This window comes from Carcharhinus amblyrhynchos, chromosome 22, assembly GCF_965287045.1.
Source record: "Carcharhinus amblyrhynchos chromosome 22, sCarAmb.v2.hapA, whole genome shotgun sequence".
In the NCBI taxonomy this organism is placed as follows: Eukaryota; Metazoa; Chordata; class Chondrichthyes; order Carcharhiniformes; family Carcharhinidae; genus Carcharhinus; species Carcharhinus amblyrhynchos.
In genome coordinates this window covers 43325043-43397131 of record NC_137345.1, presented here as the reverse complement: position 1 = coordinate 43397131, position 72089 = coordinate 43325043, and the positions used below count along the sequence as shown (strand labels likewise).

The window sequence follows — 72089 nt, the reverse complement described above, 5'->3', positions numbered from 1 at the left end:
CATTATTGGTTGCAGCAATAAGATGAGGTAAGGGTACCAACATTTGTGGCGGTCGACCAACATTGTTTCAGAATGAAGGGAAGGCGCAGAACTTCCAGAAGTGTTAGCTGACAGTTTCAAGCAAGCTCAGTTGATAAACTCTCTGTCTGCTGAGGATTTGCAGGTCTCCAAAGCCGTATGTTCCATTCCCACTCTGTGTTCTTCTAAACTAGGCAATGAGTTAGTGCCAGTATCCTTGGCTCTGAAGAGGGGAAAAAGAAATAACCAGGGTTTTTGCTCCTGATTGAGAGGTCAGATAGTAACCGCCAGAGTTCAAGTAAAGTTTATTTATTAGTCATAAGTAAGGCTTACATTAATGCTGCAATGAAGTTACTGTGAAATTCCTCTAGTCGCCACAATCCGGCTCCTGTTTGGGTCAATGCGGCTGACTAGCACGTTTTTCAGAATGTGGGAGGAAGCCGGAGAACCCGGTAGAAACCCACACAGACACAGGGAAAATGTGCAAACTCCACACTGACAGTGACTCAAGCTAGGAATCGAACCTGGGTCCCTGGTACTGTGAAGAAGCAGTGCTGACCACTGTGCCGCCCATATTATGTTCCAACAATTGGTATCAGAGTGCAGCTTCGTTTGGTGGGACTGGGGGGAGGAAAATGAAGTTATGTGACATGCCTCCTTGATGGTGGGCACTGGTTGTAGATTCCCAAGGCTGGAATTGAGATGAGTAATTGGAGTTGGATTCCTTTCGTCTTATGGAGACATTGACGCCGGGTTAATTAACTGCTGCTCTTAGTTGAACCCGTGGTGTTAGACCTGCTGACTTTTTGATCATTAGCACCGTAATGGGAGCTTATGACTTGCAACAGTTTTCCAATGTTCGGACTTAGCTGGACCACACTCCACATTGCCAAGGCCATAGTTATCTTGGAACTGCTACAAAGCACCAGGTGACTGGCTGAACCATTTTCTAGCTGAGCAATTCTCCATTTTTAACAGTATAAAAAAAGTTACTTGGAAAATAAATCACATGGAATCCGGGGAGAGCTGGTAAATTAGATAGTACAGTTAGCTTGATGGTAGGAAACAGAGGGTAGTGGTGGAAGGATGTTTCTTGGACTGGAGACCTGTGACTAGCGCTGTGCCTCCAGGTCAGTGCTGAGCCTATTGCTGTTTCTTATCTATATCAACAAATTGGATGAGAATGTACAACACATGATCAGTAAGTTTGCAGATGACACTAAAATAGGTGGTATTGTTGACAGTGAGGAAGGTTATCAAAAATTGAGCAGACTCATGATCAGCTGGGGGTGTGGGCCAAGAAATGGCAAATGGAGCTCAATACAGAACAGTGTGAAGTGTTGCGTTTTGGAAAGGTAGACTTTTACGGTGAATAGTAGGACCTTAGAGAGTATAGTAGAACAGAAGGCCATTGGAGTTCAGGTGCACCGTTTTCTAAAGGTGGAGTCACAGGTAGATAGGACAGTGAAGAAGGCTTTTGGCATGCTGGCCTTTATCAGTTAGGGCATTGAATATAGAAGTTGGCAAGGTTGGTTGCAGTTGTACAGGTGAGGCTGCACCTAGATATTGTGTTCAGTTTTGGTCACCTTGCTATAGGAAAGATATTATTAAACTAGAGAGAGTGCAGAAGAGATTTACAAGGATGTTGCCAGGACTCAAGTGACTGAGTTATAAGGAGAGCTTGGACATGCTAGGACTTTTTTCTTTGGAGCTTAGGAGACTGAGAGGTGATCTTATAGAGATGCTGCAGCTTTATAAGACTGGTCAGACTCCACTTGGAATACAGTGCTCAGTTCTGGTCGCCTCATTACAGGAAGTATGTGGAAGCCATAGAAAGGGTGCAGAGGAGATTTACAAGGATGTTGCCTGGATTGGGTGGCATGCCTTATGAGGATAGGTTGAGAGAGCTCAGTCTTTTCCCCTTGGAGAAACGAAGGATGAGAGGTGACCTGATAGAGGTGTATAAGATGTTGAGAGGTATTGATTGGGTGGATTCTCAGAGGCTTTTTCCCAGGGCTGAAATGACTGCCACAAGAGGATGCAGGTTTAGGGTGCTGGGGAGTAGGTACAGAAGAGATGTCAGGGGTAAGTTTTTCACTCAGAGGGTGGTGGGTGCGTGGAATCGGCTGCCGTTGGTGGTGGTGGAAGCAAATTCGATAGGGTCTTTTAAGAGACTTCTGGATGAGTACATGGGACTTAATAGGATTGAGGGTTATAGGTAAGCCTAGTAGGTAGTTATATGATCGGCACAAATTGTGAGCCGATGGGCCTGTTTGTGCTGTAGTTTTTCTATGTTTCTATGTATAAGATCATGAGATGTATGGATAGGGTGAATGCACTTAGACTAAGGAAACTTGGCATGTCAGCTACGACTTTCACCAACTTTTACACATGCATCATAGAAAGCATTCTTTCTGGTTGTATCACAGCTTGTAATGGCTCCTGCTCTGCCCAAGACCACAAAGAACTACAAAAGGATGTGAATATAGCCCAATCCATCACACAAACCAGGCTCCCATCCATTGACTCCATCTATATTTCCCGTTGCCTCGGCAAAGCAGCCAGCATAATTAAGGACCCCACACACTCCAGACATTCTCTCTTTCATCTTCTTCCGTCGGGAAAAAGATACAAAAGTCTGAGGTCACGTACCAACTGACTCAAGAACAGCTTCTTCCCTGCTGCTGTCAGACTTTTGAATAGACTTACCTCGCATTAGGTTTATCTTTCTCTATACCCTAGCTATGATGTAACACTACATTCTGCACTGTCTCGTTTCCTTCTCTATGAATGGTAAGCTTTGTCTGTATACCATGGAAGAAACAATACTTTTCACTGTATGTTAATACATGTGACAATAATAAATCAAATCAAAGTCTTTTTCCCAGGGTTTCACAGAGAATCAAGAACTAGAAGCAGAGATTTAAGAGGGGAAAGAATTAATGGGAACCTGAGGTGCAACTTTCTTGCACAGAGTATGTGGAATGAGCTGCCAGAGGAAATGGTTGAGGCAGGTACATTGACAACAGTTAAAAGACATTTGAACAGTTGTATGGATAGAAAAGGTTTAGAGGAATATGGGCCAAATGCAGGTAAATGGGGTTAACTTAGATGGGCATTTTGGTTGGCATGGGTCAGTTTGAACCGAAGAGCCTGTCTCCGTGCCATACATTCTATGATAGTCCAGCTGATGAAAATATATAAATTGTATATTTTACATCGCGTCTTGATTGTGACAGTACGCAAGGTATTTTCCAATAAGTCAAATTGGCCACTGTTAAATTTGCTAGTTTGATCTTTGGAGGGAGACAGCGGTTGGTTTTAATTTTCCAAAATTCCTTCGATTCAGTGAAGGTGCTATTAGATTGGAAAATAGCAAATGTAACTCCTGCATTGAAAAAGGGAGGGAGGTGAAAAGCAGGAAAATGCAGGCCAGTTAGCTTAACATCTCACATAGGGAAAGTGTTGGAAGCTATTGTCAAAGATACCATAGCAGAACACCTAGGAAAATTCAAGGCGACCAGGCAGAATCAACATGGATTTTTGCAAGGGAAATCATGTTTAACCAATTTATTGGAATTCTTTGGAAGAGTCACATGAGCTGGGGATAAAGGGGAACCGATGGATATATTATACTTAGTTTTCCAAAGCTCATGGTGCAAGGTTACATATTGACATGGAATATGATTGACTAGATAGTAGGAACCAAGACAGTAGTCATAAATGGATATTTTTCTGGTTGGCAGGATATGATGGGGGAGGCATCCCATACGGATTAGTGCTGGGCGCTCAACTTTTCCAATTTATATAAATTACTTGGATGAAGGGACTGAAGGTATGGTTGCTAAATTTTCTGATTATACAAAGATAGGTAAAAACATAAGTTGTGAAGAGAATGTAAGGAGACTACAAGGACCTAGATAGACTAAGAGAATGGGCAAAGATCTGGAAAATTGAGTATAATGTGGGAAAATGTCCATTTGGCAAGAAGAATAAAAAGAAAGTAGTAATCATAACATGATAGAATTTAGTATTCTGTTTGAGAGTGAGAAATTTGGGCTGGAAACAACTGTATTTATCTTAAATAAAGGGAATTATGAAGAAATGAAGATCGAGTTAGTTAAAGCAGACTGGGCAGATAGATTAGCAGGAAAGTCAGTCAGGAGGCAGTGGCAGGAATTTAAAGAGGTAATTCATGACTCTCAACAAAAATATATCTCAGTAAGGAGGAAAGATTCTCAGAGATTCTCAGAGAGGAATAAATGAGCCATGGCTAACCAAGGAAGTTAACAGGAGTATTAAGTTGAAAGAAAAAGCATATAAGGAGGCAAACATCAGTGATAGCCCTGAAGTCTATGATAAATTCAGAATCCAGCAAAGACGTTTTAAAAAGAGAAAGAAAATAAACTCTGAGGGCAAACTAGAGAGGAAAATAAAGACTGACAGTTTTTAAATATATAAAAAGGAAGAAAGAGGTCAAAGTGAATCGGCCCTTTAGAAAATGAATCTGGGGAGATAGTTATGGGGAACTAGGAAATATCGGAGGCATTAAACAGATATTTTGCAACATTCTTTATGGTGGAAAATGCTTCAAAAATTTCTATTAATACGAAAGAATACAGAGGAGGAATTAAGTACCATCACCATCACTAGAGAAATAGTATCAGACAAATGGAGTTAAAGGCAGATGGCTTGCATCATAGGATCCTAGAAGCACAGTGATAGTGGATGCATTGGTTGTAATTTTTCAAAGAACCTTGGATTCTGAGAAATAACGGAGGATAGGAAGACTGCTAATGTGATACCTTTGTTCATTCAAAAGGGGAGGGAGGCAAAAAACATCTAACTATAAGCCAGTTAGCCTAACATCTATTGTTGGAAAAATGTTTGAATCAATTATTATGGAAGTAATAGTAGCACATTTGGAAAATCATAATCTAATTAAGCAGCGTCAACATGGCTTCATGAATGGGAAATCGTGCTTGACTAATTTATTAGAATTTTGTGAGGAAGTCTCTACCAGAATGGATAGAGAACCAGTAGACATGTTGTCTTTTGACTTCCAGAAGTTGTTCGACAAGCTACCTCACAAAACATTAAGTCATAAGACCATGGTATCGAAGGTAGTATATTGTCATGGAGAGAGAATTGGCTGATGTTATTCAGGTTAGTGACCTGTAACCAGTGGGGTTCCACGAGAATCAGAGCTGGCGCTTCAGCTGTTTATAATACAAAAATCAATGACTTGAAGGGAGGAAGTGAATGTATTGTAGCCAAATTTGCAGAAGACCAAAAATAGGCAATTTGCAAGAGGAATGCAAACAGCATACAAACAAAATAGGTAAAGTAAGTGGGCAAAAAGTTGACAAATGGAGTATAATGTGAGACGATGTGAAGTTGTCATTTTGGAACGGAAAACATAATTAAGTAATATTTAAATGGAGAAAAACAGCAGAAAGCTACTGCACAAAGGGACTTGGCGGTATTTGTGCACCAGGCACAGAAATCTACTACACAGATGCAGCAGGTAATCAGGAAGGCTATTGGAATGTTGGCTTTTATTTCAAGGGGGTTAGTGTATAAGAGTAGGGAAGTCTTGCTGGTGAGACCACATTTGGAGTTCTGCTTTGTTCTCCTTATTCAAGGAAAGAAATTGACTAAAAATCTCCCATCTGTCCATTGTGGAAATCATAGCAGGCGAGACAGAAAATTTGACATATTATTTAAAAGTCCGTTGAGCTCCGGCGGGAATTTCCAGTCTTGAATCATGCGCACCCAGAGAATTCCATTATTTCGTTGGAGGCAATTCAGAGAAGGTTCACTAGGATAATCCCGATATGGAGGGATTGTCTTATGAGGAAAGTTAAACAGGTTGGGACTCTACTCATTGGAATTTAGAAGAATGATTGGTGATCTCATTGAAGCATTTAGGATTCTTAAGGGTCTTGACAGGGTAAATGTTGAGAGGACGTTTCTCTTCATAGGAGGGTTTAGGACCAGAGGACATAGTCTCAGAATATAGGGGTGCCACTTTAAGACTGAGATGAGGAGGGATTTCTTCTCTCAGAAATCCCTCCTCATGAGGGTTTTCTGAGAGTGAGTCTTTGGAACTCCTTCCCACAGAGAGCTGTGGGTCAGACTGTCCATATTTAAGGCTGAGTTAGATAGATTTTTGATCACTAAGGGAATCAAGGGTGAAAGGCCAGGAAAGTGGAGATGAAGAATGTTGGATTCCTACTGAATGGAGGAGCAGGCTCAAGAGGCCAAATGGTCTACTCTTTTGTTTTGATCTTATCTTAATGGTGAAATAATGCAGAGCTTTGAGACTCAGAGGGATCTGGGTGTCCCAATGCATGAATCCAAAGGCTAGTCTGCAAGGACAACAAGTAACTAGGAAAGCTAATATAATGTTATCATTTGTGGAAGAGAGTTTTTGATTTATTATTGTCACATGTATTAACACAGTGAAAAGTATTGTTTCTTGAATGCTAAAAAAGTACCATTCATAGAGAAGGAAATGAGAGAGTGCAGAATGTAGTGTTACAGTCATAACTAGGGTGTAGAGAAAGATTAACTTAATGCAAGGGAAGTCCATTCAAAAGTTTGGCAGCAGCAGGGAAGAAGCTGCTCTTGATTCGGTTAGTATGTGACCTCAGACTTTTGTACCTTTATCCTGAAGGAAGAAGGTGGAAGAGAGAATGTCCGGGGTGAGTGGGGTTCTTAATTATGCTGGCTGCTTTGCCGAGGCAGCAGGAAGTGTAGACAGAGTCAATGGATGGGAGGTTGGTTTCCGTGATGGATTGCGCTGCTTTCACAACCTTCTGTAGTTCATTGTGATCTTAGGCAGAGCAGGAGCCATACCAAATTATGATACAACCAGAAAGAATGCTTCATGAATGCATCGGTAAAAGTTGGTGAGAGTCATAGCTCACATGCCAAATTTCCTTAGTCTTCTGAGAAAGTGTAGGCGTTAGTGGGCTTTCTTAACTATAGTGTTGGCATGGGGGAACCAGGACAGGTTGTTGGTGATCTGGACATCTAAAAACTTGAAGCTCTCTATCCTTTTTGCTGCATCCCCTTTGATGTAGACAGGGGCATGTTCTCCTTTACGCTTCCTGAAGTCGATGACAATCTCCTTCGTTTTGTTGACGTGGAGGGAAAGATTATTGTTGCCACACCAGTTCACCAGATTCTCTATTTCATTCCTGTACTCAGTCTCATCATTGTTTGAGATCCGACCGACTACAATGGCGTCGTCAGCAAACTTGAAAATCGAATTGGAGGAGAATTTGCCCACACGAGCATAGGTATATAAGGAGTATAGTGGGGGCTGAGAACACAATCTTGTGGGGCATCAGTTTTGAAGATGATCGTGGAGGAGGCATTGTTGCCTATCCTTACTGATTGTGATCTGTGAGTTAAGAAGTTCAGGATCCAGTTGCAGAGGGAGGTGCCAAGGCCCCGGAGTTTGGAGACGAGTTTTGTGGGAAAAATAGTGTTGAAGGCTGAGCTATAGTCAATAAATAGGAGTCTGACATAGGTGTCCTTGTTATCTAGGTGTTCCAGGGTTGAGTGCAGGGCCAGGGAAATGGTGTCTACTGTGGACTTGTTGCAGCGTAGGCAAACTGTAGTGGATCCAGGTAGTCCGGGAGGCTGCAATTGATTTGTGCCATGACTAGCCTTTTGAAGCACTTCATAATGATGGATGTCAGAGCCAACAACTGATTAATTTTTCTTAGGAATTGAATATAAAAGTAGGAGGGTCATGCTTCAATTATACAGGGCATTTATGAGACCATACTTGGAGTACTGCACAGTGCAGGTTGCTGTTGAGACCACACCTAGAGTACTGTGTATACTTTTGGTCTCCTTATTTAAAGAGCGATATATATGCATTTGAAGTAAGGAGATGGTTCACTTGACTGTTACCTGGAATGAGAGGGAGGGGCTGTGGGGATTTTCTAAGATGGAAAGGTTGAACATGCAGGGCTAGTATTGTTGAGAAGAATGAGTGGTGATCTTATTGAGAGTCATCACTGCCTTCTCAAGGTTAATTAGGGATGGGCAATAAATGCTAGCCTTGTTAACTAACTCACATCCCATTGGTAATTTTTCTAAAAGCCAGACATATCTTCATGGATGAATGCATAATCTTTTTGATTTCATTTGTTAACATGATGAACTGACAGCACTCTGATAGAGTTGGAAATAGGTGTAACATAATGAATTCAGCACGCATGTACACCTGCAGCAATGTAATTGACAGAGGACTTAGGGACCCTGGCAGTAATCTTATGAATGCTGGCAGTGAACACAAAGACATTGGAATTAGATACTATGAGACTGCTTACATCATTCAATCTTTTGCTTTAGAACAGTTTTAAATGACTAGCAGGGAGCCTTGCTATTGACCCCAATTTTGGAAAATTGTATTTTGTGAATTCAATATTGGATTTGAGCAGTACTTGCAAGGCTGTATTTGTTGCCCATCTGTAATTGCCCATGGGGAGGGGTATTGACTGCAATCTGTATTATGACAGTGCTCCCCCAAATACTTTTAGGTAGGATTTTGACACAGCAACAATAAGGATTCATGAATATATATTTAATGGATGGAAAATACCGGTTACAACTTTCTGGTATGTATTTTACACTCATAATACACACTATAAAATTATCTCTGTGAGTCATATTGAGTCTACGTTGCTCAATTTCAACTCAGAAACTATTCTTCATGGAATGAGACTAAGCTGTGAGTGGACAACACTGGTCAGCATGCCTTCAGCAGCCTAAACCCTTGAATTTCCTCTCTAATTGTCTCTACCTTTCTATCTCTGTTTCTTCCTTTAAGATGCCCTTTCTCTTTCACCAAGCTTTTAGCTATCTGCCTCATATCACTTTGTGTCACTTGGTGTTAAATTTTACTTTACAATGTTCCTGTAAAACATCCTAGTATATTTTCCTACTTTAAAGTTGCTGCATAAATATAGATTGTTGTTGTTATTGTTGAGTGACTGCCAGTAATGTTTTTAATCAGTCCAAAGATGTGGATTGGCCATGTTCCTTTGTATCCAAAGATGTGTAGGTTAGTGGAATTAGCAGGATAGGTGTATGGGGTTATGGGCAGGGGGTTGGTCTGGATAAGATGCTCTGTCAAGGAGTCAGTGTAGACTCGATGACCAAATAGAATCTGTACAGTGCAGAAGGAAGCTATGAATCATTGAAGATGTTGAATGTGGATTTTTCCACATAATTTTAATAAGTTATTTAAGAGTGGAATATTTACCCATATCAGCTAAATTGAAATTGTGAAGAAATAATTCCAGGTTAGCTAATATTTGCGGGTTACACAAGTTTTCTGGCACCACATCTGGTACTGATTAGCTTGGCCAGTGCTGGATTTTATTTTCATGAAACTACAAGTACCTGAGAGAAGTTGCAATTATTGTGCTTATACAGTGGAACTAATTTAGAAAAATATAGAAAACTCAGTGCAATTAAGCTACTTTGTTGCTGCAGCCAAAATAATTCCTTCACTTTGAATGCTTGGCTATCCTAGAAGTAGTTCAGTTTGATCATTTATATTTACTGATTTAAAACAAAACAAGCAGCATTATTTAGGTGCAGGACAATTTGGGTGATGTTTGTGTGAGGCAGAGAATACTTTTCCTGTTTTCTGCAAACAGTGTCAGTACCATACACAGTGCATTCTTGATGGGTGGCATGGTCGCACAGTGGTTAGCACTGCTGCTTCACAGCGCCAAGGTCCCTGGTTCGATTCCAAGCTTGGATCACTGTTTGTGTGGAGTCTGCATGTTTTCCACGTGACTGCGGGGTTTCAAACTCTGGGTGCTCCAGTTTCCTCCCATAGACTGAAAGACATGCTGGTTAGGTGCATTGGCCATGCTAAATTCACCCTCAATGTACCCAAACAGGCGCTGGAGTGTGGCGACGAGATTTTCACAGTAACTTCATTGCAGTGTTAATGTACAAAGAACAAAGAAAATTACAGCACAGGAACAGGCCCTTCGGCTCTCTAAGCCTGCACCAGCTATGCTGCCCGACTGAACTAGAACCCCCCATCCTTCCAGAGACCGTATCCCTCTATTCCCATCCTATTCATGTATTTGTCAAGACACCCCTTAATGTCATATCTGCTTCCACTAGCTCCCCCTGGCAGCAAGTTCCAAGCACCCACCACCCTCTATGTAAAAAAATTGCCTCGTACATCTCCTTTAAACTTTGCCCCTCGCACCATAAACCTGTGCCTCCTAATTATTGACTATTCCACCTAACTATCCACTCTGTCTGTGCCCCTCAATCTTGTAGACTTCTATCAGGTTGCCCCTCAACCTCTGTTGTTCCAGTGAGAACAGAGTTTCTCCAATCTCTCCTCCTAGCTAATGCCCGCCATACCAGGCAACATGTTTTCTGTACCCTCTCCAAAGCCTGCACATCCTTCTGGAAATGTGGTGACCAGAATTGAACACTATATTCCAAGTGTGGCCTAACTAAGTTTCTATAAAGCTGCAACATGACTTGCCAATTATTAAATTCAATGCCCCGGCCGATGAAGGCAAGTATGTTGTATGCTTTCTTGACTACCTTCTCCACTTGTATTGCCACTTTCAGTGACCTGTGTACCTGTACACCCAGATCCCTCTGCCTATCAATACTCCTAAGGGTTCTGTCATTTACGATATATTTCCCATCTGTATTAGACCTTCTGAAATGTATTACCTCACATTTGTCCAGACTATACTCCATCTGCATCTCACTGCCCAGATCTCCAACCGATCTGTGTCCTGCTGTATCCTCTGACGGTCCTCATCGCTATCCACAAATCCACCAACCTTTGTGTTGTTCACAAACTTATTAATCAAACCAGTTACATTTTCCTTGAAATCATTTGTATATATTACAAACAGTAAAGGTACCAGCACTGATCGCTGAGGCACACCACTTGTTGCAGCCCTCCATTCAGAAACACACCCTTCCATGCTACCCTCTGTCTTATATATGCCCTGTTTGTGAACACAACCCCTCACTCACCTGAAGGAGTGAGGGTCCGAAAGATTGTGCTACCAAATAAACCTGTTGGACTTTAACCTGGTGTTGAGAGACTTCTTACTGTGCTTACTCCAATCGCTTGTACTCGTTAGAGTTTAGAAGAATGAGGGGAGATCTCATTGAGACGTATAAGATGATGAATGGGATGGATAGGATAGAGGTGGAGAGACTCTTCCCGCTCAAAAAAGACAGTAGGACTAGGGGGCACAGCCTCAAGATAAAGGGGAGGCGGTTTAGAACGGAGTTGAGGAGGAACTTCTTCACTCAAAGGGTGGTGAATCTCTGGAATTCTCTGCCCGTTGAAGTGGTGGAGGCTGCCTCGCTAAATATTTTTAAGAAGCTGGTTGATGGGTTCTTGATAAGAGAGGGGATTAAGGGTTATGGGGAGAGGGCGGGAAAGTGGAACTGAGCCACGACAGATCAGCCATGATCTTATTGAATGGCGGGGCAGGCTCGAAGGGCTAGATGGCCTACTCCTGCTCCTATTTCTTATGTTCTTATGTTCAATGCCGGCATCTCCACTTCTACGATCAAACCAGTTCTGTATCCAAGCCTACTTGTGACACTACTAATCTTAAAAAACTGGCCTCCTGTTGATTGGAGGGTCGATGAGGCTTGCTCCCCAGTTCATCTCTGTCCCACTGCAGTGGCGGCTGTTGGTAAGTCCTCCGTGACAGGGGGCGCTGATGTCAACTCTGGCTTCAAACTGGGGAAAAAGACGCCCCTCGCGCTCCGGGACCGCCTACAGATGCTATGATTGGACGATGTCCTTCCGGATCGCACACCGATTGGTCGGTACAGCTGTCAGTCATACAGGAGGGGCGGCTCGAGCGGAGCGACGGTTTGAAGGAGGGGAGGAATTTCCCGTCAGGCTTCACTGACCGTTACTGAGCGCGGGAAGCGGCTCTGTATGTGAACCGATCCTCCCCCCGGCCCAAACAAAATGTCCAGACTGGAGGGCAGACACCACTACCCGAACACCGGGTGACGCGGACCTGAACCCACGCAAAGGTGCTGTCTCTTGTAATGAGAAACCACTGGTGCAGTATTTATTATGGGTGCTGTGTCCAATGGGGGGGATATATTTAATGGGTGCTGTGCGCAAGGTGGGGGGGGGGGGTGGGGTTTGTTTCATGGATGCTGTGCCTAATTGGGGCGGGTGGGGTCTGTTTCATGGGTGCTGTGTCTGATTGGTGGGGGGTTCAGTTTTATGGCTGCTGTGCCGAATTGAGGGGTGGGAACGTCGGTTTTATGGATGCTGTATCTAATGTGGAGGGGGGGCTGTTTAAGGGTGCTGTGCCCAAGGGAGGTGGTGGGTTGTTTCATAGATGCTGTGTCCAATTGGGTGGGTGGGGAAGGGGCCTGTTTAATGGGTGCTGTGTCTATTGAGGGGGGGGGGGTCAGTTTTATTGCTGCTGTGCCCAATTGACAGAAGGGGGGGGGTAGGTTTTATGGGCTCAATAATATGGGAGAGGGTGATGCCTCCAATGTGGAGGGGAGGGTGGTCTGTTTCATAGGTGCTGTGCCCGACTGGGGGGGTCCCCTTTAATGGATGCTGTGCCCAGTTTTTTGGGGGGTGTTCTGTTTACTGAGTGCTGTGTCTAATGGGGGGGTGCTGTTTAAGCGTGCTGTGTCCACTGGAGGGGTCTGCTTAATGGGTGCTGTGCCCAATGTGGGTGGGGGGGGGTGTTGCTGTTTATTGGGTGCTCTGTCCAATGTGGAGGTCTGTTTAGTAGGTACTGTGCCCAAGTGGATGGGGGTTGGTTTTATTGGTGCTGTATTTTTACAAATATATAAAGAAGAGGAGGCTGGCTAGAGTGAATGTTGGACCCTTAGAGGATGAGAGGGGGGATTTAGTGGTGGGAGATGAGGAAATGCCGGAGGGCTTAAATAAGTTTTTTGCCTCGGTCTTCACGGAGGAGGATGTGAATAGTTTGCCGGATATTAAAGATAGAAGGATGGTAGGAGTTGAGAGCCTGAATGAGATTACTGTCACTAGCAAGGTAGTGCTTGATAGACTAACGGGACTGATGGTGGACAAGTCCCCAGGACCGGATGGAATGCATCCCAGGATTCTGAAGGAAATGGCAGAGGTGATAGTAGATGCCTTAGTGATTATTTACCAAAGTTCGCTGGATTCCGGGGAAGTGCCAGAAGATTGGAAAACAGCTAGTGTTACGCCGCTGTTTAAAAAAGGTAGCAGGCAAAAGGCAGGGAATTATAGGCTGGCTAGTTTAGTGCCTGTAGTTGGAAAAATGCTTGAATCTGTCATCAAAGAAGAAACAGCAAGGCACCTAGAAAAGAATGGTTTGATAGAGCAGACACAGCACGGATTCGTTAAGGGGAAGTCGTGTTTGACAAATTTATTGGATTTCTATGAGGATGTGACGAGTGCGGTAGACAGAGGGGAACCGGTGGATGTGGTGTTTCTCAATTTTTCAAAAGGCATTTGATAAGGTGCCTCACGAAAGGTTGCATCAGAAGGTTAGGGGGCATGGAGTTGGGGGTAAGGTGTTAGCATGGATAGAGGATTGGTCCTCTAATAGGAAGCAGAGAGTTGGTATCAATGGGTGCTATTCTGATTGGCAGTTGGTGACTAGTGGAGTGCTGCAGGGATTGGTGCTGGGCCGTCAGCTATTTACCATTTATACAGATGATCTGGAGGAGGGGGCTGAGTGTAGGGTGACAAAATTTGCTGATGACACAAAGATGAGTGGAAAAGCAAATTGTGCGGAGGGTGTGGAAAGTCTGCAGAGGGATCTGGATCGGCTGAGCGAGTGGGCGAGGACCTGGCAGATGGAGTATAATGTTAGCAAGTGTGAGGTTATCCACTGTTGGCAGAAATAACAATAGGAGGGATTACTATTTAAAGGGAGAAAAGCTGCAGCATGCTACGGTGCAGAGGGACCTGGGGGTCCTTGTGTATGAGTCACAAAAACCCAGTCTGCAGGTGCCGCAGGTTATCAAGAAGGCGAATGGAATGCTGGCCTTTATAGCGAGGGGGATAGAATATAAAAGCAGGGAGGTCTTGCTGCAACTGTACAGGGCACTGGTGAGGCCGCAGCTGGAGTACTGTGTGCAGTTTTGGTCGCCGCACTTGCACAAGGATATTTTGGCCTTGGAGGGAGTGCAGAGGAGGTTCACTCGGCTGATACCGGAGATGAGGGGGTTGGACTATGAAGAGAGACTAAATAGACTGGGTCTGTACTCGTTGGAGTTTAGAAGGAGAGGGGGGATCTTATAGAGGACGTATAAGATAATGAAGGGGATGGATAGGGTAGAGGTAGAGAGATTCTTCCCGCTTAGACAGCAGGACTAGAGGGCACAGCCTCAAGATTGGGGGGGGGGGGGGGGGGGTGCAGTTAGAACGGAGTTGAGGAGGAACTTCTTCACTCAAAGGGTGGTGAATCTCTGAAATTCTCTGCCCGTTGAAGTGGTGGAGGCTACCTCGCTAAGTATATTTAAGTCACAGGTAGATATGTTTTTGACAGACAAGGGAATTAAGGGTTATGGGGAGAACTGATCCACTTCAGATCAGCCATGATCTTATTGAATGGCGGGGCAGGCTTTTGAAGGGCTAGATGGCCTACTCCTCCTATTTCTTATGTTCTTATGTATCTAATACGGGGGGGGGGGGGGGTTCTGTTTAAGGGTGCTGTGCCCAATAGAGGGGTCTGTTTAATAGGTACTGTGCCTAATGGGGGGTCAGTTTTATGGCTGCTGTGCCCATTTGTGTGGGGGTTGGTTTTATGGCTGCTGTATCTAATGTTGGGGGGGGGGGCTGTTTAAGGGTACTGTGTCCAATTTGAGGGGGGGGGGGCGCGGTGGGCGTTTCTGTTTAATGGATACTGTGTCCAAGGGAGCGTGAGGGTCAGTTTCATGGATGCTGTGTCTAATGAGGTTCAGTTTTATCGCTGCTGTGCCCAATTCAGGGGGTCGGTTTTATGGGTGCTGTATCGAATGTGGGGGAGGTACTGTTTAAGGTTGCTGTGCCCAAAGTGGGGGCAGTCTGTTTAATGGGTGCTGTGTCCACTGGGGAGTCTGTTTAATGGATGCTGTGTCTAACGGAGGGTCAGTTTTATGGCTGCTGTGCCCAAATGAGGGGTGTCAGTTTTATGACTACTGTGCCTAATTGGGGATGGGGCCAGTTTTATAGGCACTGTATGATGTGGAGAGGGTGCTGTGTCCAATGTGGGGGGGAGGGATGTGTCCAATGAGGGGGTGGTTCCTTTACTGGGTGCTGTGCCCAATTGGGTCTGTTTACTGGGTGCTGTGTCTAATGGGGGGTTTGTTTTATGGGTGCTGTGTACAATGGGGGCAGGAGTGAGCCTATTTAATGGGTGCTGTGTCCATTGGGAGTGGGAGGGAATTGTGCCCAATTTGGGGCGGGGTCTGTTTAATGGGTGCTATGCCCAATGTGGGGGGGGTGGTCTTTTTAATGGGTGCTGTCTAATGGGGAGAGGTCAATTTTATCGCAGTTTGCCCAATTGGGGGGGGGGGGGGGGGGGTGTGGTTTTATGGGTGCTGTATCTAATGTTTGGGGGAGGGGGGCTGTTTAAGGGTGCTATAGCCAACGGGGGGTTGAGGGGTGGGCAAGGTCTGTATCATGGGTGCTGTGTCCAATGACAGAGGGTTCTCTTTAATGGGTGCTGTGTCCAATTTGTTGGGGGGGTAGAATCTGTTTAATGGGTGCTGTGTCTAATGAGGGGTCTGTTTTATGGGTCTGTGTCCAATGGGCAAAGGGTTTTTTCTTAAAGGATGTTGTGTCCATTGGGGGGGATAGTCTGTTATCCAGTGGCCAATCGTGGAGCTGTGGCCACACAAGCACACAGACTGGTTACAATCAGGCTGCTGTTGATTGCAGTGAGCGCTGGTGCCATGTGATTCTGGGGCTGCTGATGGTCAGTGGTGGAAATGTGGCCAGGGAATGAATTGTGCCTACTAACTGGGTCTGGCTGACTGCACCAATGGGCATTGAGGACCCCTGAACCACACTAGACCTGTACAGGAGCAAAACCATCACTGGTATGGAGGCTGACAATTTCCTGGGTGGCACAGCACCATTTGCAGCAAGAGATCTGGCTATGCACTGAAAATAGAACATCAGCCCCAAAAATGTACTGTGGTTTGCGAATATAGGGTAGGGATAGAGAAAATGGCCACTCGTATTGCCATTGGTCTCGTTGCTCAGAAACAGGATCAGCAAGATAAAGGGAGGGAGGCAGGGGCAGTTAAATAAACTGAAGATGGCAGAGGGAAGTGAGCAGGGTTGACTTTGGTGTTTAGTTTGGACAGTTTAGTAGGTGGCTTTTATTTAGCATTTTTTGCACAAAATGAGGTGGAACAAAAGGTAAACAGGAAACAAAAAGAAGCAGGACTAGGCTATTTGGCACTTAATACTTGCTCTGCCATTCAGTATGGTTGTCTGATCATGTACCTGCGGGGGAGTAGAGACAGAAGTAATCTTTTTGGCTGTCAGCATAACATTTGTGGCTGTTTGGGTGGGAAAGATCCAGGTACCAAAGTACCAAGGGATGGATAAACCTTGTTGGGAAGGAAGGTCTGGTGCTTTGGAGTTTTAACAGCCGGGAATTTTGACTTTTCTATCTAATATTATGCAACACCTTGGATCTGGAAAGTGGCCATTTATAGAGGCACAAGTGTGATACTGCAGATGAATTTTGACTGTTTTTGAAAATCTGGGCCAGAACTGAGGCTATTCAGGACATTTTGAGCCTCAAGATCTATTCAGTGTTTTTATTCTGTAATAGATGACTAGAAGCTTCTAGAGGTGATTGGACAACTTAGTGAGCATGCTAATTCCTAAGTTGACTTCTAATTGGGCAGGAGACCCATTTGAGACTAATCAGGTGAAGGCTACTTTGTGTCAGTCCTGCAGTAAAAGATTAGCTACAAGTTTAGTTGTTTTTACAGTATGATAGGGGTTAAAATGTGTCTTTTCTTGTCTAGGTGTATCTGTTCAGGAATAGTGAAAATGAATGGAACTTTGATCCCAAACACTCCATTTGCTGTGGATTTCTGGCAGGTTCGGAAGTGCAGCCATGTCCGTTTGTTCTTCCTGTCCCACTTGCACAGTGACCATACGTCAGGCCTGTCTTCCACTTGGTGCCGACCCATATACTGCTCTCCCATTACTGCCAAATTGTTGCGTTGGAAGTTTCAGGTGAGAATTTTAGTGTTCTATCTTTCTCTCTCTTGTCATAAAGATTGTAACCCGTGTGGGATAATATCCTCTAGGCACTCCTAGCTTCTGTGGTACATCACTCAAATAGTTCTTTTACACCTGTGAACTCTCTGAATGTTCAGCTGCAGAGGATCAATAGCTAAATGTTATGACTGAGTTGGGAGAAATGCACTGTCTGCCTCTGTTCCATTCCTCTTCCATGGTCACAACATTTATTTAAATGATTTCGCCAGTTAGCTATATGACCAAATGTGTGCTTTGTCTATTAATCTCAGAACTAGGGCAGCATGGTGGCAAAGTGGTTAGCACTGCTGCCTCACAGCGCCTGGGTCCAGTTCCAGCCTCGGGTGACAATCTGCATGGAGTTTGCACATTCTCCTGGTCTACGTGGCTTTCGTCCAGGTGCTCCGGTTTCCTCCCCACTCCAAAGATGTGCAGGTTAGGTTGATCGGCCGTGCCAAATTGCCCCTTAGTGTCAGGAGGACTAAGGTAAATACGTGGAGTTATGGGAAATAGGACTTAGGTGGGTTTATTGTTGTCAGTGCATGCTCAGTGGGCTAATTGGCCTTCTGCTGCATGTTGGGATTCTATGAGCATTCAATGTCCAGGTCTCAATAACAAACAAAATTATAAGTTTATCATAAAACTGGTCCTGTCATATAGAAAAGAATTAATATATTGCTATGAAATAGAAAGTAAAATAATTACTTTTTCTGTAGACCCTAACACACTCGTACAAATGAGTAATACAATTGAGGAAGCCTGTTAAACGGTTGAAGATTAGTGGTTCAAGGCGACAGGATAAATGATGCAGTCATGAAATCATACAGTGCAGAAGGAGGCCGTTTGGCCCATTGAATCTGCACCAACCACAATCCCACTGAGACCTATTCCCATAACCCCATATATTTACCCTGCTAATCCCCTGATACTAGGGTCAATTTATATGGCTGATCAACTTGACCCTGCACATTTTTGGACAGTGGGAGGAAACTGGAGCACCTGGAGGAAACCCATGCAGACACGGAGAGAATGTGCAAACTCCATACAGATAATGACTAGAGGCCAGAATTGAACCAGATCCCTGGAGCTGAGAGGCAGCAGGGCTAACCACTGTACCACCGTGCCATGTCCTTGCAATGGTGTCTGGGTTATACAGTTGGTTTCTCAGCACTGGTCGGTGAAACAGTCAATGACTCTTGCACTACTTTTCACACAAACCTGGGGCAAATTTATAATAAGGACATAAGAAATAGGAGCAGGAGTAGGCCATCTAGCCCCTCGAGCCTGCCTCATCATTCAGTAAGATCATGGCTGATCTGTCGTGTCTCAGTTCCACATTCCCGCCCTCTCCCCATAACCCTTAATTCCCTTGCCTATCAAAAACCTATCAACCCGCGTCTTAAAAATATTTAGCGAGGCAGCCTCCACCACTTCAACGAGCAGAGAATTCCAGAGATTCACCACCCTTTGAGTGAAGAAGTTCCTCCTCAACTCCATTCTAAACCGCCCCCCCTTTATCTTGAGGCTGTGCCCTCTAGTCCTACTGTCCTTTCTGAGCAGGAAGAGCCTCTCCACCTCTATCCTATCCATCCCATTCATCATCTTATACGTCTCAATGAGATCTCCCCTCATTCTTCTAAACTCTAACGAGTACAAGCCTAGTTTATTCAGCCCCTCCTCATAGTTCAACCCCCTCAACTCCGGTATCAGCCTAGTAAACCTCCTCTGCACTCCCTCCAAGGCCAAAATATCCTTGCGTAAGTGCGGTGACCAAAACTGCACACGGTACTCCAGCTGCAGCCTCACCAGTGCCCTATACAGCTGCAGCAAGACCTCCCTATATTCAACTAATTACAGAACAGTGATTTCTGAGTGACTTGCATTCATTCTCCACTTTGGGTCTGGAACTTCAAGAGCTGCTGTGTCCTTTACCCAAGCAGTTAGTTATCCTTTCCCCAAAGCAATGATGTTTTTCAAAGCCTTAAACCACCATGTATTCCTTTTGTGAACAGTCTACGAGAGTCAAGAGATTTCCAGCTGCTTTACAATTGCTGAATTACCCCTTGTAAACTGCTGTCCTTTCCAGGAACACAGTAAAAAGTCTGACAACACCAGAACATAAGAAATAGGAGCAGGACTAGGCCATCTAGCCCTTCGAGCCTGCCCTGCCATTCAATAAGATCATGGCTGATCTGTCGTGGCTCAGTTCCACATTCCCGCCCTCTCCCCATAACCCTTAATCCCGTCTCTTATCAAAAACCCATCAACCCGCGTCTTAAAAATATTTAGCGAGGCAGCCTCCACCACTTCAAAGGGCAGAGAATTCCAGAGATTCACCACCCTTTGAGTGAAGAAGTTCCTCCTCAACTCCGTTCTAAACTGCCCCCCCCCCCCCATTTATCTTGAGGCTGTGCCCCCTAGTCCTACTGTCCTTTCTGAGCGGGAAGAGTCTCTCTACCTCTATCCTATCCATCCCATTCATCATCTTATATGTCTCAATGAGATCTCCCCTCATTCTTCTAAACTCTAACGAGTACAAGCCTAGTTTATTCAGCCTCTCCTCATAGCTCAACCCCTTCAACTCCGGCATCAGCCTAGTAAACCTCCTCTGCACTCCCTCCAAGGCCAAAATATCCTTGCGTAAGTACGGCGCCCAAAACTGCACACAGTACTCTAGCTGCGGCCTCACCAATGCCCTATACAGCCGCAGCAAGACCTCCCTACTTTTATATTCAATCCCCCTCGCTATGAAGGCCAGCATCCCATTAGCCTTCCTGACCACCTGCTGCACCTGCAGGCTGGGTTTTTGCGACTCATGCACAAGGACCCCGAGGTCCCACTGCACCGTCGCATGCTGCAGTTTTTCGCCACGTAAGTAATAATCCTTCCTACCATTATTCCTACCAAAGTTGACCACCTCGCACTTGCCAACATTAAATTCTATTTGCCAGTTCCTGGCCCATTCGCCCAGCCTATCTAGATCCTTCTGCAGACTCTCCACACCCTCCGCGCAATTTGCCGTTCCACCAATCTTGGTGTCATCAGCAAATTTCGACACCCTACACTCGGTTCCCTCCTCCAGATCATCTATATAAATGGTAAATAGCTGAGGCCCCAGCACCGACCCCTGGGGCACTCCACTAGTCACCAACCGCTAATCCGAATAGCACCCATTGACCCCCACTCTCTGCCTCCTATTTGACAACCAATCCTCTATCCACGCTAACACCCTACCCCCAATTCCATGTCCCCTGACCTTCTTCAATAACCTCTTGTGAGGTACCTTGTCAAACGCCTTCTGAAAATCAAGAAAGGCCACATCCACCGGCTCTCCTCTATCCACCGCCCTAGACACATCCTCATAGAACTCCAATAAATTTGTCAGACACGACTTCCCCTTAACGAAACCATGCTGCGTCTGCTCTGTCAATCCATTCCCCTCAAGATGCCTCGCTATTTCCTCCTTGATGACGGATTCTAACATTTTACCTACAACAGACGTTAAACTAACCGGCCTATAATTCCCTGCCTTTTGCCTGGCACCCTTCTTAAACAACGTCGTAACATTAGCCGTTTTCCAATCTTCCGGCACTTCCCCGGAATCCAGCGACGTTTTGAAAATAACCACCAAGGCATCTACTATCACCTCCGCCATTTCTTTCAGAACCCTCGGATGCATTCCATCCGGTCCTGGGGACTTGTCCACAATCAGTCCCTCCAGTCTGTCGAGCACCGCCTCTCTAGTAACAATAATGTCATTGAGACCCTCCAGTCCTACCACCTTTCCATCTCTAACACCCGGCAAATTATTCACATCCTCCTCCGTGAAGACCGAAACAAAAAAGTTATTCAAGACCTCAGCCATTTCCCCATCCCCTACCACTAAGTCCCCCTTCTCATCCTCTAAGGGTCCAACGTTCACCCTAGCCAGCCTCTTCCCTTTTTATATATTTATAAAAACTCTTGCTATCCTTCTTTATATTAAGCGCTAGCCCAGCTTCATAGTTTCTCCTACCCTTCTTTATCAACTTCTTTGTCAATCTTTGTTGACATTTAAACCTCTCCCAATCCTCTTCTCACCCACTACTCTTAGCTACTCTAAACGCCTCCGCTTTTAATTTAACACTTTCCTTCACCACCTTCGTTATCCACGGCTTATTACCTCTCCTCCCACGGTCCTTTTTGACCATCGGAATAAATTTCTGCTGAGCGCCAAGAAAGATCTCCTTAAAGATCCTCCACTGCTCCTAAGCAGATCTACCTTCCAACGCGCTCCCCCAGTCCACATTCACCAATTCTTCTCTCATCCTACCGTACTCCCCTCTTCAAACAAAGGACGCGTGTCTGGGAACCCACTTTCTCCTCCTCCATCTGCACCAGAAACTCCACCATACAATGATCACTCTCCCCAAGAGGATCCTTTACCGCAAGGTCCCTAATTCTACCCGCCTCATTTCATAACACTAGATCCAAGATAGCTCGCTCCCTTGTTGGCTCCAACACACACAGTTCAAGGAAACTATCCCGGCAGCATTCCAAGAACAACTCCTCGAGCCCACCGCGTCCAACGTGGGTCGACCAATCAATATGCAGATTGAAATCCCCCATAATTACGGCCGTCCCATTCCTGCACGCTGCACTTATTTGCGCGTTAACAGCCCGCCCCCACCTCCAGATCATTATTCGGGGGCCTATAGACGACACCCACCAGCGTCTTCCTCCCTTTGCTGTTCCTAATCTCCACCCACAACGATTCCACCTTCTGCTCTTTGTCTCCAATATCATCCCTTGCTTACCACCCTGATGCTATCCTTAATCAGCAGAGCTACGCCCCCCCCCTCCCCCCCCCCTTTTCTTCCCGCCTATCCTTCCTAAACACTTGATACCCCTGGACATTCAGCTCCCAGTCCCTGTCACCTTGCAGCCACGTCTCTGTAATGGCCACCAGATCATATCCATTTGTGCTGATCTGCGCCACCAGCTCATCCACTTTATTCCGAATGCTTCGTGCATTCAGATAAAGTACCTTCATCCCAGCCTTCACCTGGACCCTATTTGCCACCAACCATACTCACGCCCCCTACTCCCTTTATTATTGGGACATCCTCAGCCTCTTCCCTTACCTGTACCATCTCCTTAACTTTAGGCCTCGTAATGTCACCTACCCTCGCACCCTCCCCCCCCAATTAGTTTAAAGCCCTGTCTACAGTCCTTTTTACACGATTCGCCAGGACTCTGGTCCCAGCACGGTTCAGACCACCACCAGGTTTTAGTCCAACTGATTTATTTGATAGTAAACGCACAAGCTTTCAGTTTAGTCCCTTCGTCAGGTGAATGGAGAGTTCTGGCCTCAGACAGAGCATATAAAGCACAGACTGTTTACAGATTACTGATTAGAATGCGAATCTTTACACCTAACCTGCTGTTCAAGTCTTGAAGTGGCCGACAATGTGAGTGGAAGGAGCACTGATCACAGGTTAAAGAGATGTGTATTGTCTCCAGACAGTACAGTGAGTGAGGTTTTGCAAACCCAGGCAAGTGTTGGGGGTTACAGATAGTGCAACATGAACCCAAGATCCTTGTTGAGACCGTCCTCGTGTGTGGAACTTGGCTATCAGTCTCTGCTCAGCGACTCTGCGCTGTCGTGTGCCGTGAAGGCCGCCTTGGAGAATGCTTACCTGAAGGTCAGAGGCTGAATGCCCGTGACCACTGAAGTGTTCGCCAACAGGGAGGGAACAGTCTTGCCTGGTGATTGTCGAGCGATGTTCATTCATCTGTTGTCGTAGTGTCTGCATGGTCTCCCCAATATACCATGCTTCGGGACATCCTTTCTTGCAACGTATCAGGTAGACAATGTTGGCCGAGTTGCAAGAGTATTTACCGTGTACCTGGTGGATGGTATTCTCATGTGTGATGATGGTATCCGTGTCGATGATCCGGCATGTCTTGCAAAGGTTGCTGTGGCAAGGTTGTGTGGTGTTGTGGTCACTGTTCTCCTGAAGACTGGGTAGTTTGCTGCGAACAATGGTCTGTTTGAGGTTGTGTGGTTGTCTGAAGGCAAGAAGTGGGGGTGTGGGGATGGCCCTGGCGAGATGTTCGTCTTCATCAATGATATGTTGAAGACTCCGGAGAAGATGTCGTAGCTTCTCCGCTCCAGGGAAGTACTGGACGACGAAGGGTACTCTGTCCACTGTGTCCCATGTTTGTCTTCTGAGGAGATCGGTGCGATTTTTCGCTGTGGCACATCGGAACTGTCGAGCTATGAGTCGAGCGCCATATTCTGTTCTTAAGAGGGCATCTTTCAGCGTCTGGAGGTGTCTGTCACGATCCTCCTCATCTGAGCAAATCCTGTGTATACGGAGGGCTTGCCCATAGGGGATGGCTTCTTTAACATGTTTAGGGTGGAAGCTGGAGAAGTGGAGCATTGTGAAATTGTCTGTGGGCTTGCAGTACAGTGAGGTGCTGAGGTGACCATCCTTAATGGAGATGCATGTGTCCAAGAATGCAACTGATTCTGGGGAATAGTCCATGGTGAGTCTGATGGTGGGGTGGAATTTGTTGATATCATCATATAGTTGTTTCAGTGATTGTTCACCATGAGGCCAAAGGAAGAAAATGTCATCGATGTATCTAGTGTATAGCATTGGTTGAAGATTCTGTCTTGTTCGAACCTGTGCATGAAGATGTTGGCATATTGAGGTGCAAATTTGGTCCCCATGGCTGTTCCGTGTGTCTGGATGAAAAACTGGTTGTTTCCAGGAACAGCATCATTCATGGTCCATTTCCTGTTTTCCATTTTTAAAAGAAGTCCTGCTCCACTAGTTATGCATAAAGGTGTGTGAAGTGGCTTGCTGTCCCAGCTATGATCACCCCCATTTCTGTTTTTCTATAAATAAACACTCTTCTTAAGATGTAGGCGACATGGAAGTTGCTCTGAAGTCATTAAGAGTAAATGATGCAGTATGGCATTTAAATTGGGTATAGAGCAAATCTGGTGGGGACAGCAGATTCCCTTCCTTGATGGACAGCGAATTAGTTGGTTTGTTAAAACTATATAGCAACTTTTATTGTAACTTTCTGTCACTAGCCCACAAATGTCCGGATTTATTGAATTTGGTTTTCAAATGTACTGTGTCGGGATTGTGAACTCGGATCTTTGGACTGCTAATTTAGTTCCATAACCACTGTGGCATGGATGGGAAAGGATTAAAGGGATATGGGCCAAACATGGGCAATTGGGACTAGCTAGGAGGGCACCATGGTTGGCATGGACCAGTTGGGCCAAAGGTCCTGTTCCCTGCTGTATTGCTCTATGACTCTAACCCTTTCATCCCCAGAATCATGGTAATCCTCCTCTGAACTGTCTCCAATGCCACCACATCCTTCCTCAAATAAAGAGACCAAAACTGGACACAATATTCCAGATGTGGTCTCACCAACATCCTATACAATTGCAAGAAGACTTCTCTATTTTTATACTCCAGTGCTTTTTGAATAAATGCCAATTCATAACATCACACCACAGTTTGGGGATCTATATACAATCCCCACCAACATTTTTTGCTCCTTGGTGTTTCTTAGTTCTACAGATTCCACATCATTGGAGCTAATATCCTTCCTCACAATGACATTTAATTTCATCCTTAACCAAGAGTGCAATCCCAGCACCTTTTCCTTTGTCTGTTCTTCTGAAACACTGAATACCATTGGATGTTAAGTTCTCTTCCCTGGTCAATCTGCAGCTATGTCACCATGATCCAACTATGTCATACTCATTTACATTGATTTGTGTGGTGAATTCATTCACTTTAGTAAAAATGCTTTGCACATTAAGAAATAAAACCTTAATGTAGCTCATGGCAGTTAGGAGTAGAATTTTTAATAAATTGTGTTAAGTACACAATGAATATACTGTGTATCTGGTGCAATATTCTGTTTATCCCAGAGTGCCTCTTTACGTCGACTATTTACTCCCTCCACTACCGACAAACTGTGACAGCAGCATGCACCATGTGCAAGTGCACTGCACCAACTCACAAGCTTTCTTCAACAGCACTTTCCTAACCTGCGACTTCTGCCACTTAAAAGGGCAAGGCCAGCTGTGTCCGCATCCCATAAAAGAATTTTAAAATTTAGTCTAAGGTAGCAGTGGGTGGCTCCTGGAAGGAAAGTGGGAATTAAAATTAATGTTCATCTTAATTAATTAATGACAGCTGGCATGGATTTATAAAAAGGCAAACTATGTTTGACTCTTGAGTACATAATAAAAGGTATTGATAAAAAGGAAATGAGTTGTTAATAAGATTTTTTGAGAAAACTTGTAATCAAATAACACAATAAAATGCTTCAGGGGAGTTATCTAAGATGCGGACGGCACGTTGGTTAGGACTGCTGCTTCACAGCATCAGGAACCAGGTTCGATTCCCAGCTTGGGTCATTGTCTGTGTGGAGTTTGCACGTTCTCCCCATGGCTACTTGGGTTTACTCCGGTTGCTCCGGTTTCCTCCCACAGTCTGAAAGATGTGCTGTTTGGGTGCATTGGCCATGCTAAATTCTTCCTCGTTGTACCCGAACAGGCACTGACATGTGACGACTAGCAGATTTTCACAGTAACTATTTGTGACTAATGATAAACTTTACTTTATATGAAGGACTATCACCCAAAATTGGGAGTCATGGAATTAGGGGAGCATATTGGCATTTATGAAGGGATTGATTCATCGTTAGGGATAGTCTGAATCATTTTATTAGGGAAAGATTATGGGCAGAGTTCTCTGATCTTGACTGTTCCCATGCCACTGGGAATGGAGAATGGCACTCAGGCCAAACCTGAGTAACAAGGAAGATTGAGGGTAGTGCAGTCGATGTTGTCTGCATGGATTTCAGTAAGGCATTTGACAAGGTGTCGCATGCTAGACCGGTCAAAAAAGTGAAATCCCATCGATACATGGGAAGGTGGCAAATTGGATCTAAAATTGGCAACAGGAAACATAGGATAATGGTCGATAGATGTTTTTACAGTTAAAAAGTAGGTTCTAGTGGCATTCCATGGAGCTCAGTGTTTGGGCCCTTGCTGTTTATGTTAATGATTTGAACTTAAGTTTGGGAGGCGTGATTGGAAATTATATGGATGACCCAAAAGACTGGCTATGAAGGGGATAGCTGTTTATTTCTAGTTGAGTGGGCAGAAATATGGCCAATGGAATTCAGTCCAGAAAAGTGAGAGATAAGGCATTTGGAGAGGGCAAAAAATACTCAGTAAACAGGAGGCTATAAGAACATAAGAAATAGGAGCAGGAATAGGCCATCTAGCCCTTCGAGCCTGCCCCGCCATTCAATAAGATCATGGCTGATCTGAAGTGGAGCAGTTCCACTTTCCTGCTTTCCTCCCCATAATCCTTAATTCCCTTGTCTATCAAAAACCTATTTACCCGTGACTTAAATATATTTAGCGAGGTAGCCTCCACTACCTCAACAGGCAGAGAATTCCAGAGGTTCACCACCCTTTGAGTGAAGAAGTTCCTCCTCAACTCTGATCTAAACTGACCCCTCCCATCTTGAGGCTGTGCCCTCTGGACCTGCTATCCTTTCTAAGCGGGAAGAATCTCTCTACCCCTAGCCTATCTATCCCCTTCATTATTTTATACGTCTCTATAAGATCCCCCCTCATCCTTCCAAACTCCGAGTACAGACCTCGTCTATTTAGTCTCTTTTCATAGGCCAACCCCCTCATTTCCGCTATCAGCTTAGTGAACCACCTCTCCACTCTCTCCAAGGCCAATATATCCTTCTGCAAGTGCGGTGACCAAAACTGCACACAGTGCTCCAGCTGCGGCCTCACCAGTACTCTGTACAGTTGCAGCAAGACCTCCCTACTTTTATATTCTATCCCCCTTGCTATAAAGGCCAACATTCCATTCGCCTTCTTGATCACCTGCTGCACCTGCAGACTGGGTTTTTGCGACTTGTGCACAAGGACCCCCAGGTCCCTCTGCACTGTAGCATGCTGCAGCTTTTCGCCTTTTAAATAATAATCCCTCCTATTATTATTTCTGCCAAAGTGGGTAACATCACATTGGCTAACGTTATACTCCATCTGCCAGGTCCTCGCCCACTCGCTCAGCCTATCCAGATCCCTCTGCAGACTTTCCATACCCTCCATGCAATTTGCTTTTCCACTCATCTTCGTGTCATCAGCAAATTTCGTCGCCCTACACTCAGCCCCCTCCTCCAGATCATATATATAAATGGTAAATAGTTGAGGCCCCAGCACCGATCCCTGCGGCACCCCACTAGTCACCAACCGCCATCCAGAATAACACCCATTGATACCACCTCTTTGAGAGGGAGATATTGAGAGGGGTTGATAAAGTGAGAGACTTTGGAATGCATGATATTTGGTAGGACAGGTAGATAAGGTGGTAAAGAGCATATAGAATGTGCTTTCCTTTATTGGAAAAGGTATTGAATACAAAAGGGGAGTTGGTGATGCAGTGGTATTGTCACATTGGTTAGTAATCCTTTCAGGATTCCTTTGTCTTGAATGCTTTTGCACATACTCTTGAGACTGCTCCACAATTACTTCAATTAATGTCTCACAAATTAGTAAGATATCACACACGTTAGCATTACTTCAGATATTTTAGCCAACTTCTTTTCAGCTGTCTGTTGTCCCTGAACAGTAATCTGTTTTGCTCCCCGTTTCCTCTGTTCCTTTAACTCCAGGCTTCCTGGAAACTCTTCCCTAGTTTTTTTCACTTGATGTCCTTTGAATTTCTGGCTTTCTTAACCATCACTCCATTCTATGACTTTACTTCTATCAAAGCTGAAATAGATGCTTTCTCTCGAGTTGCCTATCATCAACTGCTATGAATTCAGTTAAAAAACCTTTCTATCCAAAAGTGTCCCAGGTTGTAGGCAACATCTCCTGCCTTCTCCAAACTTGTTTACTTTATATGTTGTAGACCAGCTTTGGGTTTTAAAAAAAAGCCGGCATGGACACGTTGGGCCAAAGGGCCTATTTCAATGCTGTAAACTTCTGTAACTCTGACTCTAAAACATTAGACCATTGTAATGTTCCCTTACCATCCAACCTATACATTATTTCTTCACATCCCTTTAACTCTAAATTTCATTGAGACCCCAATTGCTTTATCTCTCCACTGAGGTTCTTTCTCTGCATTCCTAAGTTCCATTGTAGCTCTTGCTAAGATTCAGATTACAAAAGTGCTTTTTTTCACACTCTGTCCCTTCATTCCCTTTTATCTTTGGTTTCTCATTGCACAACACTGAAATTGCCAAGGGCTTCTCAGATTTGCTCTGAATCCTACTTTGGTCTTTCCCTAAGACTGAATGGCTCCTTTCCACTTTTGAATATTATTTTATCCAGTTTTCCTTCAGGATTCTCCATATCTACTTTTGTAAGGCTGGCAGATGCATTCCTCACTAAAATGTTCTCCTTTATGCCTTCGCTCATTTTGTCTTCTGTAATCTCAAGTTCCATCTTCCCGACTGATTCCCTTGCTTCCTTCAGCTTCACTTCTAGACTGATTCCCTACAACGTGGAAGCCCAATCCCTGACATACCTGATTCTAAACTTAAACATATCTGGCTGAAACATGCCTTATAATTCACCACAAAACCAGCCTTGAGCCCATCGTTGTTTACTGCTCCACATTCTCCTCTTGACTAAATGCAGCTGTTAACAATGAAGTGTTCTAGAATTATTCCAAGCATATCTGAACTATTGTTCACTAACAGATATCAACCTTTTCCTTTTTAATATCGCTTCCTTTCTTCCTTTTTTCATATTTTGAATGGTCTGTCTCAAAAATTGGGACTTTGTCAAAGAAACATTGGGGTCTCTACATGTAACTGATTAACACCCTGGTCCTTTCATCTCTGCTCCAATCACTTGCCTCTCCCTTTAATCAATGCATCATTATTTTGTAGTTTTTCTTCCACCTCCTCCCTCTTGCCACTATTTGCATTGATCCCCTTGGTTCCTCATCACACAGCTTTCCTGCTTAACTCTGGATCATCATCAACTAATTTCTATTATTTGGTGTGGTCCCAAATTTTTCCAAAATAATTGTTACCACTCCCAAAAAATATATTAAGTTTTGTTTCCCTGTCTCTGATTACCATCACATTCCAGTTGTTCCTGCCATCTGCAATGACCTTGCTTCACAACTAGTTGCCCCCTCTCTGATCATTTTAAAGTTTGAGATTTCAAAATCTAATTTTCCTCATGATCACAACACAGTGATCTATATAAAAGCTGCATATCTTGAGATTGTTTGACTTTATTTTGCTTACTCACATTGATTTTGTTAATTATTCTGTCCTCCAAAATCTCTTCCTGGCGGTCCAGCTTTGTGACTGCCCTCTCTTGATTTTGCTTGTATTTATCCAGGTGAGCAGGGCGCTGCCTTGCCGCCACCTCTTCTGGAAGCAGGCAATAAATTTCTGGCAAAATGGAAAATCATCACTGCCCCATGTTTTTTAATTTCAAGGCTGTTGTATGATTTTCCCACTGTTTTACTGATAATAAAGGTGGGGCTTTCCATTCTGGACACTAATTACAATAGTGGGCAGGAAAGTCAACTCCATATCTGAATATGCGTGATTGTCCTCTTTTCAGTGCATTAATTATTAATCAGCAAGGAACTCAGCAAAGCTGGTGATGTAGGTATGCAGCCACCTGATGATGTCATTCCATGCTAAATCCCCAACCTCTTCAGGTAAGCATCAATTGCAAAAACTGCAAATGTTACCAGAAGGGTATGATGTCCCCGGTCTTTTTTTTGTATTCATTCAAGGGATGTGGGCATTATTGTCTATGCCAGCATTTATTGTCCATCCTTAATTGCCCTAGAGAAGGTGATGAAAAGCTGCCGCCTTGAACCGATGCAGCTGATGTGGTGTAGGCATACCCACAGTGCTGTTAGGGGGGGTGTTCCAGAATTTTGATCTGGTGACAGTGAAGGAACGGTGTAATATATTTCCAGGTAGGCATGCTGAGTGGCTTGGAGGGGCTTTTCCAGGTCATGGTGTTCCCATGTGTCAGCTGTAAGCTGATGCTAGAGAGAGTGAATGTTTATGGCTGGGGTGCCAATCAAATGGGTTGCTTTGTCCTGGATGGTATTCAGTTTTTTCAGTGTTATTGGAGCTGCGCTCATTCAGATAAGTGGAGAATATGCCATTATATTTCTGACTTATGTCTTGTAGATGGTGCAGTATTCCTTGCCTTTGACCTGTTCTTGTAGCCACGGTATTTGTATGGCTCGTCCAGTTGAATTTCTGGTCAATGGTCACCCCCAGGATATTGATAATGGGAGATTCATAATAGTAATGCCATTGAATGTCAAAGGGCTCTGTTGCCATTGTTTGTTACTTGCCACTTATCAGTCCAAGCCTGGATATTGTCCAGATTTTGCTGCATTTTGATACGAACTGCTTCAATATCTGAGGATTCGTGAATGATGTTGAACATTATGCAATTATCAGCAAACATCCCCACTTCTGACCTTATGATGGAGGAAGTTCATTGAAGTAGCTGAAGGGGGTTGGTCCTAGGATAGTACACTGAGAAACTCCCTGCAGTGATGTCCTGGAACTGAGATGATTGACTTCCAATAACCACAGTCATCTTCCTTTTGTGCTAGGTATGACTGCAACCTGATTCCCATTAACTCCAGTTTTGCTAAGACACTTTAATGCCACTCTCGGTCAAATGCTGCCTTCATGCAAAGGAGTCACTCTTGCCTCACTTCTAGAATTCAGCTCCTTTGTCCACATTTGAATCAAGGCTGTAATGAGGTCAGGAGTTGGGTGGCTGTGGGCGAAGCCAAACTGTTTATCAGTGAGTAGGTTATTGCTGAGGAAGTGCCACCTGATAGCACTGTTAATGACCGCTTCGACTATACTGCTTGAGAGTAGACTGATGGAGTGGTAATTAGCTGGTTGGATTTTTGATACTTTTGTTTACAGGCCATACCTGGGCAGTTTTCCACAGTGTGTAGATGGCCCGGTTGTAGGTATACTAAAATAGCCTGGCTAGGGGCATGGTAAGTTCTGGAGCACATCTTCAGTACCATTGCTGAAATATTATCAGACCCATAGCCTTTGCAGTGTACAGTACCTTTAACCATTTCTTGATATATGGCATGAGTTGAATTGGCTGAAGACTGGCATCTGCAATGTTAGAGTCCTTGAGGGGGCTGGTATGGATCATCTGCTCAGTACTAATGGATGAAATTTATTGTAAAAAGCCTGACAACACCAGGTTTTAGTCCAACTGATTTATTTGACAGTAAACTCACAAGCTTTCGAGGTTAACCTCTTCGTCAGGTGAATAAAGAGTTCTGGCCTCAGACGGAGCATATGAAGCACAGACAGTTTACAGATTACTGATTAGAATGCGAATCTTTACACCTACCCTGCTGTTCAAGTCTTAAAGTGGCCAACAATGTGAGCGTAAGGAGCACTGATCACAGGTTAAAGAGATGTATATTGTCTCCAGAAAGTACAGTAAGTGAGGTTTTGCAAAGCCAGGCAAGTCACGGGGGTTACAGATGGGTTCATGTCGCACTATCTGTAACCCCTGTGACTTGCCTCACTTACTGTACTGTCTGGAGACAATACACATCTCTTTAACCTGTGATCAGTGCTCCTTACACTCACATTGTCGGCCACTTTAAGACTTGAACAGCAGGTTAGGTGTAAAGATTCGCATTCTAATCAGTAATCTCTAAACTGTCTGTGTTCTATATGCTCTGTCTGAGGCCAGAACTCTCCATTCACCTGAAGAAGAGGGAATCCCCTCGAAAGCTAGTGAGTTTACTATCAAATAAATCGGTTGGACTAAAACCTGGTGTTGTCAGACTTTTTACTGTATTTACCCCAGTCCAACACCGGCATATCCACATCATGAAATTTATTGCACAGATAAGCTCAGCTCTCCCATCACTAAGGATTGAGATATTTGTGGAGCATTCTCATACAGTGAGTTCTATTTTTCACCACCATTCGTGACTAGATGTGGCAAGACTGTAGAGATCTGATCTGCTTAGTTATGGAATTGCTTCGTTCTGTCTTGCCACTGGCTGCTTATTTTTTTTATGATGTCAAGTTAGGCCTGTTTTGTAGCTTCACCAGGTTGATACCTCATTTTTAAGTACACCTGATGCTGCTTCTGGAGTGGTCTCCTATACTGCTTATTGAACCAGGGTTGAGTCTAAGGGATACACTGGGCCATGAAATTAGATTGATGTAATTCTGCTGCTTTTGGCCCTCAGTACAACATGGTTGAGTTGGTTGTTAGATCTGATTGAAATCTATCCCATTTAGCACAGTGGTAGTACCACACAACCCTGTAAAGTTGTCACATACATGTTTGCTGTATCATGCTTGTGCATGCAACATCCTCATCTGTGGAGGCTTCTAACTCTTCGATGTCTCCTTCAGGCAATATTACCCCTAGCCTTTTCCAGGGCATGGTTGTGCGGGTGCATCAGGCAACATTAACGTGGAACACTGTTGGTAAGTATTGGAGAGCTCCCCCAACTCGTCCAAATATTGGAAATACATCCTCGAGAGGCCAATTGTTTGGTCTATTAAGGAACTTGTACTAGAATATGCTGCACTGTATTTCTACTCCGATACACTGTATAGATGACAAATGGACATCATTTACCGTGTCTCTTGGGGATGTTCTGTCCCTTAATAACAGCACTGCTAAGTGTCGAGAACCCTCAAAGATTTGTGGCACCTATGAGTGAGGAAAGATGAGAGCTCCCTGGACAGCTAGCTCTAGCATACAGGATCTGTTTTCTATGATCACAAACAAACTGAATGTTTAGCCAGTGAAATTGTTTTCTATTCATGAATCACACTGGTTGTTGCCAGGGAGCTCTCAAGATCATGTGCAGTTGATAAAGCCTTGCATTTGCAGTAAACCTAAGATGGCAATGAATCCCACATCTTTGATAGCCTGGCTTGCATTATCTATGGAGAACTATATGTAATGGTGAGCTTTATTGAAAAGGCCATTTGTCACCTCCGTTTTGCAGCTGTGTGTTGTTTATTGTGATATTCTGCAAGGGTCTCTGATGGAGCCTTGGAAGGACCTGTTAACAGAAAGTTTCATATGGTGGCCATCTTCAAAGCAACCGACATGGATGCCCTCCAAGTCCTTGCAGCATGAGTTCCTTGTGGAGAAGATATAAGCTATCACATCACTAGACAAGCAGAAGCGCCTATGGCACACTCGCTCATCTCCATGTATCAATAATGTCTTCTATAGATGTTTTTGTGGATTTTGCCCTCCTTGACAGCATCTGGAACTTTTTTGGGTGCTGCTGCCTCTTATTCCTCAAGATGATTGTCTTTCTGGAGCCAACCAAACAGTGACTGGCCTTTGTTTTCATTCTAACTATGACCATCAGCAAGGGAATGTTGTCTGCATCATTCTTCACTCTTTTTTGTTTCTGAAAGAATAGAATTGAGAGATCACTGCTATTTCCCTTTGAATGGTCTCCCTCCATCTCTGAACCAGGAAGTCCGTGGCCTGCCCTCAGTCTAGAAATGGCATCCCCATTGAGGATACCACTTCTAGACCTCAAGGATGGAGGTCCTTGAGGTCCAGGGTATTTGACCATCTTTGGCCACTCAGGCATGATTGTGCATTCACAATGTGGATCTTGATTATGGTCAATATACCTATGTGCTATAACCCTCAGACTACTGTCAGCTCATCTGTAGTAGCCAAGATACTATCCTTATAATATGTCATTACTGTAAGCATGGTGCCTTGTTAGCCATGACCAGTATAATGCGAATATTGAAGCTTGTAGTGTCCATCCAGCTTCTGTGCAGCAGCTATGGCACTTGATTGATTCTCCTTCCTTTCACATGCCTGTGTCAGGAAAAGCTGGCCAGTAAGACAAACTACTTTGCAGCACCAAATCTTAATGAATTCTTATCTGAACGTACACCATTTATAAAGGAGCAAAGTTTGTTCATTGCACATTAGATCCTTGAATCCAACAAACCTTGTTCTCGAAGAAATTAAGAGTGCACCTTTAAATAACCCAAAATAGTTGTGCTGGGCTCATTCCCCCATACCTTGAGACTCCTATATACATGCATCCCTCCTGTAACAATCCTGCCTTCCCCGTTAACCTTGATCCTATTACTGTGCATGTTGATATTTCTGTGCTCTCCCTGATCCCTTCCATGTTGGTGTCCCAATGCCCTTTGTCGATCTGACACCTCCCCATCCTGAAGACTTGCGTGCGTGCAAAGCTCTCTAACATGTCTCGCACAACGCAAGGACGGCCTCTTAAATATGCCCCTGATTGTGTGGCATCAACCTCAGGACAGTCCCTCAAACTTCCCCGCGTAGACTTTTAATCTTGATGCCCCGGCAGACTTTCATTCTTTCCCTCCATTCACTTTCAATACCTCAGTCCTTACTTAATTCCTAGTGCTCCTGTGCCCTATTTAGTTTGATCCTGGATCAACATCCTCAAACACTTTCATCTTCTGTGATCTTTTTCAACTCTGTCACTTTTTGGCTCCTTGATAACTCTGACATTGGTCTACCTCTTGTTCTAATCCTCTTTACTCCACCAGTGATGGCTGCTTTTCTAGCCATCAGGCTCCCACCTCTGGAATTCGTGGTATGGGGGTGTGGCTGGCAAAGCCAGCATTTGTTGCCCATCTCTAATTGCCTGGAACTGAATGGTTTATGAGGCCAGTACAGGGGGCAGTTAAGAGTCAACCACATTTCCAAGATTGAAGAATAAAATGGACTCAAGTGGATGAGGCTGGAAGAGCAGTTGAAGCTAGTCCCTTGGAAGTAGGGCCATTAGGAGGAGGATTTTGAGAGATAATGGTTTAGTGGTAATGTTTCTGGACTAAGGGTCCAGGCAAATGCTCTGGGGACATTGATTCAAATCCCAATGCAGCAGCTGCTGGTATTTGAAGTCAGCTAATAGTGAATAATCTGGTTCACTAATGCCCAATCACACATAGGCCAGATCAGATAAAGTTGGTAGATTTCCTTCACTAAAGGGCATTAATGAACCAGATTATTCACTATTAATTGACTTCAAATACCAGCAGCTGCTGCAGTGGGATTTGAATCAATGTCCAAAGAACAAAATCAGCCCGGGAAACAGGCCCTTCGGCCCAACGAGCCCGTGCCGCCATCTCAACACCACCAGTCCACCCCTCTATCCACGACCCCTGTCTAATGTTTTATGGCCATCCAGATTGAGGGAAACTGATTTAGGGACAATTTATTCCTGCCAATCAGCCTAACAGCACATCTTTGGGGTGTGGGAGGAAACCGGAGCACCCAGAGAAAACCCACGCAAGCACGGGGAGAATGCGCAAACTCCCACAGACACCGGCCCAAATCCATGTGTCTGCACAGCAATCAGCAATAGTCACTGAGCTGTCGTCTTGCCCAGTATCTTGTCCAGTTTAGGCACACACTAACGACATGAAGCACTAGGCCAATCTTAAACAACCAAGAGCAGCCCCAGTACGACCCATCGCATGTATGCCCCTCGTTGGAGCATTTGCCTGGATTCCTAGTCCAGAAACTTTATGACTAAACCATCACCTCTCAAAATCCTCCTCCTAATATCCCTACTTCCAAGGAACTAGCTTCAACTGCTCTTCCAGCCTCATCCACTTGAGTCCATTTTATTCTTCAATCTGAAAAGTGTTTTTTTCGGGTCAGGAAAGCTTTATAAATTATCTCCTCAACTTTTTGTCTTGATGCTTTGAACTTATTTTCACATTACAATGTGATTTTGAGAGTGACAGTCCAGGCTTAATTACAATTGGTTTACATGTTTCCCAATATGTCAGCTATTTGGTTTTTCTTTTCATTAGGTGGATGAAATCTGGATCCACCCATTGGAATTGGAGGAGAGCCACCTCTTGAATCTTGATGAAATTGGAAAAGAGACCATGACCGTAACATTGATTGACAGCAATCACTGTCCAGGCTCTGTCATGTTTCTCTTTGATGGTTATTTTGGCACAGTTCTGTACACGGGTATGGCAATACTTTTAAATGTATGTAGTAATTATCCATTAAGTTTGTGGTAAATTATTTACGTAATCATGAGATGAAAGATAACTTGTGTATATATTGGATAATTTGCTTACTCTGACAAAGGAAGAAATGGAAGTTGGTATCTCTATCTATGTTGAGTGGGAAGAGAGCATTGATCAGCCTCCTGTGTCATTTTGCATAGGATAGGGTAGGAAGCCCTTAGTAACTTGTAAACAGCCTCAGTTGGGGAAGCTGAAACTTCCCAAAATATGGAAAATAATTTATCTGTTTAAATAAACCAATGGCTATAAGTTAAAAATAGATTGTTTTATGTTCTTTTAAAATTAATGGTTACTATTATACTGATTAAAGTTGAGAAGGCCTGTACTGGAAGGTACAAGCTGAATATTCAAATTGTCACTCCCCTTTAGCTTGGAACTTGTTCAGTTTAGTCAAATAATAGGACATGTCATACTGCTCTTTCACCCCTTCAAATATAATGAAAATTCCAATGTTTTTATTCATCCCAGCAGGCTGGAAAATATTACTTCCCAGCGTGCCAAAATAAAACGTTTTTCAAACTTTCTTCCCAAATAAATCCTTAAAAGTACATAAGACATGCTCTTGGCAAGGATGGGGAGATAGATGGACAGGAAAAAATTTGAGTGAAAGGAATGCAGCTGGATAGCAGAATCATAAAAACAAAAGGACTGAAAATTGGGAGTCAAAGTTATTTTGAGCAATCTTTTTCAGATCACCACAGTTTCGAAAGTAACTGAACACTGAAGCTGGTGAAGCAAATTTTCCAGCAATCATACAGAAAAGCCATGTTGCCAATTGCAGATTTTTTTGTTCGGAATCTTCACAAACAGAAAAGAAAATTTCCGCAATTAGCTTAAGTAGATTAGTGCCCTGCAGCTAATGTTCAAAACTGGATTCAGTTTGCTTCTGAATGCGTTCCTTTTGTTCATTGTTAAAACATTGTTTCAAGAGCTCCGCCTGATGTCTCAATGGGCCACTCACTGCATTGGTATGTGTTCCTTTACCTAGTCTGTTCTCAGTTAACTGATCTCAACAGATTGTTGGAATCCTATAACTGGCCTTTTCTCTTGGACTGGATAAAGGAGAATCCAACATCCTCCTTCACCCACTGCCCGCCTACACCCAGCCCAAACTGGTGATCACTGCTTGTGTTTGAATGTTGTTTTCAAACAAGGCTTGGCTTGATTGTGATGCCCTCCATGGTAGCATTCGTCGTCTAGACTGACGACAAGGAAGGACCGACTGGGCAAAGAACCAAAAGGCAGTGAAATACTGCCTTAAAAAAAAGCTCAGTATAAGTAAGTAGGGTGAGTGTAAAATATGTAAGGGAGATTAAGTTTAAATTAAAAAGTGTATTGGTTTTTTTGCTTTCTGATGGTAAATAGGACAGAGTAAAATATTTTTACAACTGATTATAGTGATCTTTTCATTCACTATTTAAGTAGCATTCCACGTCCATTTTAAATAGCTTTTATGATTTCTGTTTTCATTGCTGTCATTTGTAGGACATTTCATGGCCCAACAGTCCTTTTATATATATTAAAAAAACCTTTTGTCTCTTTATTCTTTTAATTTTATGCCCTTTTGTTACAAGCTCAGCGACAGTTGAAATTGCCTTTCCCTGATTTGTCAAAACAAATATCCATTTTTAACATCTTTTGATTACCTATTCACTTTCTTTATATTTTATATACTTGTGTCCAAAGCCCTTATCCCATGTATTATTTGAAGTGTCGGACAATTCTGTGGTACTTACTTGGATAGTTACCCAGGAAATGTTAGTTAGAAAAATCCCAGTCTAACTTCTTGGTTAGTATGGAACTGACCATCCCAGCACCAAACACACTTTCCCTGATCCTCTGAGTAGGCCCACACCTAACCATTTACCTGGTCTGATCTGATCCGACTTGATCTAAAAGCCGCTGACCTGACCTACCCACCCAGCTTCCACTTCACACACTCATAAGCTGTGCTGTAAAAGGAAAAGGAGCACAGCTTGTCTTCCCCTGAAACGATAGCAATCTGATAGCGCTCTTGGTTGGACACTGCTCCACGTTTCTGAAGAGGTCAGGCTTGGAAAAAATCTGAGTCAGAAATGTGGAGCAATATTTGTGTGCGCAAAAGTAAGAGGAGAGCAGCTATCTGATGATGATTACCATTCTGTGTAAGATCCGGGCCATTATTAGAACTACAGCAAAACTGATTTGATGTTTGTCATGAAAAATCAAAATCGGTGTTTGGTTTAGTTTGTGTTGTATTTAAATCAAAATATGAGAGTAATTTAAAAAAACCAAGAGATGCTGAAAATCAGCCGAAAGACACTGATAGAGATTTTGTTTTCTTTCTTATGCAGCGGATTTCCGTTACACACCAGCCATGTTTAGCCATCCACCATTGAACGTAGAAAAAAGGATAGATATCCTATACCTGGATAACACAAACTGTGACCCTGAGTCCATGGTGCCTTCTCGTCAAGAAGCCACTGAACAGATCAAAGCAATAATTAATGCTCACCCAGAACACAATGTAATAATTGGTAAGAATGTGGTAACCCTTGAGTTTCCTGCATCTTGTCTTGATTTAAAGAACTCAGACCCTTCACTGGAGTCATTGTTGTGGTGACTAAATATCAAATATGGATGGCTGATATAACTTGCATGTTAGCTCCCCAATTTGTTTGGATACTTCTATGAATAGAATAGACACATGATGCACACATACAATAAAATTGTCAATATCTTGTATCTTCGAAGAGAGATCCTCAGTTTATGTATTTTGCTACACGTACTTTCTGAGCTGTCTCACTGAAAGTGCAGGTTACATGCAGGCTGAGGTGGCGGTGGTGGGAGGAAACAGTTAACAACTAAGAAAATTGCCAGACGAGTACCCTTCAGTGACAGACCAGTTTTGGAATTGTTCCTGCCATGCCTGAGGAGAGGGAAGGGGAGAACTTAGCATAGGTTAAGAAAATCCATACAGACACTAATTATTGAGATCCCCTGTCTGTGAGAAATTATCGCTTTCTTTGCTTGTGTTATTCTCTTATGGATAGTATGGAGACAGTAATTCACACTCAGTTTGTGTCAGCAAAGACATTGATCTGAACACAGCTGGGCATTTAAAAAGATCGCTTTTATCAGTTTCCAGAAAGGAAAAGAAAATAACCTTTTGACCAGTTCCTTACTGACTTGGTACATCACTGACAACACCTTGGCTGGAATTTTACCGGCACACTTGCCCTGATTCTGGGGGCAGGCAAGGCTCGGTGAATGGCATTCTCCATTGGCCTCAGGCGGAATCGTGCGAAACTTGAGTGGGTGTGCCAGTAAAATTCTGCCCCTTATCTGAACTAGAGCCTTTAGCCATCAAATGGCAGCTCACCTAAGCATTAAAGCTATGTACAACTTTTAGCAGATTTAGAAAGAACTGGAGGTGGAAAATATGCTACTTTAAAAATATATTGTAAAAAAAAGTTTGAAAGTTGGCTCGGATATGATGGTGAGGAAGGTTCCTGCTGTTCTTTGACTCATTTTGCTAGAAAATGTCTGAGAGAACATTTAGGTGAAAATGGAATTGAGAATGGCCATGGTATCCCAGTGATGGATTAGTCTGTGGGCATTCACTAGTCTGGATTTTGAAGAGGCAGGGGTGCCATGACCGACCCAAAATCAAGGGGAGGCCACCTGCCACCTAGATATTTTTAAAGTATATTTATGGGATGTGGATCTCGCTACAGTCCTTGTGGTGTAGATGCAACCACAATGCTGTTAGGGAGGATGTTCCAGGATTTTCACCCAGCGGCAAAGAAGGAACAGTGATTTATTTCCAAGTCAGAAGGCTGTGATTTAGAGGGGAACTTCCAGGTTGTGAGTCCCAAAGAACAACACAGCACAGGAAACAGGCCCTTCGGCCCAACAAGCCCACGCTGCCATTTTAACATTCAGTGAATGCCTCATCTACCACCTTCTACCTATGACTTTTCTCTATGCCAGATTTGGGGAGGTCTAATTTAGGGACAATTTGTTAACACCAGTCAGCCTAAAAGCACGCTTTTGGGGTGTGGGAGGAAACCAGAACACCCGGGGGAAATTCACACAAGCACGGGGAGAATGTGCAAACTCCCACAGACACCAACCTGAGTCGGAGATCCAACCCAGGTCCATGTATCTGCACAGCAAACAATGATAGTTACTGAGCTGTCATGTTGCCCGTCAGTTGGTCCAGTTTAAGCATACACTAACGACGTGAAGCCCTAGGCAGCTCTTGAAGCAACATCCAAGAGCAGTCCTCGCACAACCCACCATGTGTATGCCCCTTGTCGGCCAACAAGGCGGACCGAATCACCTGTGGATGTAAAAAAAGAAGACATCAATATACATACACATCTTATACAGCCATTCACAGAAGATCCCCAGAAGCTCAAACGTAAGACAGGTGAGCCATAAAATATGTTGGTCGGCCCATAGGAATCTGTTGATTCCCAGGAATGTCCTGAGGCTCTTGACCCTTATTTAGAACAGTCTTGTATCCCTCCATCTCTAGTCTGCTCATATGCCTATCTAGGTAAGCCTTAAACAACTCTAGCGTGCCTGTCTCCACCACCCTACTTGGCAGTGCATTCCAAGCTCCCACAACCCTCTGTGTGGAAAAACCTTCCTCTAACATCTGAATTATACCTTGCCTCGTCACCCCCACCCCTACCCTCACCCTAAGCCCATGGCCCCTCGTGATTTTCATATCCAACCTGGGAAAAAGCTTACCTCTGTTCAGTCTATACCCTTCATAATCTTATACACCTCTATTAGATCTCCCCGCATTCTCCGTCTTTTCAGGGAGAACAGCCCCAATTTGCCCAATCTCTCCTCACAGCTAAAACCTTCCATACCAGGCAACATCCTGGTAAACCTTCTCTGCACTCTCTCCAGGGTCTTCAAGTCCTTCCAGAAATACGGCGACCAGAACTGGACGCAGTACTCCAAATGCGGTCTAACCAACGTTCTATACAACTGCAACATTATACTGCAGCTTTTATACTCTATATCCGTTCCTATAAAGGCAAGCATACCATAAGCCTTCTTCACCACCTGTACTGCCACCTTGTGTACTTGCACACGTAGGTCCCTCTGTGTTTCTATACTCTTAATAGTCCTACCATTTATTGTATAACTCCCCCCTACATTATTTCTTCCAAAATGCATCACCTCGCATTTATCTGCATTAAATTCCATCTGCCATTTCTCTGCCCAATTTACCAGCCTATCTATATCCTGCTGTATTGTGTGACACTGCTCATCACTATCAGCAAGCCCAGCCATCTTCGTTTCATCTGCAAACTTGCTGATCACACCAGTTACTCTCTCTTCCAAATCATTTATGTATATTACAAATAACAAGGGTCCCAGTACTGAGCCCTGCGGCACACCACTAGTCACAGACCTCCAGCTAGAAAAAGACCCCTCCACTCCCCCTCTGTCTCCTGCTACCAAGCCAGTTCTCAATCCATCTAGCCACCTGTCCCTTGTACCCCATGAGCCTTAACCTTTTTCACCAACCTATCATGAGGGACTTTGTCAAACGCCTTACTAAAATCCATATAGACGACACCCACAGCTCATCCCTCATCAACCGTTTTTGTCACCTCCTCAAAAAATTCTACCAGATTCGTAAGGCATGACCTCCCCTTTACAAATCCACGTTGCCTGTCACTAATGATATTGCCATGTTCTAAATACGTATACATTCTATCTCTTAAGAATCCTCTCCAACAACTTCCCTACCACTGATGTCAAGCTTACTGGCCTATAATTACCTGGGTTATCCCTACTACCCTTTTTAAATAACAAGTTTCATGTGGCTCCTGCCCCTGTCCTTGTAAATGTTAATGGTCATGGGTTTGGAAGGTGCTGCTGAAGGAGCCTTGGAGAGTTCTTGCAGTGCACCTTGTAATTGGTGCATACCTGGCCTCTGTCAATGTGGAACGAGTGCCAATCAAGCGAATTACTTTCTCCTGGATAGTGTCAAACTTGTTGAATGTTGTTGGAGCACTCATCCAGGCACATTGAGAGTATTCCATCCTAACTTGTGCTTTGTAGATGGTGAACAGGCTTTGGGGAGTCACGGGGTGTGTTACTTGCTGCAACATTTCTAGCCTCTCACCTGGTCTTGATGCCACAGTATTTATGTGGCCAGTCAAGTTCAGTTTGTGGTAAGCAGTAACCCGCAGGCTGTTGACAGTCAGGAATCAGCGATGGTAATGCTGTTGAATGATGTGTGGCATGAACGTTACTTGCTGCTTGTCAGCCTAAACTTGAATGTTCAAGTCTTGCTGCATTTGGACATGAACTAATTCAGTATATGGGGAGTCGTGAATGTGCTGAACATTGTGCAATCATCACAAAGACCACTTCTGACCTGAAGGTCATTGATGAAGCAACTTGAAGGTGATTGGGTTGAGGACGTTATCCTGAGGAACTCTTGCTGTGATGTCATGGAGCTGAGAATTTTAACTGTCTCCAACCAACAGAAGTTTACCTTGATTCCTATTGGCCCCAGTTTTTCTAGAGCTCCTGGATGCCACATTTGGTCTAATACTGCCTTGATGTCAAAGGCAGTGATCCTCACCTCATTTCTGTAGTTCAGCTCTTTTGCCCAGGTTTGAGTCAAAAGCTCAGTGGCCTAGTAGAACCCAAACCGAGCATCAGTGAGCAGGTAATTGTTTAGCAAGTGCCACTTGATTGTACTGATAATGACTTCTTTCATCACTTTAGAGATGATCCAGAGTTGACTAATGGGACGGTCATGGGCTGGGCTTGATATGTCCTGACTGGATTTGATAGGACTGAAGAGCTTAGACCTGTCCTGTTAGCTATGGAATCATTTAACTCTCTCTCACTTGCTGCTTATTCCTTTTGGCACATAAGTAGCCCTATGTTGTAGTTTCACCAGGTTGGCACCTCATTTTTGAGTATGCCTGGTGTTACTCCTGGTATGTCTTCCTGTACTGTTCATTACATCAGGGTTGAATCCCTGGCTTGGTGATGTGCCAGACCATGAGGTTATAGATTGTAGGTGAGCACAGTTCTGTTCCTGTTGATGTCCCACAGCATATCATGGATTCCCAGTCTTGAGTTGTTAGATTTATTCAAAGGCTATTTAACTAATACCGTGGTAGTGCCACAAAATTGTAGGGTTTCCTCACTATGCAAACTGGATTTCATCTCCACAAGGACAATACGGTGATTATTCCAAGATGTGATCATGGACAGATGCATTTGGCTAACAGGTTGGTGAGCATGAGGTGAAGTCCATTTCTTCCCTCTTGGCTCCCTCGCCACCTGCTCCTGACCCAGTGCAACAGCTATGCCTGTTAGAACGTGGCCAGCTCAATCTACCAAACCACTCTTGGCGATGGACATTGAAATCATACAGCCAGACATACATTCTGCACCCTTGCCACCCTTTGTGCTTCCTCCATATGGTGTTAATGTGGAGGACTGCTGACTCATCAGCTGTGGAGGGACAAGACATGATGATCAGCAGGAGGCTTGTTTGACCTGATGCCTTGAGACTTCATGGGCTACAGAATTGGTTTTGAGAACATCGACTGTATAACCATTGTGTCACCACCACCTTTGCTGGGTCTTTCCTGCCTGTGGGTCAGCATACCCGTTGTGGTGATGTGGTGTCTGGGATGAGTAGAACTGAGTCATAACTATGTCATTCTGTTATGTGCCCTGTCTGTGAAACGGTTTTCCAAATTTTGGCACAAACTTCCAGATGTTAGTAAGGAGGACTTTGCAAGGCCAACAAGGCTGAGTTTGCTGTTGAGATTTCAAGTGCCTCAGTTGATGTAGGTCATCCATCAAATTTCATTCCTTTTTATTGACTTTGTAGCAGTTTGAAACAAATGAGTGGCTTGCTCAGCCATTTTGGAGGGCGGTTAAAGTCAACCGCATGTAGGCCAAACCAGATGAGGACAGCAGATTTCCTTCCCTAAGGACATTAGGTGGGTTTGTACAATTGACCAATGGCTTCATGGTCTTTGTTAGGCTTTTAATTCCAGATTTTTATTGAATTCAAATACCGTGCCATCTTCCATGGTTGAATTCGAGCCTTAGAGCATTACTCTGGGTCTCTGGATTACTATTATAGTGATAATGGCACAACACTACCACCTCCCAAGCTGTTAGCCCAATCAGAAGACTAGCAGTATCACCAGGGACAGTGATTTTTGCTAAGGTAGGCAGGAGACTGGTGCCTATAGCTGGGAAGTGGAAAAATTTGAAATAATCACAGGGCCAAATGCTTGAGAGGAAATCCTTCTGAGGAAATTGAGCTATGAAGACTACCTTTCCTGCCCATCATCCTTGTTTTATTGCATAAAATGCCAACCTCCCCTGACTGCGGCTGGAGCCCCCCTTGATTTTCCTGGTGGCCTCCTCATTTGGCAGGAGTATGCCAGTGGCACTGTTAAAAGTCCTCTTTGGGAGGCAGGCTATCTGCTTCAGTAAAATGTCCTGATGGTAGGGCCACATTGGAGATCCTGCCTGCTCCCTTTGATTTTACCAGGCTCCCAATCCACGTACTGCATGTTGGTAAAACTCAGCCCTGTCTTTCACTAACTATGGATTGACCACTCGTGAGATATTGAAAGGCATTCTGAATCTTCAAAGCATCTCCTAATATCAGTTGCTGCCTTCCGAAAGTGGAAGAGTATCAGAGTTTTTTCTTTATCGGGAATTATTCTGATGGAATGAAGTCATTGCTATCAGTTGTCAAGACTTTAAAAGTGAAAACAATAAGAACGAAGTGTTGGAAGTAGTCTAAGTATGGCAGCATCTATGGCAAGAGAAGCAAAGCTAACATTTTGAGTTGATTCTGTGTTCAAGAGAATTGTTGAAGAACCATATTTGACTTGTAATATTGGGTGGTTTTAACAGAGGTAAGTGTTTGCTGTCGGTACAACACCCACTCAAGGTTTGGGTTCGTGGGTGGTCCTAGATTACAGGCGAGTGGAGGAGTATTAATTCTCCAGCTGAGGGGGAATGGTACGTGACAAATCGTACCATTTTTCCTTGTCAATATTTGACCTGATGCCTTGAGACTTCATGGGGTCCCAAGTCTATGTTGAGCACTTCTAGGGCAACTCCCTTCCGACTGTATACCACAGCTGCCACCGTTGCTGGCTCTGACCTGCAGGAGGGACAGAATATATCCAGGAATGTTGATGGTGGTATCTGGATATTGTATCTTGGGTATTGCTATGTGAGTAAGAGTCAGTCTGTTTCATGCCTAGTCTGTGAGATGGCTCTTACAATTTTGGCACAAACTCCTAGATGTTAGTAAGGAAGACTTTGCAAAGTTGAAAGGGCTGGGTTTGCTGTTTCCAGCGCCTGAGCCAATGCTAGGTAGTCCAACCGATTTTAGTCATTTTGTTGATTTTGCAGCAGTTTGATACAACTGAGCAGCTTGCTCAACCATCTGAGGCCAGTTAGGAGTCAATCATATTGCTGTGGGTCTGGAGTCACAAGTAGGCCAGACCAGCTGAGAACAGCATACTTCCCTTTTCTAAAAAATGACCTGCCCACTCTTGCTTGTCTGCCCATGCCCACTGTGCTATGGCAGAGTATTATTGGGGTCAGTTGCCTTGTTAACAAGCACAATTGACCTTTAATTTTTTTTAAACGTGGTGGGTGAGTTGTTGATTTTGGTGCTTGCCTACCTAACCATGTAATGGGGTATGCTTGGGGGTAGGTGGGAAGATGACAGACAAGGCACCCGTCCTATTTTCACATGCAGCAACAATAATCTGGTGCGGCAATAATAATCTCCCTCAATGTCAACAAAACAAAAGAGATTGTCATTGACTTCAGGAAGCATAAAGGAGATTGTGCCCCTGTCTACATCAACGAGGACGAAGTAAAAAGGGTCTAGAGTTTCAAGTTTTTAGGTGTCCAGATCATCACCAACCTGTCCTGCTGCCGCTCTCCACTCCCCCCCCCCCCGCCCCCCCCACACCAACAGTATAGTTAAAAAAGCCCACCAACGCCTCTACTTTCTCAGAAGACGAAAGAAGTGTGGCATGTCAGCTATGATTCTCACCAACTTTTACAGATGCACGATAAAAGCATTCTTTCTGGTTGTATCACAGCTTGGTATGGCTCCTGCTCTGCCCAAGACTAGAAGGAACGACAAAACGTGAATATAGTCCAATCCTTCACGCAAACCAGCCTCCCATCCATTGACTCTGTCTACGCTTCCCACTACCTCAGCAAAGCATCCGGCATAATTAAGGACTCCACACACCCCAGACATTCTCTTTTCCACCATCTTTTGTCAGGAAAAAAATTCAAAAGTCTAAGGTCACGTACCGATTGACTCAAGAACAGCTTCTTCCCTGCTGCCGTCAGACTTTTGAATGGATTTACCTTGCATTAAGTTGATCTTTCTCTATACCCTAGCTGTGATTGTAACACTACATTCTGCGTTCTGTCTTTTTTTCTCTATGAACATATGCTTTGTTGGCATAGTGTGCAAGAAACAATACTTTTCACTGTATGTTGATACATGCGACAATAATAAATCAAATCAAACATGCCCTCCAGCTGAAAACACACCCAGTGGGGGCATGTAAAATCCAACCCTTGGCTTGGAAAATGAAAAAAATCACCTCAGATTGGAGGGAGTTTTTTCCAGGGTGAGACATTGCAGAAAGAGATTTTTATTTTATTCTGTGAGAGCACTATTGCTGCTGAATATGTAGGTAATGGACTTGAGCCAAAGTCTAGAACTCACAGTCCAGTCTGAAACTTTAAGGGTTGCTGCACTGTCAGACATGCTGTCTATTGAATAAGATGTTAAATTTATGTTCAGATGGGCATCATGGCATCAAGAAGAGTTATACCACAGGCACAATATCTGAATATCTAATTCTGTTTGTGGCTTTTTTTTTGTACATTCCAATAGTGACTGCACTTAAAAGCACTTGATTGTCAAGATGCTCACAATCAATGTGACAGATGCCATATAGATGCACAATTTCCTTTTTACCTTTTGCCTTTCTCCTTTTTGTCCTCTTTGGTTTTAAATATTTGAGCACATTATACCTGAGTGATGGTTCTGTCTATAATTACAGGTCTGTATAACTTGGGCAAAGAATCCTTACTAATAGAGCTGGCCCTGGCATTTAAAACCTGGATTGTGGTGAGTCCTCAGAGACTTCAGATGTTTCAGCTCTTGGGGCTCAGTGACGTCTTCACTTCAGAGATGGGGGCCGGAAGAATCCAAGTGGTAGACCAGAATGAGATAAATCACTTCAACGTGGTCAAATGGAATCAGATGTGCCCCACGATTGCTATTATTCCCACAAGCCGAAGAATAAAGATCAGGCACAGTGATATACATGTGATTCCCTATTCAGATCACTCTTCTTTTCAGGAGTTGCATGAATTTGTGGCAAAGCTGAAACCCTGCACAATTATTCCTGTAGTGAAAAGTAAGGCATGTGAGATGTACTTCTACCAATACCTTAGTCCATTTGATGAACTGAAGCAAATCCAAGTTCCAGAAACAGTAAAGAGTTGCATGCAGAAGAATGCAAAATGTAACAAAAGGCTGCTTCAGCCATACTTAGAATTAAGAACTCTGAATATTCCAAAGGGTGTGGTATTTGAGTCACCAGAGAAGACACGGCAAGACAGCAATAGAACTGATAGTCTGGCTGTGGAAGGGCTAAATTCTGACACTAATGAGAAGCCATTCCAAGCAAAAACGAGTATCAACCCAATACAGCTCCCAGCAAAACGTGAAGCCAGCAACCTGAGTACAGATGGGCAGAGTTCTGATATTAATAATGATACGTTTGATGTAAAAAGAATGAACAAAATCAAAGTTCCGTTCATTATAGAACAGAAATCAAAGACTTCTTTGTCTGGAGTGCCAGTAAAGAGAAAGCAGACTTCATTGCTGAAGTGGTGCCAAGATGGTAAATCTGCACATCAGCATTTAGTAAAGCAAGAAGTTAGGGATAGTGGTCCAAACATCCAGCAGTCATCACTGCTGCCAGCAATGAATGCAAACACATTGACAGCAACTGTGCCTTGTCCATCACCAGATATTTGTGAGGGACAAGAGAATGGACAATGTAAACGTGAAGAATCTGGGTCAGCTTTCATTTCATCTGCTAACAGGACTTGTAAACATAAACTGAGTTTAACTAATGAAAGTTGTTTACCAACGGTTCAGAGTTGGTGTTATGCCAGTCTGAAATCTTTCGATGCCATTGTTGAACAATATTTTAAGAAGAGGAACAAAATAAAATATTTGTGAAAAACACATGATTGGACTGTCTTAGACAATAGTGTTATAATCCAGATCAGAAACTTCTAAATGTTTTATGAAGTCAGCCTAGATCATAGGTTTTGCACTTAAGTTTGGAGTGGGTAAGCATAAGATATTTCACTCCAGGTACATTCAAATGACCCACCCAGGGAGCTTTTTATCAAATGAAGTTTATTTAAAAATACAGTTAACACAAAAGTTAACAAGAACTTATACCAATTACGAACAAAAAACAGTCCAATATTGTATACACCTCAATAGCTCAAAGTACTGTTCCAAACAAACCCCCTTATTCACACCCTTCCCAGGTTTAGCACAGAAAATAAGAAAGTTTGCATGATGCTGGATCTTCTAGCTCTGCAACATCTGCTATGAATTAGTCCTTTGGATGGAGTATTGGAATTCTGACATTCCAACCCTGCAACTCCCAGCACATCTCGAGATAGAGATTGAGCCACTGCTTGCCTCCACTAGCAAATCACCAGCAGCAACATTTTCACTCCAGCAAAGTAAAAAAAAACTGCTTCCAATCAGCCAATAGAATTTCTAATACCAGGGAGAGAGACACAAATACTGTTCTTCAATCTAGAGTTCAACAGCTTTTAACTAGCTAGCAGCCAAAACTGAAAGAAAATAACTCTTCCCTCCTGATTTGACAATCATTCCCTTCCTTCCTTCCCCTCCCCCCCACCCCCTCAAACAATTCAAACTCCAGAACATCGCATTAGGCCCAGATTAAAAGTAAACGCTATTATATGACTCTACCAATAATAAAAGATGCCACTTTTATTATTGCAGATGTCACCGTGCTATTAACAAAAGAAAGAATTGCTTACAAACTGCAGCGAACATGATTAAAAATCCACTTAAAAGTATAGTAGTGTCACAATATGATCTAAATATGTACTGTTTTAACAATCTGTGCAAATTGGTCCTTTGCAAAAGGACATTTACTTAGTCTCCCAATTGTCCATGATGCTTGTTCACAATTCCAGGTACTTCCAATTGTTTGTGGTGGCCAGTAGCAGTGTACCTATAACTGGGTAAAATTTCTGAAATGCTCAACAAATGCAGAAAAGCTCAGCACTTCCAAATTGATAAATTTTGTATGAGTAACGATTCCTGATTATCAAAGTGGATTCTTCATCTCTGAGCAGCAAAATGTGATTTTGTTGGTGCAGTTTATCATTGCCCTTCACCTCCATGACTAACTTGACTAGGACTATACTTTCCTCTTACCATTTAAGTAGACCTTGGCTTAAGGATATAAAAATACTGAAAAGCAGTATTCTCTACTATTAGAAATTCTGCTGGCTAGTTGGAAGCAGAAGTTGGAGTGAAAATGTTGCTGTTGGTAGTTTGCTAGTGGAGGCAAGCAGTGGCTCGATCTCTATCTTGAGATGTGCTGGGAGCTACAGGGCTGGAACGTCAGAATTTCAATTCTCCATCCAAAGGACTAATTCACTGGTGTTGCAGAGCTAGAAAATCCAGCATTCCGTGAACATTCTTATTTTCTGTGCTAAACCTGGGAAGGGTGTGTATAAGGTTTGTTTGTTTGGAACAGTATTTTGAGCTATTAAGGTACATACAATATCAGGACTGTTTTTTTCTTGTTTGTAATTGATAAAACTTCTTGTACTTTTAAAAAGGCCTTGGATTTTTGCCTCGTTGCACATGCTGAATTCTTCCTCAGTATACCCAAACAGGTGCTGCAATGTGGCCAACAGGAGATTTTCGCAGTAACTTCATTGCAGCCTACTTGTGACACTAATATATAAACTGTTTGAACATTGGAGAAAGCTGCTATATGATATAAACCTACGACTATTTTGTTTCACTATGCTGGTCAGGGTGCTTAAAACGAGGCTAGTCTGGTAGATTGCCTTCAAGTGTAAACAAAAACTTCACTATATTTGTTCAATATCTGATTCTTTTATAGAGTGAGGAGCCCTACTGTAAGTTATCTTAATTTCCTGAAGTAAACAAGATGCTATAGCAAAGGGAAATAAAAGATTAAAAGTTTATTAGGGCAGTGGTTTTTCTCAACTGGTGTGCTGCGAGAAGCATGTGTGCATGTCACGGCTGTGGAACAGACTGAGCCCTGAATTAATTTAAGATTATTTTTGAAAGATGTACCCATTCAGTCCATTTGGCATTAAAAGATTCATCTGAAAATACTCGGTTACATAGGAAAAGTTCAGACTGTTGGAAAATTGAGAGCAGGAATGTGAGCTAACGGTGTTGGCTTGCCTTTTTAAATAGATGATCGCATTGTGATTGCCATGTTACTGCAGAAAATTACAGAGTACTCTAGGACCGTACTCAGACCAGAGTTTGACGAGGCAATGCTTTATTTGTAGTCTAGAATTGATGCTTATGGTTTAAAGATTCCATTAGCACTAAAGTTCTGCAACATTACCAACCTTTGCATTCCAAGAGAACGTTTAATGTTCCAGAAAAAGAAATGTTGATTTGTAATGCAGGTAAATTGCCATCCTTTTGTTTGCTTAATAAGAAAAGGAAAGTAATGGTCAGCAGAAAGTGGGGACATTTTCAATAAATTAAAACCAGCACTCCCTTGTAAAATCAGCATTAAGTCATCAAATCCTGTTATAAAGAGATACCATTTAGTGTGAACTCACGGATTGAAATGCTGCCTCTGCAATGTTAATTCCTAATTAATAGAAAATGAGTGCTAGAAGTGCTTGTGTTATGTCCATGTGGACAGCATATTGTAGTGATGTCTGCATTAATTCATTCTGGAGAGGGGAGGGTTACTGGGCTCCAGTTTATGTACTTAACTGGCTATCGTGTTGAAACCAATCCCGGCGTGATTGGTTAAGCGTGCACTCCATTGCCCTCATTTCATTACTTGGCTGTTAGCTTCTGATGTTGACACACTTAATGACTAAATTAACCCCTTCTATCACCACCTGCAGGGAGGGAGAGAAAGAAAGCACCTCCCAACTGATATCCCTGGCTCAACCTGCACTGATTTATATTGGTGCAGGATGCAACGGTAATGAATATTATTGTACATTCGCCAATCGGATTTGATTTTTAGCTTGTTTGAATATATTGTAGGAAGCTACAATTATTTCTTCTTTTACCAGGGCAACGTGAAAAAATTTTGTTCTGAGACATTTTTAAATAGCATTTATTGCCATTTGGTCTATATTACATTGTGGACTGTTCTGGTTTTTAAATGAAGGTCACAGCTATTTTTAAACTATGGAATCTAAAACATGTATGTCTCCGGGTCGGCAGAGCCAAATACGTTGGCAGTGAACACAAAAGACTAATGATCTCCTCTTATTTTGGATCAGAGATTACAGTAATGCATCGTTTTAAAAATGCATTTTTTCTCTGATTATTTCCATGTCATCCAAATGAAGATGTATCAGAAATAACAAGTGCTCAAGATTAATCTGTGATGACATCAATCTAATTGTTTGATTCAATTATTCTTAATTTAAGATGGCCATTTTAAAAATAAATAAAATTCAAAATTTTTTGCTGGTTGTGTCATCACCTTTCCAAACCTTTCTTTTTGAACAGCCTGAAATGGCAAGTATCTACACAGGACCCAATAAAAATGTAACATTCCATCTCTATGGAGACAGGACACCTGGGAGCCCCACCCCTTGTATGTGATTGGCCACTGTCAGCTCGCTACAACCTTGTGGGATACTTATGAGCAATCAATTCAGCTGGAAAAAAGTGGGTGTCCCATTGAAATGTTTGTCATTGATATGTGCTGTTTTGCTGAAAAGAGTGGGAACCACTGAATTAGAGAAATGTCATCAGAGCGAGAACTGAGCCCTATTATAAAATTAAAACAAATCAGGATGAGATAGCAGTAACTGGTAAAATCTGAATACCAATATACTATCTATTGTTCTAAACGGGTAGCTAGTGGGGGTTTGATAGATCATGAATGGATTTAACAAAGAACAACACAGCACGGGAAACAGGTCCTTCGGCCCAATGAGCCCGCACTGCCATCTTAACATTTGTGAGTGCCCTCTTGTACCTATGACCTTTGTCTACGCCTATTGGACTCCACAATAAAGGAACCATAACCAGATTGAGAGACGACTAATTTAGAGACAATTTGTTAACACGGAAAGGTACCTCATAGAATCCTACAGTACAGAAAGAGGCCATTTGACCCATTGAGTCTGGACCAACCACAATCCCACCCAGGCCCTACCCCCACATCCATACATATTTTACTCATTAATCCTCTAACCTATGCATCAATTTAGTATGGCCAATCAACCTAACTCGCACATCTTTGCACTGTGGGAGGAAACCGGAGCACCTGGAGGAAACTCACGCAGACACAAGGAGAATGTGCAAACTCCACACAGACAGTGACCCAAGCCAGGAATCGAACCCAGGCCCCTGGAGCTGTGAAGCAGCAGTGCTATCCACTGTGCTACCGTGCCACCCAAATTTTATTTTATTTTTTAAACATGGATTTTCCATACCTAGATCCTTGTTGAGCCGCAGCAAAGTAAAGTGATGCATCACTGGAAATAGCTATCCTACCTCTGGGTTTTTAGCTATGGGCCAGAGAAATCTCCAACCTCGCCTGCAGCTGAGATTCTCTGGTCCTACTGCAGTGAATGGAGTTTTGGCTGAGTGCCAAATTCTTCATTCTCACTGGCAGCGGTGGTGATGTGTACAACAGAATCAGAGAATCCCGACCATGAACTTCTAGAGGCTGGTAATGCAAACACTGATTAATCTGACTTGCTTTCTAATTATTTCCCTTACTCTCTACTGGTATCTATTTTGCTAAATGATGCAGTCAGGTTTAAAAATTTGCTACATTAAACTGAGCTATCCTGATAAATTATTAAATATTATGTTGTGACAGCAAAAAACTAATTACTGAAATTTCCTGAATGTAACACTTTTTGTCTTAAACACTTAATCTGGAATTTTGTGAGTATTATAATGGTGACAAATCAAAATGGGGTTTTTGGCAGCCTTTTGAAAAATGATCAAGAAGCTACAGGTAAGTCTTCAAATTTTTCACTTTTGCATTTATTTCCATATCTAAAATTTTTGCAATGCTATTTCTGAATTACTGTTCAAATAGTTTATGCAGCTCCTCTATTGCCTCATCAACACTCTCATCGTCGTAGACATCACCTTCATCTTTGCCAACCGCCTCAGTGATGTCAGTATCTCAGGATGTCATCTTCTAAACTATCTGTGGTATTTATAAAACAATACTACTTCATGCTGGATCAGAAATGGATTAATGATTTCCCACCCTTTGATCCATTGGACTGTTAGGAGGTCTGTTTTGCTCTGACTGCCCAATTAGCACACTTACATTGAGACTTTGTTATCTCAAAGGACAAGCTAGAGTTTAATGTTTGCCTCATCGATATCAAATGTCCATTCTGTCCATGTTCTGTCAACATTGTTTTCAGCAAGTCTTATCTCCTTCACTTTAGAGGCTGCAGCATGCCTTGCTGTTTTCTTGCTGTATCTTGTGTATACTCAGTGAGCAGGTAGGAGCCGGCTGCTTGACTATCCAGAGATTTTAGGGACCCTTTAGGTAATGGCCTTAATACTGCATACTGGGTATTCAGATTTAAAATTAACATAATTACTTTATTACTGTATTTGATTACAGGGTAAGCAAGAATTTTTTTTTAAATGCTTCATTCTGGTTTAGGCACAGCCACATTGACATTTCAATAGTGCATTTCATCAGGAATTTTTCTTTCCTTAACGAAAAGGAGGCATAAAATAAAACAGTTGAGTGTGAAAGAATCTTGACTAAAACAAAATAAGTAAAGATATGGTATTTTATGTTTCTTTATAGATACAAGTCTGCTAATTTGGAATTAGTCTCTTTATTATCGGGTTCATTAGTTTTGTCAATAACAGGTCACATCAACCACAGCATTGTAAAGATCTAGGCGTGCATTATGCAAGGTGAAAAGGCAGTTTTGACTTTTTGACCACATTTTGATGTGTGTTAAGTTTTGGGGGTGTAGTTTCTTCAAAACATTTACATTATAACTAAATGGTTTTATCGAGTGCTACTTACTGGTCTATGGCAACTGCCAATGGAGCGCTGAATTAGATATTCCTTTGCAAATTGATATTCCTAATGGTAGTCAAGCATTTTGACAGGCAGTTAGATTTATGGGGACCAACTGGGCCAAGTGGTCTAAGCTCCTGAGCGGTATGTGGTAGATGGACCCACTCCCAGAGGAGCTCAGAATTTTCACCTGGAGCAGGACTAGCTTCCTCTATTTGGGAGTCCACTTTTGCCTGGCTGAGGAGTCCTGGTTGGTGAATTGGCAAGAGCTGGAGTCCATGGTCATCTCTCACCTGAATCACAGGACTGGATTACTGAATGCTGTCTTCTAAGAGTTATTAAATCCCCATCGGTTCTCCATACTGCTTGTCACTTTGACACCTCCCCCTGATTTTTGGCACAAACATCCAGGGAGCGATCAGCTTTAACAAATTATGTTAATTTGTTCTTCTGGAACAAAAGACTGCACTGGGTTGCTGCTGAGGTTCTGAATTTCCCACTTAGGGAGAGTGGTCAGGTGCTGGCATGCCCAGCCATTGAGCTTGCAACATGCCATCCATGACTTCAAGGTCATGCTCTAACCTGACATCTCTCTCACTCTCCAGGCTTCACAACTGTGTGGTGGAATCCCTATCTGAACATACTCCTGTTCGGATAGAATTTCACATTGGCCCCAAGTCCAGACCGCTTCCCCACAGCTTGAGCCACCTCATAGAAATGCCCTCTGTGCCCTTTGCATGCATGCAGAGATTTCATATATGGGCTACATATCTTCCATCAACGTGTCCTCACCTGCTGCCTGGAATGTCTTGGTGTGTCCTGTTGCTGTCCTGTGGTGGTGGTCCTGAGTGGAGGCCCCTCTATGGAGGGATCTTCCCCCAATACGTTGGGGACCTGAGATGGAAGGTAATGCATACAGCAGTCCCATTCAACTGTAAATTTCACTGATTCACGGGCTCCCAAGCTACCTGCCCTTTTTGCAATATCGTGGAGTCATGGACTATGTCTATGTTGCATGCTTTAGGCTGCATTCCCTTTTCAGTTATTTGAAAAATCTTTAATGTTTTGTTTGCACCTGAGGTCTGTACTCCTGATCACCTGGTGCAGAGAAGGGTGTGGTAGGACAAGGATCTCCTCATGAACCTGTTCCTAGGCCTGGCCAAAAGTATAATAAAGAGATCCAAGCGGCAGACAACCCAGGGGTTCATCCGACCTGGCTGGTTGTCCCTCTGCTGCGGCTATCTTCGTAGCAGGGTGTCCCTGGAAGGGAGCATGTAGTCTCCACAGGCACCATCAAGTCTTTTCATGCTCACTAGGCACTGCAGGGACTAGAGTGTACCAATGACCCATTTAACCCTTTTTTTTTAAAGGGCCACCCTCCATGCTTTATCACTTATGTTTGTTTGATTAAGTTTAATTGTTTTAACCTAGAAGAAATTTGGTACTTGTGTTTCACCTGTTAACAATTGTTGTTGTGAACTGAAAGGAGCAGTTTCTGGGAGTTGAAGCTGCTGCAGCTTTTGCTGCTGTGAGCTACCTTTTACCTGAGAGGAAGAACTGCACTTGAGGGCAGGAGGAGGCCAGTGTCTCTATCCTTCAGTTTTCTCTGGTGGAGGAGAGGATGGTGTCTCTCTTGAAGGATGACAATGCTATCCATCAACACTGGGAAGAATGTTGCCAGCAACTCCTAAACCGTGAATCCACAGTAGTAGCTTATACTGTTGTAAAATCCATGAATGAAGCACCTTCTATGGAGAGCTGCAACAAATAAACGTAAAAAACAGAAAATCCTGTGGCTTCAACGCTTTCCAGCTGAGATCTTCAATGCTCATGGGCTCTTCATCCCATCATGACTCCATGTACTCATTCCATCCCTCACCAACTTCAGGAATGCAACAATTGTAGCTACCTTCAAGAATCATGGAATCCCTGCAGTGCAGCAGAAGGCCATTCAGTCCATCAAGTATGCACTGACCACAATCCCACTCAGGGCCTATCCCCATAATCTCATGCATTTACCCTAGCTAGTCACCCTGATACTAAGGGCCAATTTAGCTTGGCCAATTTAGCTTGGCCAATCCACATAACCTGCACGTTTTTGGCTGTGGAGAAAAACCCAGAAGAACATAGTACAGTGCAGTACAGGCCCTCCGTCCTCAATGTTGTGCCGCGCTTTGTCCGAAACCAAGATCAAGCTATCCCACTTCCTATCATTCTGGTATGCCCCATGTGCCTACTTAATAACTGCTTGAAAGTTCCTAAAGTGTCTAACTCCAGTATCACAGTAGGCAGTCCATTCCACACCCCAACCACACTGAGTAAAGAACCTACCTTGGACTCCCTCTTATATCTCCCACCATGAACCTTACTGTTATGCCCCCTAGTAACAGCTTCATCCACCCAAGGAAATAGTCTCTCAACATCAGCTCTATCTATCCCCCTTATAAATTCTATTAATTTGCCTCTCATCCTCCTCTGCTCTAAAGAGAAAAGCCCTAGCTCCTTTAATCTTTCCTCATAAGACCTACCCTCCAAACCAAGCAGCGTCTTGGTAAATCTTCTCTACATTCTCTCCAATGCTTTGACATCCTCCTTATAGTGAGGTGACCAGAACTGCACACAATATTCCAAATGTGGTCTCACCAAGGTCCTGTGCAGTTGCAGCATAACCCCATGGCTCTTAAATTTTAACCCCCTGTTAATAAATGCTAACACACTATAGGCTGCCTTCATGGCTCTATCCACTTGAGTGGCAACCTTCAGAGATCTGTGGATATGAGCTCCAAGATCTCTCTGATCCTCCACATCCCTCAGAACCCTGCCATTGACCCTGTAATCCACATTCAAGTTTGTCCTATCAAAATGAATCACCTTGCACTTATCAGGGTTAAACTCCATCTGCCACTTTTCAGCACAGTTCTGCATCCTATCAATGTCTCTTTGCAGCCTACAACAGCCCTCCACCTCATCCACTACTCCACCAATCTTGGTGTCATCAGCAAATTTACTGACCCACCTTCAGCGCCTCCTCCAAGTCATTGATAAAAATCACAAATAGCAGAGGACCCAGCACTGATCACTGTGGTACACCACTGGTAACCAGTCTCCAGTCTGAAAATTTTCCATCCACCACCACCCTCTGTCTTCTATGAGACAGCCAGTTACTTATCCAATTGGCCAAATTTTCCTCTATCCCACACTTCCTTACTTTCTTCATGAGCCTACCATGGGGAACCTTATCAAACGCCTTACTAAAATCCATGCGTACGACATCAACTGCTCTACCTTCATCTACACACTTAGTGACCTCAAAGATTTCAATCAAATCTGTGGGGCAAGTCTTACCCCTCACAAATCCATGCGGACTATCCCAGATTAAGCTGCATCTTTTCCATTAACTTACCGACCACCAAAGTAAAACTAACCAGCCTATAATTACCAGAGTCATTCCTATTTCCTTTCTTGAACAGAGGAACAACACTCACCACTCTCCAGTCCTCTGGCACTATCCCCGTGGACAGTGCGGATCCAAAGATCAAAGGCTCTGCAATCTCACCCCTCACCTCCCAAAGAATTCTAGGATAAATCCCATTTGGCCTAGGGGACTTATCGACCCTTGGGTTTTTCAAAAATCTTCCCTCAGAATATCTATCTCCTCCAGCCTATCAGCCTGTATCCCACTCTCATCCTCAAAAACATGGCTCCTCTCCTTGGTAAACACTGAAGAAAAGTATTCATTCATCGCTTCTCCTATCTCTTCTGACTCCATGCACAAGTTCCCACTACTATCCTTAACTGGCCCTAACCTCACCCTGGCCGTTCTTTTATTTCTCACGTAAGAGTAAAAAGCCTGGGGTTTTCCTTTATCCGACCCCCCCCCCCCCCCCAAAGACTTCTCATGCCCCCTCCTAGCTCTCCTAAGCCCTTTTAGTTCATTCCTTGCTATCTTGTAACGCTCAGATGACCCAACTGAACCTTGTTTTCTCATCCTTACATATGCTTCCTTTTCCCTCTTAACAAGACAAGAGACCCACGCAGACGTGGAGAAAATGTGTAAACTCCACATAGACAGTGACCCAAGCCAGGAATCGAACCTGGGTCCCTGGTGCTATGAGGCAGCAGTGCTAGCCATTGTGCTATCATGCTGCCCAAATCAAAGTGAAGAAGGGAGACCATAGTATCACAGAATTGTTTCAGTGCAGAAAGGGACCAAATGGCCCATCATGTCTACACCAGCTCTCCGAATGAACATTTGACTTGGTGCCATTCCCCTGCCTCCTCTGCATGCCCATGCACATTGTTTCTATTCAAATAATCATTTAATGCCCTCTTGAATGCTTTGATGATTGAATTTGCTTCCACCACACTTCCAGGCAGTGATTTTGCAAGTCACTTGAAACCTGTGCCTTTTCATGCTACTTTTGAGATCTTCAATTCTGTAGGAGAACCAGCCTGTCCTTGAATGTTGCCAGAACAAAGTTCATTTCAACTATGATGTTGTCCATTAAATTATCCACCTCTCTTTGAAGGAGAGACTCTGTTTGAACATTACCCATACCTTGCCAGCCGCCCCTCTCAAAGTGACATCATTGATAAGGAGGTCTAACATCGGATCAGCTGTGGCAGCTTATAAGTGATGGCAGTGAATGTTTGACAATGAAGTCTTCAAAGTCAGCAAATATCCTTAAGTACAAAGGCAATTGTCATCATCACACTTCTGTACTGCAGTGAGACATGGTCTTCAAGTAACAGCACTGGAGAAATTCCACAAACAATGCATTGTCTGGATTCGAGGGCAGCAATGTTGAACAAATGCTAGAGCCCATCCATAGTGGGTCGGATCTCAAACGAGATGGAGAACAGGAAAGAGATAGAGAATCTGGTGAACTATGTGATGACAATAATCTCTCCCTCAGTGTCAACAAAATGAAAGAGATAGTTATCAACTTCTGGAAGCATTGTGGAGGACGTGCCCTTGTCTACATCAATGGGGATGAAGTAGAAATGGTCAAGAGCTTCAAGTTTTTAGGTGTCCAGGTCACCAATGACCTGTTCTAGTCCCTCCATGCTGATGCTTTAGTTAAGAAAGCCCACCAACGTTGACTCTGATAAACTTTCATAGATGCACCATAGAAAGCATTCTTTCTGGTTGTATCACAGCTTGGTATGGCTCCTGCTCTGTCCAAGACTGCAATAAACTACAAAGAGTTGAATGAAGCCCAGTCCATCACTCAAACCAGCTTCCCGTCCATTGACGCTGTCTATGCTTCCTGCTTCCTTAGAAAAGCAGTCAGCATAATCAAGGACCGTGGACATACTCTCTTCCACCTTCTGCACAGTGGCAGACTGGTTAGCGCTGGTGCCCCACAACACCAGTGACCCAGGTTCGATTCCAGGCTTAGGTCACTGTCAGTATGGAGCCTGCATGTTCTCCCAGTGTCTGTGAGGGTTTCCTCCCACAGTCTGAAAGACATGCTGGCCATGCTAAATTCTCTCTGTGTACCTGAACAGGCACTGGAGTGTGGCAATGAACAGATTTTCACAGTAATTTCATTGCAGTGCTTATGTGAGCCTACTGGTGACTAATAAATAAACTTATCATTTTCCATCGGGAAAAAGAAAAGTATGAGATCGCGTACCAACTGATTCAGAAACAGCTTCTTCCCTGCTACCATCAGACTTTTGAATTGACCTAACTCTCACTAAGTTGATCTTTCTCTCCACCCTAGCTATGACTGTAACATTACATTCTGCACTCTCTCCTTTCCCTGTGCATGGTATGTTTTGTCTGTAAAGCTTGCAAGAAACAATACTTTTCACTGTATAGTGACATGTGACAATAAATCAAATCAAAATCATGTGCTGATAGTCACACCTGAGTTGAACATTGATGTATATTGACACTTTTGTCTATGTAATGGCGCCGTGGTACATTGTTGGACTGCTTTCGTGTTTTAACTCATCTTGTTACTTTTATCAGCAAAGTTTGCACGTATCAGTTGTGATAATGCAATTCCAATAGGAATGCACCAGACTATGATTTGTTAATACTTAAAAAGCAGTTTTTCATTTCTTCGTTAAATTTTATCCATATTATTGGTAAATCACAATGAAATGAGAATGCATGCATGGAATGGGATTTTCAATTAAAGTGAAGCTTAATTGAATTAAACAAAGATGTATAGAATTTAAACAAATAGACATAATAAAACAGTTCTCCACTATTGGGTCTTGATAATTTTAAGAACATAAGAAATAGGAGCAGGAGTAGGCCAACTAGCCCTTCAAGCCTGCCCCGCCATTCAATAAGATCATGGCTGATCTGTCGTGGCTCAGTTCCACATTCCCGCCCTCTCCCCATAACCCTTAATCCCCTCTCTCATCAAAAACCCATCAACCCGCGTCTTAAAAATATTTAGCGAGGCAGCCTCCACCACTTCAACAGGCAGAGAATTCCAGAGATTCACCACCCTTTGAGTGAAGAAGTTCCTCCTCAACTCCGTTCTAAACCGCCCCCCCTTTATCTTGAGGCTATGCCCCCTAGTCCTACCATCCTTTCTGAGCGGGAAGAGTCTCTCCACCTCTATCCTATCCATCCCATTCATCATCTTGTACGTCTCAATGAGATCTCCCCTCATTCTTCTAAACTCTAACGAGTACAAGCCTAATCTATTCAGCCTCTCCTCATAGCTCAACCCCCTCAACTCTGGCATCAGCCTAGTAAACCTCCTCTGCACTCCCTCCAAGGCTAAAATATCCTTGCGTAAACACGGCACCCAAAACTGCACACAGTACTCCAGCTGCGGCCTCACCAATGCCCTATACAGCCGCAGCAAGACCTCCCTACTTTTATATTCAATCCCCCTCGCGATGAAGGCCAGCATCCCATTCGCCTTCCTGACCACCTGCTGCACCTGCAAGCCGGGTTTTTGCGACTCATGCACAAGGACCCCGAGGTCCCTCTGCACCGTCGCCTGCTGCAGTTTTTCTCCACGTAAGTAATAATCCTTCCTACCATTATTCCTACCAAAGTGGACAACCTCGCACTTGCCAACATTAAATTCCATTTGCCATTTCCTGGCCCATTCGCCCAGCCTATCTAGATCCTTCTGTAGACTCTCCCCACCCTCCGCACAATTTGCCTTTCCCCCAATCTTGGTGTCATCAGCAAATTTCGACACCCTACACTCGGTTCCCTCCTCCAGATCATCTATATAAATGGTAAATAGCTGAGGCCCCAGCACCGACCCCTGAGGCACTCCACTAGTCACCATCCGCCAATCCGAATAGCACCCATTGACCCCCACTCTCTGCCTCCTATTTGACAACCAGTCCTCTATCCATGCTAACACCCTACCCCCAACTCCATGCCCCCTGACCTTCTGTAATAATCTCTTGTGAGGTACCTTGTCAAATGCCTTCTGAAAATCCAGAAAGACCACATCCACCGGCTCTCCTCTATCCACCGCCCTAGACACATCCTCATAGAACTCCAGTAAATTTGTCAGACACGACTTCCCTTTAAGGAAACAGTGCTGCGTCTGCTCTATCCAGCAGTTCCCCTCAAGATGCCTCGCTATTTCCTCCTTGATGACGGATTCTAACATTTTACCTACAACAGACGTTAAACTAACAGGCCTATAATTCCCCGCCTTTTGCCTGGCACCCTTCTTAAACAACGGCGTAACATTAGCCATTTTCCAATCTTCCGGCACTTCCCCGGAATCCAGCGACGTCTGGAAAATAACCACCAAGGCATCCACTATCACCTCCGCCATTTCTTTCAGGACCCTCGGATGCATTCCATCCGGTCCTGGGGACTTGTCCACAATCAGCCCCCTCCAGTCTGTTGAGCACCACCTCTCTAGTAACAGTAATGTCATCGAGACCCTCCAGTCCTACCACCTTTCCATCTCTAACATCCGGCAAATTATTCACGTCGTCCTCCGTGAAGACCGAAACAAAGAAGTTATTCAAGACCTCTGCCATATCCCCATCCCCTACCACTAAGTCCCCCTTCTCATCCTCTAAGGGACCAACGTTCACCCTAGCCAGACTCTTGCTATCCTTTTTTATATTAAGCGCTAGCCCAGCTTCATAGTTTTGACTGGGCTGTCTGTATTTGATTGGCAGAGTAATGTTCAGTAGGAGTTTATCTTGTGCAATTGTCTTTCACTTCTCTGCAATCCATTAATCTGACCTTTTCTCCTCCTCCTTCCTGCAAGTAGTGCCTGTACAATACAATTCTAAAGGCATATACTGATGGTGAAAAGGAGTGAAATGGGGGGAGCAAACAGCAACCCCAAAGATGATCAAAAATACCTGGCTTTTCCAAGCGCACACTGCACAAAGAGTTTCTAAAATTTCTGCTTAAAATGTCAAAATGATTTTGGCATCAAAGTCAAAACTATTATTTACATCATTAAAATCTGTTCAGGTGGAATCTGGTATATGTTAAATTTGGCTGCCCTGTATTGTAACAAAAAAAATCATAGAAATGTTATTTGGTCAGTTTTGTCATTGCATTTGCTCACTCTTACTTGCTTTAGGCAGAATTTTCAGAGTCCAAATAGGGCAGTGTCCTGACAACGAGGCATTTGGGTCATGTAGGGTCATTATGACTCAGAAGAACATTATTCAACCGTCAGGTCCATGCCAGCTCTCTGTGGAGCAATTCAATCAGCTCCCTTCCCTGCTCAATCTCTGCAGCAGTAGGAGTTTACTTCCTTCAAGTGCTTTTCCAATCTCCTTTTGAAATCATTACTCATGTTTGCTTTCAAATCCTGAGATACTATGAGTTTCAGATTATTTTCACCTACATAGAAAACGCTCTTCCCCCTCAACCCCATTGTGTGTTTTGTCCAAAACCTTAAATCTGTCTTTCCTGGTCCTTGTACCATTGGCCAATGGGAACAGCTTATCTTTCTTCATTCAAATCTATTTCCAAATCTATCATAGCCATGTACACTTGCATGAAATCCCTCCCCCTTAATCTCCTCTGTTTATAGATGACTAACCCAAGCTTCTCCTTGTAGATAAAATCTCCAATCCCGGAAACCATTCTGGTAAATCTCTGCATCCTCTTTGGGAACTTCACATCCTTCCTAAAGTGGTGGCCAGAATAGGGTGCAGCACTCTAGTTGAAATGTAACCAGAATTAACAGCAATTTAACTTACCTTTGTTTATGCATAACATCTCTTATGATGTCCATGATCCCTTGTATTTTACTAACTAGTAACTCAATATGATCTGCCAACTTCAAAGATCTATGCATATGAACCCATTCGCTCCATTCCTGCATATGTACTTTCCCATTAAGCCTACAATGCCTCTCCCTATAATCTTTGCAAAAATACATCACCTCACACTACCCTTTCTGGTAGCTTATCTATGTCCTGGAGTATTCGATGACTAGAATCATCATTCTATGATTTGAGTGGTGTCATCTTCACTGTCTACCACACCTCCAAGTCTGTTGTCATCAGCAAATTTTGAAATCTTATTCTATTTGAACATCTACATTGTTTATGTCCAGTAAAAAGCAGTGGTTCTAGCACTGAACTGTGGGGAACAGCACTCTACCATCTGCCAGTTTGAAAAAGCAGTCATTGATTACTATTTGCTTGCTTACTTGTGCTCCAATATTTTATGCCCTTAAGCCATTTTTTGTCAAAACTGAAACAGCCTCTCCTACTCCATGAGCCGCAATCTTGTTAGCCAGACTTTTGTCAAATGCTTTCTTAAAATCCGTATCAACAGCAAACATTGCGTTCTCTTCATCAACCTTTTCTGTTACTCAAAAAGTTAAATTTGATCAGCCGAAATTGATCTGCATTTTATAAATCCTTAATTAATTCAGACTACCCCTTTCCTGCTAAATCTTGCCCCCTTGATTAGTGTTTTTAAAATCTTTCCCAGAGCTGATGTGAAACTGGCTGACCTGTAGTTACTAGAAATATTCTTCCACCATTTCTTGAACATGCATGTCACATTTTCCACACTCCAATCTTCTGGCATTTCCCCCATATCAAGGGAAGGTTAGAAGATTATGACAAGCACTTCTACTTTCTCTGCTCCTACTTTCTTTAGCGATATGGGATACAAGCCATCTGGACAGTTGACCATTGTAGCCAGCCTTTCTAGGCAGAAGTAGATTCTTGATAAGGAAGCAGTTGAAAGGTTATTGAGAATTGGCAAGAATGTGAAGTTGAGATTAAAATTAGGTCTGTCTCAATCCTATTAAATGGCAGAGCAGGACCAATGGGCCGAGTGACCTTTTGCTCTTAATTCATATGTTTGTATATCTGAATAGTTAAAGTCTCTTATGCTGACCCTATAATTTTTGCACCACTCTAATTTCCTTGCACATTTGCTCGTCTATATTCTTCTCACTAGTTGGTGGCTTACAAGCAACACTGAGCAGTGCAATTGTACTTTTTTTTTAGTTCCTTAACTCTAGCCAAATTAATTTTGTCCTTGACCCCTCTGAGACATCCTGTTTCTCAAGCACTGCAATACTCTCTGTAATTAATAACACCACCTCTCCTGCTTTGCTTCCTTTCCTATCTTTCCTGAACACCTTATATCCAGAAACAGAGCCACAACAGTATATTTACTAATGCAATCTACACCTGTAACTCACCAATCTTATTGAAACACTATGCATTCTATTTCATCCCCTAAAATCTGAAATAGCTCTGTGGGGGAACAAACAGGATTAGTAAGGCACACAACAGGCTTTAAATAAAAAGGATAACAGAAAGAACCACTAGAAAACTCATCAAAGGTTTAATCCAGCCTCCAGGCTCTGGTAGAGCACCTCAGCTTGTGGTAGGCTTCCCACAAGGTCTGGACCAATCACTTGGCCCTCAGGAAATGTCCCCCACCCACCTTCTTAAATAGATCACATTGACCACACTACTACAGATGGCACAGTGGTGTCGCTGGACTAGTAATCCAGAGACCCACAATAATGCTCTAGAGATCCAGGTTTGAATTCCAGCATGGCAGCTGGCGAAATTTTAATTCAACAAAAGAAACCTGAAATTACAAGTCTTAATGATGACACTGAAACCACTGTGTATTGTCATTTTAAAAAAATCTGGTTCACAATGTGATCAGTCTGTTGAGTTGTTGACTAACTCAACAGACTGATCAAGACCTTTGATCTGAACCTTCAGAGTACCCTCCATGCTCTCATTCCACGTACTCCCTGCATTGGAGATCTCTACTGCCTCCTGAAGATACACAAGGTAAACACATCCAGCCGTCCCACCGTATTGGGCTATGGGACTCTGTGCAAGAACCTCTCCGGGTACGTCGGGGGCATCCTAAAACCCATTGTACAAAAAACACACAGCTTTTATCACAACACTATGGACTTCCTATATAAACTCAGCACACATGGAGCAGTTGAACCAGGAACAGTCCTCGTCACAATGGATGTCTCGGCACTCTACACCAGCATCCCCCACAACGATGGCATTGCTACAAATGCTTTAATGCTCAACGCTGACTACTGCCAATCTCCAGATTCTCATCCACTTCGTCCTGGACCATGATGTCTTCACCTCCAACAACCAGTTCTTCATCCAGACACACGGAACAGCCATGGGGACCAAATTTGCATCTCAATATGCCAACATCTTCATGCACATGTTCGAACAAGACCTCTTCACCGCACAGGATCTTCAACTGATGCTGTACACTAGATACATCAATGACGTTTTCTTCCTTTGGACTCATGGTGAACAATCACTGAAACAACTATATGATGACATCAACAACTTCCATCCCACCATCAGAACATAAGAACATAATAAGAACATAAGAAATAGGAGCAGGAGTAGGCCATCTAGCCCTTCGAGCCTGCCCCGCCATTCAATAAGATCATGGCTGATCTGTCGCTGCTCAGTTCCACTTTCCCGCCCTCTCCCCATAACCCTTAATCCCCTCTCTTATCAAAAACCCATCAACCCGCGTCTTAAAAATATTTAGCGAGGCAGCCTCCACCACTTCAACGGGCAGAGAATTCCAGAGATTCACCACCCTTTGAGTGAAGAAGTTCCTCCTCAACTCCGTTCTAAACCGCCCCCCTTTTATCTTGAGGCTGTGCCCCCTAGTCCTACTGTCTTTTTTGAGCGGGACTACTCTCTGGAATCGACTGCATTCTTGGTCACACAACGATAAACACCAGGATGTTGATATTGGAGGATTCAGCAATGGTAATGCCATTAAGTGTCAAGGGATGATGGTTAGACCCTAAGATCCCCCCTCCCCACATATCATTCCTGAACAAGAAGAAACATATACGCTGCTGCGTAGGAACTCTTCCCCCACTCCCTCTCCACAGCAATGTGGTTGACTCTTAACATCCTTGGGATGGACTCAGCCAATGATCCCCACATCCCACGAATGAATGAAAAAACCCATTGCTCATAAAGACCAGAGACAGTGACAAAAAAACCTTAAATAGCTGAATCATGCTGTGGATGGGAGAGCTGTCTCCACCTTCCTCTCTCCTAACAAGATAGCATGATAGTGGGAAAATAAGCCACCCACTGTCTCTCAGTCTGTCCCCAGAGCTCTGGTAAAATCAGACTGATCTGTTGTTATTGAAGACAGCCTAGAGACTAGTGCTGATGGTTCCTAAAGATAATGCAGTATGGCAAGCAGCCTTTAGATACTTGACCACCATGCAGGTCCTTTGTTGTGATGTAGGACCAGTCATCTTGCAGAAATTTGAATATGTTTAAAAGCAAAGACTTTACAATGGATTAATGAAATGGATAGAACATTACCAGTTCCAACTGCTTGTGTGTTCTTGTGGCCATTCTTTCTCATGAGTGAGTGAGGAGGCGGTGGGGGGAATGTTACTATCTAGAATGGAGAGCAGCAGGTTCAGAAATACAAAATAATTTGTGTTTTAGGATTTTTCTACACCGCGTTAATGGTAAGAACAACGTTCACAGATTCGCTGGGATATGTTCAAAGATTTATTTGTTCTCTTTTCACTAGCAACCTGCTGCTGCTGATTGTACAGCAGTGTCAGTGTGAAACCCAATAACACATGGAAATACTGAGAGCTTTAAAATGCAGGAGCTAGCAGAGTCAGATCAACATTCCAGCAAAATGCAGCACATTCACACAATCAGTGTTTCAATGATCCAAAGACCTCCTTCCCTACCTTCTAATCTGAATAACTTTCATCTCTGCAAACTCTATGAATATTTTAGCACCAGGTTCCCCATGGACATGCTTTGTGTTAACAGGACAGAGGCTGTGCCCATCAGGCTGTGCTACAACCCTGAACCAAGCAGCACTGCACACTGACTGGACTTGGCTATTCCAGGACAACCAGTGATCCGCGGTGCTAGAGTATCGAACTTTTAGGCGGGATTCTGACTTAGAGGCATTCAGTCATAACCCCACAGATGCCATAACCCTTCATACCATTGGCTCCCCAGCCAAGCACATACATCAAATGTCTGAACCTGAGGTTCTTCTCATACGAGCAGGATTACTATTGCAACAACGCTCTGCATACTCTACAGGTTCACGTAAATGTTTCAATTAGAAAATCAATGAAAATCAACTGGCTTTACACTGAAGTTTTTTAATGATGCTTGTCTAGGAGCTCAATATATTCTACTGCCAGACGATTGGCACGATTTTTCAGCCGCACTCACACAAGACTGAAAATCCTGCCCGAGACCAACGGACTTTTCCATGGTTTGCCCTCGCCCGCTAAGATTCCTGTGGCAGGCAGGATGGGAAAATTCTGCCCAATATTTGTTAGATCTATTAAAAAGATATGAATTGTAAATAGGAACGTGGAACTCCATCATTGCTGGAGGAAATAGATTGCGATAAACAAATTGCTGAAGGATCCAGTTCAGTCTTGGTCAATTCAATAAACATCTCTGATAGCCACACTGATGGAGCTATTGCCCGTTGCGTTTACTGTGGCTGCAATAACTACATTCCCTCCACCGACAAAAATTTCTCCCGATCCTGAGGCCAATGATATTTTAGAAAAGAATTCTGATGGTGCAAGTTCATAATACATCTTGTAGTACAGATTTTCATCTGTCTGCTCAGGTACAATAGGGATGTATAAGGCCCAAAATGTGGAGTACAGGTTGTAATCGTAGGGATTGGAGAACAGCAGCGAGAATTGGTGACGGTCGAACGTGTAGCTCAGCACCCCAACACTGCCGCGAGCAGTTCCCGAGGTCCTAACAAACAGAGCATCTCCTTTCTTCCCAGGGTTGATCAAGGGTGTTGGTAAACTGTATGTATAACCGCTGTAAATATAAGTCCTATATAAAAAATACATGTAGAGTATTAAGGAAGGATTTATCCAACATCCTGAAATCACACTCTTAGAATTCTAGCCTGAGGAGGATTCATTTCTAAAGATCACCTGACTAGCAAGTCAATGGTACATCAAAAATAACAAAAACTACCGGTGAAATCCAGCCAGCAAATGACGTTGTACAATATTAACTTCAGTGTACTCAGATCAAATAGTCAGTCTTGTTTATTTGAAACAATAATTTTGTTAATTTAATTTACAGAGTCAAGTATTTCATTTTTAAGAACATTTTTATTCTTTCACGGGATGTGGGTGGTGCTGGCTCAGCCAGCATTTATTGCCCATCCCTAATTGCCATTGAGAAGGTGGTGGTAGGCTGCCTTCTTGAAACACTGCAGTCCATGTGCTTTCAGTTGGAAAGTTATGGGCTGCTCTCATTTTCCTGAAACACATGGACACACCTTTTAACACTTACTCAGGGGAGGTGAAGAATCTGTTCTCCGTGTTGTTAGTGATTTCAACAAAAACACTTCTGTTAAATTCATCTGAAGGTTCAGCCATTCTGTAAGATCAGGTCAAAAGAGACTCATACGACAGAGCAAATTCACAAATGCAAACACAGCTTTAGTAGTTAATAAATGGCAATGTTTCACTGACATTCTCATTACGTTCTGATGGCAAGTTTACATGCTTCAGTGTGTTTTGATGCTGATTACATACACAGCTCTATTAATAACATTCCCCCAGTTATCCACAGTGAGAATCTTGCAACATTTCACTTACTGAGAATTAACAGGAGTTCTCTGGTATGGCCAGTTAGAGTTAGAATTTGGCAAGGAGGATGGGTTAGGGACTTGTTATTACAGGCAGTGGAGAGAGAATGGGCATGTGTTACTGATCTCACTGCAGATTGACCATATCCATGTTTCGAGAGAGCGTCGGAGCGTGATGATATTTTGTGAGCTATGTATGGTGGTACAATTTCATAGAATCATAGAATCCCTACAGGGGAAGGAAACCATTTGGTCCATTGATCCTGCATCGCAACAATCCACAGAGGTCCTATTGTTGTAACCCCACATGCTAACCCTACTAATTTCCCTGACACGAATTTAGTGCAGCCAATCAAGTAGGCTTATGTTCATACTGAAATGAAGTCACTGTGAAATCCCCTAGTTGCCAGTCTGTTCGGATACACTGAGAGAGAATTTAGCATGACCAGTGCACCTAGCCAGCACAACTTTCGGACTGTGGAAGGAAATGGAGCACCTACCTCCGTCCCCCACCACCAAAGAGCTATCTGACCGCCTTCCTCCATCCCACAAGAGATCTGTCTGATCCACCTCCCTCTCCCCTGTCCACCAGAGAGCCATCTGACTCCCCCCACCTCCCAACCACTGAGCTGAGTCAGAGAGCCACTGGAAGCTCAGAACTTACTTCCTCAGAAGCTGGAATGCCCAAATTGGACCTTTGCGGACCATGCCTGTCTCATGCCAAATCTGGACGAACACAGTGGGGGGGCAGTGGGGTGCCGGTAAGTTTGGGTGTGCAGCCTATTAAATCAATTTAAATGCATGCAAAAGGATTTAAATTGATGTCGTGCCTGATTCGGGCATAGCCCTGATAGTGGCCATTTTCGGCTCTTGGTAAAGGGGGAGCTGGCGCAGAGGCGGGCATGGATTGCACTACTCTCCTCGTGCCTGGTTTTACCAAGTTTTCGCACCTGAAAATGGGTGCAACCTGATAGTAAACTCAGGCCCAATACCCAGGCACATTTCAGATTATAAGAAGGAGCCCTGAATATTAAACACACAGCATCAAAGCACTGTATAAAACATGGTCTAATTAGAAAAATAACTCGGGTTTGCCAAGGAATTCTGCTTGTAACATGAAGGACAATTTGTCAGGATTTGACACTTGACGAAAGCACAACCAGGCTGCTGCCTGTCCTGGATGTCAGAAAGACCCCACCTCCCATTCACTCCCTCATCACAGGCTCAGTTTCTGGCAGACAGTTGCTACTACTTCTGGACTGAGCCAGCTTTGCAAGGCAGCCCTCTCTCGTGAGAGAGCAGATGTGCAGGAAAAGCAAAGACAAAGCAGCATTGTGAAATGGTGATGGAAACAAGCAGGAAAATATCCGCAGGACAAAAGGGCTGCACTAATTGTTTAGAAGGAAAAACAGAGGACAATAATAAAGAAAAACATACTCACTTTAGCCTGACAGGAAGCTCTAGTTGAAAGCAGACTGCCAAGTCACTGTTAAATTAGAATGCTCCAAAATTCTCAAGTCCTAAGATCCTTCCCTTTATGGCTGCTTCCACACTCCGATTGCATTTGCTGAGACCCCCCTATTGCAGGTGACACGCCCCCTTAGAATTTTCACAACATTCTAGAACGTCAAACTGACCAATTGAGACAATTCACTGAACATTGCACCAGTTTACATGTCACATGCTCAACCTGGGCAAAGATTTTACTGAAAGGATACAAAACCATTACAAACTATTGACCAATTCTTTCAAGTTAAGTTTAAAGTTTTAAATATAAAGCTTATTTATTAGTGTCACAAGAAGGCTTACATTAACACTGCAATGAAGTTACTGTGAAAATCCCCTCATCGCCGCACTCTGGTGCCTGTTCGATTACACTGAGGGAGAATTTAGCAAGGCTAATTTGCCTGACAAGCTTGTGTTTCAGACTGTGGGAGGAAATCGGAGCACCCCGAGGGAACCCACGCAGACATGGGGAGAACATGCAGACAGTGACCCAGGCTGAGAATTGAACTTGGGTCCCTGGCGCTGTGAGGCAGCAGTGCTAACCACTGAGGAATTTAGGGGGAAGTTAGATAATTGCACGAAGAAGGATGTAGAGAGGCAGAAAGCTCATGTGGGGGATTGAAATTTAAGAGGGGGGTGGAGACATGTTACAGGGTGCCATTTTGAGTAC

The 72089-nt window shown here is 43.5% G+C and overlaps 1 protein-coding gene across 2 annotated transcripts; it reads left to right on the top strand.

Annotated features, from left to right (window-relative positions):
* The first annotated feature begins 17062 nt into the window (after nucleotides 1-17062).
* dclre1b (DNA cross-link repair 1B) lies at nucleotides 17063-48976 on the top strand. 2 transcript variants are annotated; one of them, XM_080209894.1, is made up of 5 exons: nucleotides 17157-17272; nucleotides 32765-32839; nucleotides 36206-36371; nucleotides 38767-38949; nucleotides 47548-48976. In XM_080209894.1, exons 3-5 carry the CDS (start codon nucleotides 36284-36286, stop codon nucleotides 48738-48740), a joined length of 1464 nt encoding a protein of 487 aa, XP_080066020.1. In that variant the 5' UTR covers nucleotides 17157-17272; nucleotides 32765-32839; nucleotides 36206-36283; the 3' UTR covers nucleotides 48741-48976. The 2 variants fall into 2 exon arrangements, with proteins under 2 accessions (XP_080066019.1, XP_080066020.1); XM_080209893.1 differs by lacking the exon at nucleotides 32765-32839 and having other exon boundaries at nucleotides 17063-17272.
* Nucleotides 48977-72089: the final 23113 nt, after the last annotated feature.

Coding starts and splice junctions, on each gene's coding strand:
- dclre1b (XM_080209893.1), top strand. CDS start 17,084: ATGAATGGAACTTTGATCCCAAACACTCCATTTGCTGTGGATTTCTGG. Junction 36,372..38,766: donor TGGCACAGTTCTGTACACGG/GTATGGCAATAC, acceptor TTTCTTATGCAG/CGGATTTCCGTTACACACCA. Junction 38,950..47,547: donor AGAACACAATGTAATAATTG/GTAAGAATGTGG, acceptor CTATAATTACAG/GTCTGTATAACTTGGGCAAA.